The sequence below is a fragment of the Passer domesticus genome, unplaced genomic scaffold, assembly GCF_036417665.1.
Source record: "Passer domesticus isolate bPasDom1 unplaced genomic scaffold, bPasDom1.hap1 HAP1_SCAFFOLD_237, whole genome shotgun sequence".
In the NCBI taxonomy this organism is placed as follows: Eukaryota; Metazoa; Chordata; class Aves; order Passeriformes; family Passeridae; genus Passer; species Passer domesticus.
The window spans coordinates 1-51,920 of record NW_026990016.1 but is presented as its reverse complement, the minus strand read 5'-3'; the positions used below and the strand labels follow the sequence as shown (position 1 = coordinate 51,920).

Below are 51,920 nucleotides of genomic sequence, written 5' to 3'. Positions count from 1 at the left end.
GGGCTGGAATCTCCCAGGATTTCTGGATTTTTGGGAATTTTGGGATTTTTTTCTCTTTGGGAATTTGGAATTCTATTTTTTTTTTGATTTTTTGGATTTTTGGGCTCTCCCGTGGGTAATCCCAGGCACGGAGCTGCTGAGCAGGAGCAGGGGAACCCCTCGGGATGGGGAATTCTGGGCTGAAATCTCCCAGAAATGGAATTTTTGGGTTTAACTCTCAGAATTTCCATTTCTTGGAATTTTTGGGGATTTTTTGGGGGATTTTTCGGGAATTTTTTTGGGGAATTTTTGGGGATTTTTGGGCTCTCCGTGGGTAATCCCAGGCACGGTGCTGCTGAGCAGGAGCAGGGAACCCCTCGGGATGGGGAATTCTGGGGTGAAATCGCCCAGAAATGGGAATTTTGGGACTGGAATCCTTCGGGATTGGGAATTTTGGGGCAAAATCTGCCAGGATTGGGAATTTTGGGGAAAATTGGAGATTGGAATTCTTCAGAATTGGGAATTTTGGGATTGAAATTTCTCAGCATTGGGCATTTTGGGAATAAAAATCCCCTCGGGATGGGGAATTTTGGCTGAAATCTCCCAGAAATGGGAATTTTTGGGGTTTAACTCCCAGAATTTCTGTTTTTTGGAATTTTTTGGAATTTTTTGGAATTTTTTGGGGATTTTTGGGCTCTCCCGTGGCTGATCCCGGGCAAGGAGCTGCTGAGCAGGAGCAGGGAACCCCTCGGGATGGGCAATTCTGGGCTGAAATCGCCCAGGATTTTGGGATTTTTGGGGAATTTGGGGATTTTATTCCAGAATTTCTATTTTTTGGGATTTTTGGGATTTTTGGGCTCTCCCGTGGCTGATCCCAGGCACGGTGCTGCTGAGCAGGAGCAGGGAACCCCTCGGGATGGGCAATTCTGGGCTGAAATCGCCCAGGATTTTGGGATTTTTTGGGGAATTTGGGGATTTTATTCCCAGAATTTCTATTTTTTGGGATTTTTGGGATTTTTGGGCTCTCCCGTGGCTGATCCCAGGCACGGTGCTGCTGAGCAGGAGCAGGGAACCCCTCGGGATGGGCAATTCTGGGCTGAAATCTCCCAGAAATGGGAATTTTGGGCTGGAATCTCCCAGGATTTCTGGATTTTTGGGAATTTTGGGATTTTTTTCTCTTTGGGAATTTTAGAATTTCTATTTTTTTTGGGAATTTTGGGCTCTCACGTGGGTAATTCCCGGGCACGGTGCTGCTGAGCAGGAGCAGGGAACCCCTCGGGATGGGAATTTTGGGCTGAAATCTCCCAGAAATGGGAATTTTGGGATTTTTTCTCTTTGGGAATTTGGAATTTCTATTTTTTTGGGAATTTTGGGCTCTCACGTGGGTAATCCCGGGCACGGTGCTGCTGAGCAGGAGCAGGGAACCCCTCGGGGATGGGCAATTTTGGGCTGGAATCGCCCAGGATTTTGGGATTTTTGGGGAATTTGGGGATTTTATTCCCAGAATTTCTATTTTTTTGGGATTTTTGGGGATTCTGGGGCTCTCACATGGGTAATCCCAGGCACGGTGCTGCTGAGCAGGAGCAGGGAACCCCCTCGGGAATGGGCAATTCTGGGCTGAAATCTCCCAGAAATGGAATTTTGGGCTGGAATCTCCCAGGATTTCTGGATTTTTGGGAATTTTGGGATTTTTTTCTCTTGGGAATTTTAGAATTTCTATTTTTTTGGGAATTTTGGGATTTTTGGCTCTCCCGTGGGTAATCCCGGGCACGGTGCTGCTGAGCAGGAGCAGGGAACCCCTCGGGAATGGGCAATTTTGGGCTGAAATCTCCAGAAATGGGAATTTTGGGATTTTTTTCTCTTTGGGAATTTTGGAATTTCTATTTTTTTGGGAATTTTGGGCTCTCACGTGGGTAATCCCGGGCACGGTGCTGCTGAGCAGGAGCAGGGAGCCCCTCGGGATGGGCAATTCTGGGCTGAAATCTCCCAGAATTGGGATTTTTGGGTTTAACTACCAGAATTTCCATTTCTTGGAATTTTTGGGGATTTTTGGGAATTTTTTGGGAATTTTTTTGGGGAATTTTTTGGGATTTTGGGGCTCTCCCGTGGGTAATCCCAGGCACGGAGCTGCTGAGGCAGGAGCAGGGAACCCCTCGGGATGGGCAATTCTGGGCTGAAATCTCCCAGAAATGGGAATTTTTGGGTTTAACTCTCAGAATTTCCATTTCTTGGAATTTTTGGGGATTTTTTGGGGGATTTTTTTGGGAATTTTTTTGGGGGAATTTTTTGGATTTTTGGGCTCTCCCGTGGCTGATCCCGGGGCACGGTGCTGCTGAGCAGGAGCAGGGAACCCCTCGGGATGGGGAATTCTGGGGTGAAATCGCCCAGAAATGGAATTTTGGGACTGGAATCCTTCGGGATTGGGAATTTTGGGGCAAAATCTGCCAGGATTGGGAATTTTGGGGAAAATTGGAGATTGGAATTCTTCAGAATTGGGAATTTTGGGATTGAAATTTCTCAGCATTGGGCATTTTGGGAATAAAAATCCCCTCGGGATGGGGAATTTTGGGCTGAAATCTCCCAGATTTGGGAATTTTTGGGGTTTAACTCCCAGAATTTCTGTTTTTTTGGAATTTTTTGGAATTTTTTGGAATTTTTTGGGGATTTTTGGGCTCTCCCGTGGCTGATCCCGGGCAAGGATCTGCTGAGCAGGAGCAGGGAACCCCTCGGGATGGGCAATTTTGGGCTGAAATCTTCCAGAAATGGGGAATTTTTGGGTTTAATTCTCAGAATTTCCATTTCTTGGAATTTTTGGGGATTTTTTGGGAATTTTTTGGGAATTTTTTTGGGGAATTTTTTGGGATTTTTGGGCTCTCCCGTGGCTGATCCCGGGCACGGAGCTGCTGAGCAGGAGCAGGAACCCCTCGGGATGGGCAATTTGGGGCTGGAATCTCCCAGAAATGGGAATTTCGGGATTTTTTTCTCTTTGGGAATTTTGGGATTTGAATTTTTTGGGATTTTTTTGGGATTTTTGGGCTCTCCCGTGGCTGATCCCGGGCACGGCGCTGCTGAGCAGGAGCAGGGAACCCCTCGGGATGGGGAATTTTGGGCTGAAATCGCCCAGGATTTTGGGATTTTTGGGGAATTTGGAGATTTTATTCCCAGAATTTCTATTTTTTTGGGATTTTTGGGGATTTTTGGCTCTCACGTGGGTAATCCCGGGCACGGTGCTGCTGAGCAGGAGCAGGGTGCTGACGCTGACGCTCCGGACGTCGTCGCTCGTGGGATCCTCGGGATTTTCCTCTGGAATTCCGGGGGGCTGGGGGGAAAAACGGGGAGAAATTCCCAAAAAAAAATCAAATTTTGGGGTTCAGGGGTGGCCAGGGGGAAGGAAATGGGGAAAGGAGCAGGAAAGTGGGGGGAAAAAGGGGAAAAAAGGGGGGAAATGGGGGGGAAAGGAGCAGGAAGTGGAAAGGGAAAAGGGGAAAAAAAGGGAAAAATGGGGGAAAAGGAGGGGGGGAAAAGGAGGGGGGGAAAAGGAGGGGAAATGGGGGAAAAAAAGGGGAAATGTGGGAAAAAAGGGGGAAATGTGGGAACAGGAGTAGGAAAAAGAGGGGGAAAGGGAAAAGAAAAGGGAAAAATGTGGGGCAAAATGTGGGGAAAGAAGAGGGGAAAAGGGGGGAAATGGAAAAATTTGGGAAAAGGAGCAGGAAAAAAGGAGGAAAAGGGGGAAAATGGGGGGAAAAGAGGAGGAAAAAGAGAGGGGAAAAGGGAAAAATGTAGGAAAAGGAGCAGTAGAGGGAAAATGTGGGGAAAAAGTGGTAGAAAAAGAGGGGGGAAAATGGGAAAAATGTGGGAAAAATATCAGAAAAAGAAAAGGGAAAAAGCGGGGGAAGGGAAAAATTTGGGAAAAATAGTAGGAAAAAAGGAGGAAAGTGGGGGAAAAAGAGGGGGGAAATGTGAGAAAAAGAAGAAAAAAGGGGGGAAAAGGGGAAAATGTGGGAAAAGGAGTAGGAAAGAGGAGGTAAAGGGGGAAAAGGAGAAAAATGTAGGGAAAAGTGCAGGAAAAAGAAAAGGGGGAAAAGGGGGGGAAAGGAGCAGAAAAAAGCAGGAAAAATGTGGGGGAAAAGGAGGAAAAAGAGGAGGAAAAGGGGGAAAATGTGGGAAAAGGAGCAGGAAAAAGAAGGGGGAAAAGGGAGGAAAATGGAAAAATTTAGGAAAAAGAGCAGGAAAAAGCAGGAAAAGTGGAAAAAAGGGGAAATGGGGGAAAAGGAGCAGAAAAAAAGGAGGAAAAAGAGGAAGAAAAGGGGGAAAAAGTGTGGGAAAAAACAGCAAGAAGAGGAGGAGAAAAGGAAAAAGGGGAAAATGTGGGAAAAGGGAAAAATATCAGGAAAAGAAAGGGAAAAGGAGCAGGAAAAAAGAGGAGGGAAAAAAGGGGAAAATGTGGGAAATGAACGGGAAAAAGAAGAGAAAATTGGGGGGAAGGGGAGAAAATGGGGGAAAGGAGGAGGAAAAAGAAGAGAAAATGGGGGAAAAGGAGCACGGGAAAAGAGGGGGAAATGGGGGAAAAAGGGAAAAATGGGGGGAAAATGGGAAAATGTGGGAAAAGGAGCAAGGAAAGAGGAGGAAAAGGGGGGAAAAAGGAGAAAAATGTGGGGAAAAGTGCAGGAAAAAAGGAGGAAAAGGGGGGAAAAGGAGCAGGAAAAATGTGGGAAAAAGCAGGAAAAAGAGGAGGAAAAGGGGGAAAATGTGGGAAAGGAGCAGGAAAAAGAAAAAGGGTAAAGGGGAAAAATTTGGGAAAAGGAGCGGGGAAAAAAAGAAGCAAAAGGGGAAAAAGAGCAGGAAAAAGAGGGGGGAAAGGGGGGGGAAAGGGAAAAATTTGGGGAAAAAAAGTAGGAAAAAAGGAGGAAAAGGATCAGGAAAAAGAAGAGGGAAAAATGAGGGAAAAAGAGCAGGAGAAAGAGAGGGGAAAAGGGGAAAATGTAGGAAAAGGAGCGGTAGGAGGGAAAATGTGGGGAAAAAGTGGCAGAAAAAGAGAGGGGAAAAATGGGACAAATGTGGGGAAAATATCAGAAAAATAAGAGGGGAAAAGGGGGAAAATGTGGGGGAAAAGAACAAGAAAAAGAGGAGGGAAAAGGGGGGAAAAAGGGGAAAATGTGGGAAAAATATCAGGAAAAAAGAGGAGGGAAAAAATGGGAAAATGTGGGAAATGAATGGGAAAAAGAAGAGAAAATGGGGGAAAGGGAGAAAATGGGGGAAAAGAGCAGGAAAAAGAGGAGGATATGGGGGAAAAATGAGAAAAATGTGGGAAAAAGTGCAGGAAAAAGGGGGGAAAAGGAGCCAAAAAAAAGGAGGAAAATGTAGGAAAAAGGAGGAAAAAGAGGAGGAAAAGGGGAAAAATGTGGGAAAAGGAGCAGGAAAAAGAAGAGGGGAAAAGGGAGAAAAAAGGGAAAAATTGGGAAAAGGAGTAGAAAAAAGAAGGAAAAAGGGGAAAAAAGGAAAATGGGGAAAAGCAGCAGAAAAAAGGAGAAAAAAGGAGAAAAAAGGGGAAAAGTGTGGGGAAAACAGCAAGAAAAAGAGAAGGGGAAAAAAGGGGAAGAGGGGAAAATGGGGGAAAAGGAAGCAGGAAAAAAGGGGGAAAATGTGGGGGAAAGAGCAAGAAAAAGAGGAGGGAAAAAAGGGAGAAAATGTGGGAAAGGAGGAGGAAAAAGAAGAGGAAATGGGGGAAAAATGGGAAAAGTGTGGGGAAAAAAGGGAAAAATGAGGGAAAAGGAGGAGGAAAAAATGAGGGGAAAAGGGGAAAATGTAGGAAAAAAGCAGGGAAAAGGAGCAGTAGTGGGAAAATTTGGGGGAAAAGTGGTAGAAAAAGAGAGGGGGAATTGGAAAAAATGTGGGAAAAGGAGCAGGAAAAGAAGAGGGGGGAAAGGGGGAAAATGTGGGGGAAAAGAGCAAGAAAAAAGGAGGGAAAAAAAGGGGGAAAAGGAGGAAAATGTGGGAAAAATATCAGGAAAAGAGAAAAGGAAGAGAAAAAGAGAAGGGAAAAAATGGGAAAATGTGGGAAACGAATGGGAAAAAGAAAATGTGGGAAAAGGAACAGGAAAAAGAAGAGGGGAAAATGGGGAAAATGGAAAAATTTGGGGAAAGGAGCAGGAAAAAAGGCAAAGGGGAAAAAAGGAAAATGGGGGAAAAGAACAGGAAAAAGAAAACGGGAAAAGGGAAAAATGTAGGAAAAGGAGCAGGAAAAGAGGAAGGAAAAAAGGTGAAAATGTGGGAAATGAATAGGAAAAAGAGAGAAAATGGGGAAATGAGAAAAATGTGGGGAAAAGAGGAGGAAAAAGGGGAGAGGAAAGGGGGAAAATGTGGGAAAAGAAGCAAGGAGAGGAGGAAAAGGGGGGAAATGTGGGGGAAAAAAGGAGGGGAAAGTGAGGGACAGGGAAAAATGCAGGAAAAACAGGAGAGAAAAAGTGGGAAAACGGAAAGGGAAAAAGGAGGAAAATGTGGGGAAAAGAGCAGGAAAAAGAGGAGGAAAAAAGGGGGAAATGTGGGAAAAGAAGCACGAAAAAAGGAGGAAAAGGGGAAAAAGGGGAAAAATGGGGGAAAAGGAGCAGGAAAAAGGAGCAGTAGGGGGAAAATGGGTGGGAAAGTGGTAGGAAAAGAGAGGGGAAAATGTGGGAAAAATATCAGGGAAAGAAAGGGAAAAGGAGCAGGAAAAAGAGGAGGGAAAAAATGGGAAAATGTGGGAAATGAACGGGAAAAAGAAGAGAAAATGGGGGGGAAAGGGGAGAAAATGGGGGAAAAGGAGGAGGAAAAAGGAGAAAAAAAGGAGGAAAAGGGGGAAAGTGTGGGAAAAACAACAAGAAAAAGAGGAGGGGGAAAAAAGGGAGAAAATGTGGGAAAAGGAGGAGGAAAAAGAAGAGGAAATGGGGGAATGAGAAAAATGGGGGAAAAAGGGGAAAATGTGGGAAAAGAAGGAGAAAAAAAATGAAGAGGGGAAAAGGGGAAAATGTAGGGAAAAGGAACGGGAAAAGGAAGCAGAAAAAGGGGGAAAAGTGGGGAAAAGAGCAGGAAAAAGAAGAGGGAGAAAAGGAGGGAAATGTGGGAAAAGGAACAGGAAAAATGGGGGAAAAGGGGAAAAAAGGGAAAAAATGTGGGGAAAGGAACGGGAAAATGAGGAGGAAAAGGGGGAAAAGGGGAAATGTGAGAAGAGAAGGGAAAAGTTGGGAAAAGGATGGGGAAATGTGGGAAAAATGGTGAGAAATGTAAAAAATTGGGGGGAATGGTGAGAATTTTGGAAAAAGTGGCAGGAGAGGGAAAATTGGGAAAAGGAGGGGAAATGGGGAAAGGGTGGGAAAAGAATGGGAAAATTGGGAAAAGGATGGAGAAGGATGGGAACAATTAGGGAAAGGGTGGGAAAAAATGGGGAAATATAAAAAAAAAGGTGAAAAGTTAGGAAAAAACGGGAGAAAAATTGGGGAAGGATGGGGAAATAATGAAAAAATGTGGTAACAGGAAAAAGAAGGGGGAAAGTTGGGAGAAGGATGGGAAATAGGAAAAAAAGGGGAAAAAGTTAGGAAAAAATGGGGAAAAATTGGGAGAAGGATGGAGAAAAATTGGGAAAAGTTGGGAAAAATTAGGAAAAAATGGGGAAAATTGGGAGAAGGGGAAATTTGGAAAAAGTTGGGAAAAGACTGGGAAAAATAAGGAAAAATGGGGGGAAATCGGGAAAAAATAGGGAAAAATGAGGGACAAGGAAGGGGAAATCTGGGAAAAGTTGGGAAAAATGGGGAAAAATTGGGGAAAATTAGGAAAAATGGGGAAAATTGGGAAAAAATGGGGAAAATGAGGGAAAAGGGAGGGGAAATCTGGGAAAAGGTTGGAAAGGTTGGAAAAAATTGGGAAAAATTAGGAAAAAAGGGGGGAAAATGGGAAAAATGGGGAAAAACTGGGAAAAGGGATGGGAAATTTGGGAAAAGTTGGGAAAAGACTGGGAAAATAAGGAAAAATGGGGGGGAAATTAGGAAAAAATGTGGAAAATTGGGAAAAGGGAGGGGAAATTTGGGAAAAAATGGGGAAAATGGGGAAAAATTGGAAAAAGGAAGGGGAAATTTGGGGAAAGTTGGGAAAAGACTGGGAAAATATGGAAAATGGGGGAAAATGGGGAAAATAGGAAAAATTGGGAAAAAATGGGGAAAAATGAGGGAAAAGGGAGGGGAAATTTGGGAAAAGTTGGGAAAAGGTTGGGAAAAATAGGAAAAAATGGGGGGAAATTGGGAAAAATGGGGGAAAATTGGGAAAAGGCAGGCAAAATTTGGGAAAAGTTGGGAGAAGTTGGGAAAAATGGTGGGAAATTGTAGAAAAATGGGGAAAATTGGGAAAAAATGGGGAAAATGAGGGAAAAGGGAGGGGAAATCTGGGAAAAGTTGGGAAAAGGTTGGGAAAAATAAGGAAAAATGGGGGAAAATTAGGAAAAAATGGGGAAAAAATGGGGAAAAATTGGGAAAAATGAGGGAAAAGGTTGGGAAAACTTGGGAAAAGTTGGGAAAAGATGGGAAAAGTTGGGCATTGTGACCTGGTCCGAGGGCAGGGCGCACTGGTGCACCAGGAACTCCAGCAGAGCCTCGGCCCCCGGCTGCTGCAGGTGCCCGTGGTGGGCCAGGGCACTGATCAGCTGCACCAGGGCACGCCGCACCTGGGGGGAAAAACAGGGAAAATGGTGAAAATGGGGAAAAACGGTGAAAAAATGGGGAAAACGGTGAAAAAATGGGGAAAACGGTGAAAAAATGGGGGAAACCGGTGAAAAAATGGAGAGAAATGGTGAAAAAATGGGGGAAAACGGTGAAAAAATGGAGAGAAACGGTGAAAAAAATGGGGGAAAACAGTGAAAAAATGGGGAGAAACGGTGAAAAAATGGAGAGAAACGGTGAAAAAATGGGGAGAAACGGTGAAAAAATGAGAAAATATGGGGGAAAATGGGGGAAAATGGAGAGAAATGGTGAAAAATGGAGAAAAACAGGGAAAATATGGGGGAAAATGAGGGGAAACCGTTGAAAACGTGGGGAGAAATGGTGAAAAAATGGGGCAAAAAGGTGAAAAAACGGGGAAAATATGTGGGGAAACGGTGGAAAAATAGAGAAAAATGGGGAAAATTGGAAAAAACAGGGAAAAAATGGGGGAAAAAAGGAGAAAAAATGGGGAAAAATGGGGAAAAACAGTGAAAAATGGGGGGAAAATGGGGAAAAAATGGGGAAAATGGGAGTGAGGAGCAGGGATCAGGTGCAGCAGGGCACGCCTCAGCTGAGGAGGAAAAACAGAATTTTGGGGAAAAAAGGTGAAAAAATGGGGAGAAAGGGAGAAAAAAGGCGGAAAATATGGGGGAAAATGGGGGACAAACCAGTGAAAAAATGGAGAAAAACACTGAAAAATGGTCCAAAATGGGGGAAATATGGGGAAAAAACAGGGGAAAAGAGGGGGAGAAACAGAAAAAAATTGGAATTCCAAGAGAAAATGGGGAAAATTGGGGAAAAATGGGAAAAAATGGAAAAATGAAGAAATAAATGTTGGAAAAACAGGGGGAAAATGAGGAAAAATTGAGAAAAAAACAGGAAAAAATTGAGAAAAAAATGGGGGGGGGAATGGGGAAAATTAGGAATTCCGGGGAAAAAATGGGGAAAACCAGGAAAAATGGAGAAAAAACCATGGGAAAAACAGGGGAAAGTGAGGAAAAAATGGAGAAAACTTAGGGAAAAAATAGAGGAAAAAAATGGGGGACAATGGGGAAAAAATGGGAAAAATCAGGAAATAATGGAAAAAACTGGAGAAAATCAGGAATTCCTGGAAAAAAAAGGGAATTTTGGGGGTAAAAACAAGGAAAAATGGCAAAAAACCAGAGAAAAATGGAGAAAACTGGAAAAATGGGGGGGAATAGGGAAAAATAGGGAAAACCAGGGAAAAAGGGGGAAAAACACTGGAAAAACAGGTGGAAAATGAGGAAAAATTGAGGAAAAAAAAGGGAAAAAAATGGGAAAAATCAGGAATTCCTGGGTAAAAATAGGGAAAATCAAGAATTCCTAGAAAAACTGGAATTTTGGGGGTAAAACCAGGGAGAAATGGCAAAAAAACAGGGAAAAAATCTGGGAAAACCAGGAAAAAATGGGGAAAAGAGGGAATTCCTGGAAAAAACTGGGAATTTTGGGGGAAATAATGGAAAAAATAGGGGGGAAATGGACAAAAAAGGGAAAAAAAATGAAATTAACCTCCCCTGTAGCGCCCCCTAGGGGCCGGGAAGGGCAGCGGGGTTTGGGATTTTTGGGAATTTTGGGATTTTTGGAATTTTCCAGGGAATTCCAGGAAAAGTTGGGAATACCTTGGGGCTCCCGTCCTGCAGGGGAACTTTCAGGGCAGAGAGGATGGAAGCTTTCTGCATTTCCATCTGGGAAGCTGAAAAAAAATGTGAATTTGGGATGGGAAAATGCCAAGAAATGCCAAATAAATCCCAGAATTATTCTTCAACAAATGCCAGCAGAGCCACAGAAGCTGCCTGGAAAACTCCCCCAAAATTCCCCTAAATGTCTCAATAAATCCCCCCAAAAATATCCCATAAAATCAACAAACACAACCCATAAAACTTCCACAAAAATCTCAGTAAAATTCCTATAAAACCCTGATAAAGACCCCATAAAAACCCCAATAAATCCCAATTAAAATCCCATAAAATTCCCATTAAAACCCCAATAAAACCCCCATAAAAACCCCCAATAAATCCCATTAAAATCCCATAAAATTCCCATTAAAACCCCAATAAAACCCCCCATAAAAACCCCAATAAATCCATAAAATTCCCATTAAAACCCCCATAAAAACCCCTAATAAATCCCATTAAAAACCTCAAATAAACCCCTCTAAACCCCCAATAACTCCCATTAAAACCCCCATTAAACCCCCAATAAATCCCATTAAAAACCCCATTAGAACCCCATTAAATTCACAATAAATCCCATTAAAAACCCCATTAGAACCCCATTAAACCCCCAATAAATCCCATTAAAACCCCACAAAACCCCCAATAAATCCCATTAAAACCCCCACAAAACCCCCAATAAATCCCATTAAAACCCCACAAAAACCCCGATAAACCCCATTAAAACCCCACAAAAACCCCATTAAAACCCCACAAAAACCCCAATAAACCCCATTAAAACCCCACAAAAACCCCAATAAATCCCATTAAAACCCCACAAAAACCCCAATAAATCCCATTAAAACCCCACAAAAACCCCAATAAATCCCATTAAAAACCCCAATAAACCCCCATTTAACCCCCATTAAACCCCCAATAAATCCCATTAAAACCCCCATTAAACCCCCAATAAATCCCATTAAAACCCCCATTAAACCCCCAATAAATCCCATTAAAAACCCCACTAAACCCCCAATAAATCCCATTAAAATCCCCGTAAAAATCCCATTAAAAACCCCAATAAATCCCATTAAATCCCCCATACCAAACCCCACTAAACCCCCATTAAACCCCCATTAACCCCTGCGTGCCCGGCGCTCACGGTGGCTGTTGAGGAGGTGGCGCAGCAGCAGCAGGCGCCCCCTGGCGGTGCCGCTCGGGGCCGCTCTCCAGGCGCGGCAGCAGCCACTGCACCAGGCGCTCCGGGAACGGACCCGCTGCGTTTGGGGCGAAAACGGGCCATTTTGGGAAAATCCTGCCGTTCCGGGGAATCGGGGAGCTCGGCAGGGGGGGATGACGGGGTTTTGGGGAAATCAGGAAAAAAATTGGGGAGTTTTGGGGAAAAAACAGCGATTTTCTGGGGAAAATACGGGAGATTCGGGAGGAGAAAATGGGAAATTTTGGGGAGAACAGGATGGAATTTTGTAGGAAATTTGTGGGATTTTGGGGGAAAATCACGGGATTTTGGGAAAATATGGACAGTTTGGGGGAAGATAACAGGATTTTGGGGGAAATCAGGGAATTTTGGGGGGAAATGGTGGGATTTTGGGGGGAAATCAGGGAGTTTTGGAGTTGGAGCTGCTCTGGGAAGGGGGAAAATCTGGGAAATCTGGGGGAAAATCTTGGAATTTTGGGAAAATCTGAGAGTTTGGGGGGGAATGACAGGATTTTGGGGAAATCAGGGAGTTTTGGGGGAAATCAGGGAATTTTGGAGAAAAATACGTGAAATTTTGGAGGAAAAAATGTGGAATTTTGGGGAGAAAAGGATGGAATTTTGTAGAAAATTTGTGGAATTTTGGGGGAAAATCATGGGATTTTGGGAAAATATGGGGAGTTTGGGGAAAGATAATGGGATTTTGGGGGGAAATCAGGGGATTTTGGGGGGAATTTGTGGGATTTTGGGAAGAATCAGGGAGTTTTGGGAGTTGGAGCCACTCTGGGTTTTGGAAGAAATCAGGGAGTTTTGGAGTTGGAGCCACTCTGGGAATGGACCCGCTGAGTTTGGGGGAAAAACGGGGGATTTTGGGAAAAATCCTGGAATTCTGGGGGAATCCAGGAGCTCGGGAGGGGGGACATGACGGGGTTTGGGGAAATCAGGAAAAAAAATTAAGGATTTTGGGGAAAAAACAGCGATTTTCTGGGGAAAATACGGGAGATTTCGGAGGAAAATTGGTGAAATTTTGGGGAGCAAAGGATGGAATTTTGCAGAAATTTGTGGGATTTTGGGGGGAAATCATGGGATTTTGGGAAAATATGGGGAGTTTGGGGGAAGGTAATGGGATTTTGGGGGGAAATCAGGGAATTTTGGGGGGAATTTGTGGGATTTTGGGGAGAAATCAGGGAGTTTTGGGAGTTGGAGCCACTCTGGAAGGGACCCGCTGGGATTTTGGGGAAAAAACAGAGAATTTTGGTAAAAATCCAGGAATTCTGGGGGGAAATCTGGGAGTTTGGGAGGAAGTGACAGGATTTTGGGAAATCAGGAAAAAAATTGGGGAGTTTTGGGGAAAAAACACCAATTTCTGGGGAAAATATGTGAGATTCTGGAGGAGAAAACGGGAAATTTTGGGGAGAAAAGGATGGAATTTTGTAGGAAATTTTGTGGGATTTTGGGGGAAAATCAAGGGATTTTGGGAAAATATGGGCAGTTTGGGGGAAGATAACGGGATTTTGGGGGAAATCAGGGAATTTTGGGGGGAATTTGTGGGATTTTGGGGAGAAATCAGGGAGTTGTGGGAGTTGGAGCACTCGGGGAATGGACCCGCTGAGTTTGGGGGAAAAACGGGGGATTTTGGGAAAAATCATGGAATTCTGGGGGAATCCGGGAGCTCGGCAGGGGGGACATGACGGGGTTTTGGGGAAATCAAGGAGTTTTGGGAAAAATTTTGGGGAAAAAAACATGAGATTCAGGAGAAAACATGTGAAATTGTGGGGAGAAAATTTGTGGAATTTTGGGGAAAAACATGGGATTTTGGGAAAATATGGGGAGTTTGGGGAAAGAGAATGGGATTTTGGGAGAAAATCATGGGATTTTGGGGGAGAAAATCGAGGATTTTGGAGGAAAATACGTGAGACTTTGGAGGAAAAACCATGGAATTTTGGGGAGAAAGTGATGGAATTTTGTCGAGAATTTGTGGGATTTTGGGGGAAACCAGGGAGTTTTGGTAAAATACGGGAGTTTGGGGGGAAAATCGTGGGATTTTGGAGGAAAATCGTGGGATTTGGGAGGGAATTTGTGGGATTTTGGGGGGAAATCAGGGAGTTTTGGGAGTTGGAGCCACTCTGGGAAGGGACACACTGGGATTTTGGGGAAAAAACAGAGAATTTTGGTAAAAATCCAGGAATTCTGGGGGGAAATCTGGGAGTTTGGGGAGGAAGTGACAGGATTTTGGGAAATCAGGAAAAAAATTGGGGAGTTTTGGGGAAAAAACAGCGATTTTCTGGGGAAAATACGGGAGATTTCGGAGGAAAATTGGTGAAATTTTGGGGAGCAAAGGATGGAATTTTGTAGGAAATTTGTGGGATTTTGGGGGGAAATCATGGGATTTTGGGAAAATATGGGGAGTTTGGGAAAGAGAATGGGATTTTGGGGGGAAATCAGGGAATTTTGGGGGGAATTTGTGGGGATTTTGGGGAGAAATCAGGGAGTTTTGGGAGTTGGAGCCACTCGGGAAGGGACACACTGGGATTTTGGGAAAAAACAGAGAATTTTGGTAAAAATCCAGGAATTCTGGGGGAAATCTGGGAGTTTGGGGAGGAAGTGACAGGATTTTGGGAAATCAGGAAAAAAAATGAGGAGTTTTGGGGAAAAAACAGCGATTTTATATGGGGAGTGTGGGGGAAGATAACGGGATTTTGGGGGAAATCAGGGAATTTTGGGGGGGAATTTGTGGGATTTTGGGGGGAAATCAGGGAGTTTTGGGGGGAATAATGGAGTTTTGGGGATAAATTTTGGGGAATTTTGGGGAAAATCAAGGAATTTTGGAGAAAAATATATGAAATTTTGGAGGAAAAAATATGGAATTTTGGGGAGAAAAGGATGGAACTTTGTAGAGAATTTGTGGAATTTTGGGGGAAATCATGGGATTTTGGGAAAATCCGGGAGTTTGGGGGAAAATCCGGGAAGATTTGGGGGATTTTGGGGGGAAATCAGGGAGTTTTGGGAGTTGGAGCTGCTCTGGGAAGGGACCCACTGGGATTTTGGGGAAAAACCACAGATTTTTGGGAAAAATCCAGCAATTCTGGGGGAAAATCTTGGAATTTTGAGAAAATCAAAGGATTTGGGGGAAATATGGGAATTTTGGGGAAAAACAGAGAATTTCTGGGGAAAATACGTGAGACTTTAGAGAAAAATACACAAAATTTTAAGGAGGAAATTCTGGAATTTTGTCGAAAATTTGTGGGATTTTGGGGGGAAGATAAGGGGATTTTGGGAAAATATGGGGAGTTTGGGGGAAATTTTGGGGGAAAATATTGGCATTTTGAAAAAAATCGGGGAGTTTTGGTGGAAATAAAGGGATTTTGGGGGGGAATATTGGGATTTTGGGGGAAATTGTGGAATTTTGGGAAAATCCAGAAATTTTGGGAGGAAGTAATGGGATTTTGAGGGAAAATCACAAGATTTAGGAAAAAAATAGGGAATTTTGGGGGAAAATTATTGGATTTTCAGGCAAAACTACAAAATTTTGGGGAAACATCAAGGAAGTTTTAATTGAAAAATCATGGAATTTTGGGTGAAAATCATTTGATATTGTGGGTATTATGGGATATTGAGGGAAATGGTGGCGATTTTGGGGAAAATCAGGGAATTTTTGGGAAAATCAAGGAATTTTGGAGGAAAAGAAGGAAATTTTGGGAGAAAATTGTGGAATTTTGGGAAAAATCCAGAAATTTTAGAGAGAAGTAATGGGACATTGGGTAAAAATCAGGGAATTTTTGGGGATAAATAATGGAAATTTGGTGTAAATTTGTGAATTTCTGGAAGGAAATGGTCAAATTTTGGGGGGAAATCGTGGAATTTTGGGGAAATTTGGGAATTCCTGTGGAAATAATAGAATTTTAGGGGAAAATAATGCAATTTTGGACAGGGAATTTGGGGGGTAAATTATGGAATTGGGGAAAAATCAGGGAATTTTGGTGGGAAATGTGGGAATTTAGGGGGAAAACAACAGAATTTGGCAGGAAAATTCAAGGAAATTCAGGGGAAAATCTAGAATTTTGGGAAAATCTGTGAATTTTGGGGAAATAATGAAATTTTTGTGGGGAAAACTCAGGGAATTTTAGGAGTAAACACTGGGATTTTGGGGATAATTGTGGAATTTTGAGGGAAAATCAGGAAATTCCTGGGGAAATAATGGAATTTTGGGGGAAAAGAAGAGAATTTTGGGGAGGAACTCAGGGAGTTTGAGGGGGAATTTTGGGAATTTTGGACTGGATTTGGGGATTTCTCACCCAGGACGGAGAAGCAGCGCAGCAGCTCCGTGTGGTTCTTGCTGCTCGTGGGGATGTTGGGATCAGCTGGAGCACACATCTGGGGGTAAAAAACACGGAAAAATCATGGGAAAATTCAGGGAAAAATTCGGGAAAAATTGCCAGAAAAGTTCTGGAAAGATTTGGGAAAAGTCGGGGAAAATCCCAGGAAAATTCAGAAAAAAATCAGGGAAAATTGGGGGAAAAAATCCTGGAAAAATTCAAGAAAAGTCTGGGAAAAATCCCAGGAAAATTCAGAAAAAATTCAGGAAAAAATTGGGGAAAAAATTCTGGAAAAATTTGGGAAAAGTCGGGGAAAAATCCCAGGAAAATTCAGAAAAAAATCAGGAAAAAAATGGGGAAAAAATCCTGGAAAAATTCAAGAAAAGTCTGGAAAAATCCCAGGAAAGTTCAGAAAAAATTCAGGAAAAAATTGGGGAAAAAATCCTGGAAAAATTTGGGAAAAGTCTGGGAAAAATCCCAGGAAAGTTCAGAAAAAATTCAGGAAAAAAATGGGGAAAAAATCCTGGAAAAATTTGGGAAAAGTTGGGGAAAAATCCCAGGAAAATTCAGAAAAAATCAGGAAAAAATTGGGGAAAAAATCCTGGAAAAATTTGGGAAAAGTCAGGGAAAAATCCCAGGAAAGTTCAGAAAAAAATTCAGGAAAAATTGGGGAAAAAATCCTGGAAAAATGACAGAAAATAAAGGAAAGATCTGGGGGAAATCCTGGGAAAGCCTGGAAAAAAACAGGGAAAAATACCAGAAAAATTCAGGAAAAGTCTGGAAAATGTCTGGGAAAATCCTGGGAAAAATCCCAGAAAAATCCAGGGAAAGCCTAGAAAAAATTGGGGAAAAATCCTGGGAAAATCTCAAAAAAATCACAGAAAAATCCAAGGAAAGCCTGAAAACAATTTGGGGAAAATCCTGGAAAAATTGGGGAAAATTGGGGGAAAATCCCAGAAAAATCCTGGGAAAACTCAAGAAAAAATCCTGGAAAACTTTGGGAAAAAATCTGGGGCAAATCCTGGGAAAGCCTGGAAGAAACTGGGGAAAAATCCTGAAAAAATACGAGAAAAAATCAGGAAAAGTCCAGGAAAATCCTGGGAAAAATTGGGGGAAAATCCCAGAAAAATCCCGGGAAAGTCTGGAAAAAATGGGGAAAAATCCTGGGAAAATTTGGGAAAAGTCTCAGGAAAGCCTGGGAAAAATTCAGGGAAAATTACAGGAAAAATCCTGGAAAAGTCTGGGGAAAAGTGGAAAAAATCCCAGAAAAGAAAAAGAGAAAAGTTCATTAAAAATTCCAGGAAAATCCCAGAGAAATCCTGGAAAATTTGGGGGGAAAATACAGGAAAAATCCCAGAAAAATCCTGAGAAAGCCAGGGAAAAATCTGGGAAAAATTTGGGGAAAATCTTGGGAAAAGATGGGAAAAATCCAGGGAAATTTCAGGAAAAGTTTGGAAAAAATCCCAGGACAGCCTGAGAAAAATTTGTAAAAAATCTGGGAAAAATACAGGGAAAAATATGGGGAAAAGCCCAGAAAAATCTTGGGATAATCTTGGGAAAATCTCCAGGAAAAATCCAGAAAAAATTCAGGGACATTCCTGGAAAAATCCAGGAAAATCCAGCAAAAATCTGGGAAAAATCCAGGAAAATCTGGGGGAAATTTAGGAAAAATTCAGGAAAAAAATTTCAAATATCTGGGAAAAATTCAGGAATAATCCAGGAAAACCCAGAAAAAAATCTGGGAATTTCCCAGGAAAATCTAGAGAAAATTCAGGAAAAATCCAGGAAAAGTTTTTGGTTTTTTTTTTTTTTAATCTGATAAAAATTCTGGGAAAAAAATCCAGAAAAATCCAGAAAATATCTGTGAATTTCCCAGGAAAATCTGGGGGAAATTCAGAAAAAAATCCAGGAAAAGAAAATTCTAAAAATCTGGGGGGGGATTCTGGAGCAATCCATGAAAAGTTCTGGAAAAAACCCAGAAAATTCCAGGGAAAATCCAGGAATTTTTTTTTTTTTTAAATCTCGGAAAAATCCAGGAAAAATTCCAGCAAAAATCTGGGAATTTTCCAGGAAAATCTGGGGGAAATTCAGGAAAAATCCAGGAAAAAAATGTTAAAATCTGTGAAAAATTCTGGAAAAATCCAGGAATTTTTTTTTTCTAAATCTGGGAAAAATTCTGGGAAAAATTCTGGGAAAATCTAGGAAAAATCCAGAAAAATCAGGGAGAAATTCAGGAAAAATACAGGAAAAATTATTTTTAAATCTGAGAAAAATTCTGGAAAAATCCAGGAAAAAAATCTGGGAATTTTCCAGGAAAATCTAGGGGAAATCAGAAAAAATCCAGGAAAAAAATTTAAAATCTGTGAAAAATTCTGGAAAAATCCAGGAATTTTTTTTTTTTTAGAATCTGGAAAAAACCCCAGAAAAATCTAGGAAAAAATCCAGGAAAAAGCTAGGGGGAAAATCCAGAAAAGTTCATGGAAAATCTGGAGGAAATTCAGGAAAAATCCACGGTGGTTTTTTTTTGTGTGTTTTTTTTTTTTTACAATCTGAGAAAATTCTGGAAAAATCCAGGAGAAATTCTGGTAAAAAATCCAGGAAAAAACTGGGGGAAATTCAGGAAAAATCCAGGCAAAATTCAGGAAAATCTGGGAGAAATTCAGGAAAAATCCAGGAAACAGTTTTTTAAAATGTGGAAGAAATCCTGGAAAAATCCAGGAATTTTTTTTTTTTTTTTTTTTAAATCTGGGAAAAATGCTGGAAAAATCGAGGAACAATTTCTTAAACATCTGGGGGAAAATCCAGGAAAAATTCTGGAAAAATCCAGGAACAATTTCTTGAACATCTGGGGAAAATCCAGGAAAAATTCTGGAAAAATCCAGGAACAATTTCTTAAACATCTGGGGAAAAAAATCTGGAAAAATCCAGGAACAATTTCTTAAACATCTGGGGAAAAAATTCCGGAAAAATCCAGGAACAATTTCTTAAACATCTGGGGAAAAAAATCTGGAAAAATCCAGGAACAATTTCTTAAAAATCTGGGGAAAAAAATCTGGAAAAATCCAGGAACCATTTCTTAAACATCTGGGGAAAAAATTCTGGAAAAATTCAGGAACAATTTCTTAAAAATCTGGGGAAAAAATTCTGGAAAAATCCAGGAACAATTTCTTAAAAATCTGGGGAAAATCCAGGAAAAATGCTGGAAAAATCCAGGAACAATTTCTTAAAAATCTGGGGAAAAAATTCTGGAAAAATCCAGGAACAATTTCTTAAACATCTGGGGAAAATCCAGGAAAAATTCCAGAAAAATCCAGGAACAATTTCTTAAAAATCTGGGGAAAAAAATCTGGAAAAATCCAGGAACAATTTCTTAAACATCTGGGGAAAATCCAGGAAAAATGCTGGAAAAATCCAGGAACAATTTCTTAAAAATCTGGGGAAAATCCAGGAAAAATTCTGGAAAAATCCAGAATAATTCAGGAAAGGAATCCAATAAAAACCTGGGAATTTCCTGGAAGAATCCTGGGTGGTTTTGGGGGGAATGCAGGGAATTTGGGGTGGGCATGAATTCCTGACCTGGGCCAGCAGCGCCGCCAGCAGCGGCTCCAGGTGCGGCTCCAGCGCGCGGCTGCCCCGCGCCGCCCACGCCTCCAGCAGCTGGCACAGGCTCTGCAAAATATTGGGGAAATATTGGGGGAAATTGGGAAAATGGGGAAAAAAATTGGGGGAAATATGGGGGGAATTGGGAAAAAAATTGGGGGAAATATGGGGGAAATATGGGGAAGATATGGGGAAAATTGGGGGGAAATATGGGGAAAATTGGGGGAAAATTCAGGGGAAATTGGGGAAAATATGGGGGAAATTGGGGGGAAATATGGGAAATAATGGGGGAAAAATAGCAGGAAATTTGGGGAAATTCAGAGAAAATTTGGGGGAGATATGGGGAAAATTGGGGGGAAATATGGGGAAAATTGGGGGGAAATTGGGGGAAAATTCAGGGAAAATTGGGAGAAATTGGGGGGAAATATGGGAAATAATGGGGGAAAATTTGAGGAAAATACAGGGGAAATTGGGGGGAATTTGGGAAATAATGGGGGAAAAATAGGAGAAAATTTGGAAGATTCTGAGAAAATTTGGGGGAGATATGGGGAAAATTGGGGGGAAACATGGGGAAAAATTGGGGGAAAATTCAGGGGAAATTGGGGGGAAATATGGGGGGAAATTGGGGGGAGAATTTGGGAAATAATGGGGGAAAAATAGGAGAAAATTTGGGAAGATTCTGAGAAAATTTGGGGGAAGATATGGGGGAAAATTGGGGGGAAATATGGGGAAAAATTGGGGGGAAATTCAGGGGAAATTGGGGAAAATACAGGGGAAATTGGGGGGAATATGGGAAATAATGGGGGAAAAATAGGAGAAAATTTGGGAAGATTCTGAGAAAATTTGGGGGAAATATGGGGAAAAATTGGGGGAAAATTCAGGGGAAATTGGGGAAAATCGGGGGAAATTGGGGGGAGAATTTGGGAAATAATGGGGGAAAAAATAAGAGAAAATTTGGGAAGATTCAGAGAAAATTTGGGGGGAGATATGGGGAAAATTGGGGGGAAAATTGGGGGGAATATGGCAAATAATGGGGGAAAATTTGAGGAAAATACAGGGGAAATTGGGGGGAATTTGGGAAATAATGGGGGAAAAATAGGAGAAAATTTGGGAAGATTCGGAGGAAATTTGGGGGAAATATGGGGAAAATTGGGGGGAAATATGGGGAAAAATTGGGGGAAAATTCAGGGGAAATTGGGGGGAAATATGGGGAAAAATTGGGGGGAAAATTCAGGGGAAATTGGGGGGAAATATGGGAAATAATGGGGGAAAAATAGGAGAAAATTTGGGAAGATTCAGAGGAAATTTGGGGGGAAATATGGGGAAAATTGGGGGGAAATATGGAGAAAATTGGGGGAAAATTCAGGGGAAATTGGGGAAAATCGGGGGAAATTGGGGGAAAATATGGGAAATAATGGGGAAAAAATCAGGAGAAAATTTGGGGAAATTCTGAGAAAATTGGGGGGAAATATGGGAGGAATTGGGGGGGAAATATAGGAAATAACGGGGAAAAAATAGGAGAAAATTTATGGGAAAATTCGGAGAAAATTTGGGGGGAAATATGGGGGACAATTGGAGGGAAATTGGGGAACAAATGGGGAAAAAATGAGGAGAAATTTGGGAAAACTCAGAGAAAATTTGGGGGAAATTGGGGGAAATCTGGGAAATAACTGGAAAAAATAGGAGAAAACTTGGGGGAAATATTGGCGGGAAATTGGGGGAAATTAGGAAAAAATTTGGGGGAAAGATGGGAAAATAATTGAGAAAAAATGGGGAAAAAATTAGGAGAAAATTTGGGGGAGATATGGGGAAAAACTGGGGGAAAATTCAGGGGAAATTGGGGGAAAATTGGGGGTAAAATGAGGGGAAATTGGGGGGAAATATGGGGGAAATTGGGGAAAAAACAGGAGAAAATTTGGGAAAATTTGGGGGAAATATGGGGAAAATTAGGGGGAAAATGGGTGGAAGTTGGAGAAAATAGGGGGGAAAATGAGGGGAAATATGGGGGGAATTTGGAAAATAATTGGGAAAAAACTTTGGGGAAATTCAGAGAAAATTTGGGGAAAATATGGGGGAAATTGGGGAGGAAATGGGGGAAAACCAGGAAAATTGGAGGAAAATACGGGAAATAATTGGGAAAATAATTGGGAAAAAATAGGAGAAAATTTGGGGGAAATATGGGAAAAAATTGGCAGAAAATTTGGGGAAATTGGGAGAACATTTGGGGGGAAATATGGGAAATAATTGGGAAAAATTGGGAAAAAATTAGGAGAGCATTTGGGGAAAATATGGGAAATAAGTGGGAAAAAATTAGGAGAAAATTTGGGGGAAAATGGGAAATAATTGGAAAAAATTAGGAGAAAATTTGGGGGAATATTGGGGAAAATTGGGGGAGAATTCAGGAAAAAATGGGGGAAAATTTGGGGACTATCCAGGATAAATCCAGGATAAATTTGGGAAAAAAACCCTGGAAAAATCCTGTGAAAAGCAGAATTTGGGGATGAGTGAAGCACCTTGGAGATGGGGAAGGGCTCCGGGTGCCTCCTGTAGAGCCCCAGCATGGCGGGGAAAGGTGGGGAGAAACTGGGGAGAATTGGGGGGAAAATTGGGGAGAATTGTGGGAAAATTGGGGGGAAACACCTGGGGAATTGGGGGAAATTGGGGGAACTTGAGGAAATGCAGGGTTTGGGGACAGGGAGGCACCTTGGAGATGGGGAAGGGCTCCGGGTGCCTCCTGTAGAGCCCCAGCACGGCGGGGAAAGGTGGAGAGAAATGGGGGGAAACACCTGGGAAATTGGGGGAAAATTGGAGGAAAATTGGGGAAAATTGGTGGGAACTTGAGGAAAAGCAGGGTTTGGGGGGCAGGGGGCCACCTTGGAGATGGGGAAGGGCTCCGGGTGCCTCCTGTAGAGCCCCAGCACGGCGGGGAAAGGTGGGGAGAATTGGGGAGAATTGGGGGGAAAATTGGGGGGAGAATTGTGGGAAAATTGGGGGGAAACACCTGGGAAATTGGGGGAAATTGGGGGAAATTGGGGGGAACTTGAGGAAAAGCAGGGTTTGGGGGCAGGGGGGGCACCTTGGAGATGGGGAAGGGCTCCGGGTGCCTCCTGTAGAGCCCCAGCACGGCGGGGAAATGTGGGGGAAAATTGGGGAGAATTGGGGGGAAAATTGGGGGGAGAATTGTGGGAAAATTGGGGGGAAACACCTGGGAAATTGGGGGAAATTGGGGGAAATTGGGGGGAACTTGAGGAAAAGCAGGGTTTGGGGGCAGGGGGGCACCTTGGAGATGGGGAAGGGCTCCGGGTGCCTCCTGTAGAGCCCCAGCACGGCGGGCAGCAGCCGCGGGAGCTGCTCCTGCAGCTGCTCCGGGGCCAGCAGGGAGCTCATGGGGCCCAGCGCCTCCAGCACGGCCAGGCGCACCTGCGGTGGGGCAGAGAGAGGGGGAGAGGTGGGATTCCTGATTGCAAATCCCAAACCTAACCCCATTCCCAATCCCAAACGCAAACCCAAACCCCAAACGCCAATCCCAAACCCCAAACTCAAACCCAAACTCCAATCCCAAACCCCAAACTCAAACCCAAATGCCTATCCCAATCCCAAACCCCAAACTCAAACCGAAACCCAAACCCCAAACTCAAACCCAAACTCCAATCCCAAACCCCAAACTCAAACCCCAATCCCAAACCCAAATCCTAAACTCAAACCCAAACTCCAATCCCAAACCCCAAGCTCAAACCCCAATCCCAAACCCAAATCCTAAACTCAAACCCAAACTCCAATCCCAAACCCCAAGCTCAAACCCAAACCCAAATCCTAAACTCAAACCCCAATCCCAAACCCAAATCCTAAACTCAAACCCAAACTCAAACCCAAACCCCAAACGCCAATCCCAAACCCAAATCCTAAACTCAAACCCAACTCCAATCCCAAACCCCAAGCTCAAACCCAAACCCAAATCCTAAAGTCAAACCCAAATGCCTATCCCAATCCCAAACCCCAAACTGAAACCCAAACCCAAATCCCAAACACCAATCCCAAACTCAAACCCAAACCCCAAACGCCAATCCCAAACCCCAAACTCAAACCCAAACTCCAATCCCAAACCCCAAGCTCAAACTCAAACCCAAATCCTTAACTCAAACCCAAATGCCTATCCCAACCCCAAACCCCAAACTCAAACCCAAACCCAAATCCCAAACACCAATCCCAAGCTCAAACCCAAACCCCGAACTCAAACCCCAATCCCAAACAAAAATCCTAAACTCAAACCCAAACTCCAATCCCAAACCCCAAAATCAAACCCAAACGCCAATCCCAATCCTAAACCCCAAACTCAAACCCAAACCCTAAACTCAAACCCCAAACGCCAATCCCAATCCCAAACCCCAAACCCCAATCCTACATCCCAAACTCCAAACCCGTTTCCCGCTTTCCCCTCGTGGCTCTGGGCCCATCCCTGATCCCAAACCCCAAACCCAAACCCAAACCCAAGCCCAAGCCCAAACCCAAACCCTATTCCCCAATCCCAAACCCCAAACTCAACCCCAAACCCCAATCCCAAACTCCAAACCTAAACTCCAACCCCCAAACCCAATCCTGATCCTAATCCCAATCCCGACCCCATTCCCACCTTCCTCTCTCAGCTCTGAACCCAACCCAAATCCCAATCCCCGATTCCCAAATCCCAATCCCCAAACCCAATGCTGTTCCCACCTTCCCACTGTGGCCCTGAGCCCATCCCTGATCCCAATCCCAAACCCCAATCCCACTATGGAATCCCTTCTCTGACCCCACTGCAGGCTCAGGGTCTCGAAGGCGGCTCCATCCCAATCCCAACAATCCCAACAATCCCAATAATCCCAACAATCCCAATAATCCCACCTTCCCCTCCCGGCTCTGGGCCCACTGCAGGCTCAGGGTCTCAAAGGCGGCCCCAATCCCAATAATCCCAATAATCCAAATAATCCCAACAATCCCAATCCCAACAATCCCACCTTCCCCTCCCGGCTCTGCGCCCACTGCAGGCTCAGGGTCTCAAAGGCCGCCCCAATCCCAATAATCCCAATAATCCCAATAATCCAAATAATCCCAACAATCCCAATCCCAATAATCCCAATCCCAATAATCCCAAGAATCCCAACAATCCAAATAATCCCACCTTTCCCTCCCGGCTCTGCACCCACTGCAGGCTCAGGGTCTCGAAGGCCGCCCCCACTCCAACAATCCCAATAATCCCAATAATCCCAACAATCCCAATAATCCCAATAATCCCACTCCCACCTTTCCCTCCCGGCTCTGGGCCCACTGCAGGCTCAGGGTCTCGAAGGCGGCCCCAATCCCAATCCCAACAATCCCAATAATCCCAATAATCCCACCTTTCCCTCTCTGCTCTGGGCCCACTGCAGGCTCAGGGTCTCCAAGGCGGCCCCAATCCCAATCCCAATCCCAATAATCCCAACAATCCAATAATCCCACCTTCCCCTCCCGGCTCTGGGCCCACTGCAGGCTCAGGGTCTCGAAGGCGGCCCCAATCCCAATAATCCCAATCCCAACAATCCCAATAATCCCAATAATCCCAACAATCCCAACAATCCCAATAATCCCACCTTTCCCTCTCTGCTCTGTGCCCACTGCAGGCTCAGGGTCTCGAAGGCGGCCCCAATCCCAATAATCCCAACAATCCCAATAATCCCAACAATCCCAACAATCCCACCTTCCCCTCCCGGCTCTGGGCCCACTGCAGGCTCAGGGTCTCGAAGGCGGCCCCCAGCCCTATCCCAACAATCCCAATAATCCCAACAATCCCAACAATCCCAATAATCCCAACAATCCCAATAATCCCAACAATCCCAACAATCCCACCTTCCCCTCCCGGCTCTGGGCCCACTGCAGGCTCAGGGTCTCGAAGGTGGCCCCCAGCTCGGGCGCGAAGGCGTCCCCGCGGATGGTGGGGTCGGGGCGCTGCTCCTGCCCCGCCAGGTACTCCTGGATGCTCTCGCTGAAACGCTGCAGGGCTGGGGAAACGTTCCGGAACGTTCCATGGAATGCCAGGAATTCTTGGAAATTTTGGGGAATTTTTGGGGGATTTTTGGGGGGATTTTTGAGGATTTTAGTTAGAAGTCTGCTCCTGCCCCACCAGGTACTCCTGGATGCTCTCGCTGAAACACTGCAGGGCTGGGGAATGTTCCAGAATGTTCCATGGAATGCCGGGAATTCTTGGGAATTTTTGGTGAATTTTTGGGGGATTTTTTGGGGTTATTTTGGGGGATTTTAGTCAGGCTGCTGCTCCTGCCCCGCCAGGTACTCCTGGATGCTCTCACTGAAACGCTGCAGGGCTGGGGAAACGTTCCGGAACGTTCCATGGAATGCCAGGAATTCTTGGGAATTTTTGGGAATTTTTAGGGATTTTTTGGGGTTATTTTGGGGGATTTTAGTCAGGCTGCTGCTCCTGCCCCGCCAGGTGCTCCTGGATGCTCTCGCTGAAACGCTGCAGGGCTGAGAAAAATGTTCCAGAACGTTCCATGGAATGCCAGGAATTTTGGGGAATTTTGGGGGGATTTTTGGGGATTTTTTTGGGATTTTTGGGGGATTTTAGTCAGGCTGCTGCTCCTGCCCCGCCAGGTGCTCCTGGATGCTCTCGCTGAAACGCTGCAGGGCTGCAGGAATGTTCCGGAACATTCCATGGAATGCCGGGAATTTTTGGGAATTTTTTGGGGATGTTTTTGGGATTTTTTGGGATTTTTCGGGGATTTTTGGGGGTGTTTTTGGGGATTTTGGTCAGGGCGCTGCTCCTGCCCCGCCAGGTACTCCTGGGTGCTCTCACTGAAACGCTGCAGGGCTGGGGAATGTTCCAGAACGTTCCATGGGATTCCGGAATTCTTGGAAATTTTGGGGCATTCTGGGGGGATTTTTGGGGGTATTTTTGGGGATTTTGGTCAGGGCGCAGCTCCTGCCCTGCCAGGTACTCCTGGGTGCTCTCGCTGAAACGCTGCAGGGCTGGGAAATGTTCCAGAATGTTCCATGGAATGCCGGGAATTTTGGGGAATTTTGGGGGGATTTTTGGGGATTTTTTTGGGATTTTTGGGGGATTTTAGTCAGGCAGCTGCTCCTGCCCCGCCAGGTGCTCCTGGATGCTCTCGCTGAAACGCTGCAGGGCTGGGGAATGTTCCAGAACATTCCATGGGATTCCGAGAATTTTGGGGTTTTTTGGGGATGTTTTCCATTCTTTTTTTAGGGAATTTTTCCAGAGTGGTTTTTTTTTTTTTTTTGGAATTTTCCTGGGGTTTTGGGGGGAATTTTCTAGGTTTTTTTGAGAATTTTTCCAAGCTTTTTTTTGGGAATGTTCCCAGGTTATTTGGGGAATTTTCCAGGATTTTTTTTTTCCATTTTCCCGAGGTTTTCTGGGAATTTTCCAGCGAGTTTTTGGGGAATTTTTTCAGAGTTTTTTGGGGAGTTCTCCAGGGTTTTTTTGGGAATTTTTACCGTAGCAGAGGGTGCATTTCATGGAATCTGTCCGGGCCATCCCCAGCAGGGGCAGCAGCGTCCCCAGGATGGAGCTCAGGAAGGGAACCATGCCAAAAACTTGGGAAAAAATTACAGGAAAAGGGTCAAGGACATGGAATTCCCAACATTCCGGCCTGAAATCCCAAAATTCCAGCTTGAAATCCCAAAATCCCAGCCCTAAACTCCAAGATTCCAGCCCCAAATTCAAAACTTCCAGCTTGAAATCCCAAAGTTCCAGCCCCAAATTCCCAAAATTCAAACTCCAAGCCCCAAAATCCCAGCTCCGAATTCCCAAATTCCAGCCTCAAATCCCCAAACTCCCAAATTCCAGCCCCAAAGCCCAAAATTTCAGCCCCAAAGCCTGAAATTCAAAGTTTAAATCCCAAAATTCCAGCCTCAAAACCCAAAATTCCAAATGGAAATCCAAAAATTTCAACTCCAAATCCCAAGATTCTATCCCCTAATCCCAAAATTCAAACAAATCCCAAAATTCCCAGCCCTAAATCCCAACATTCCAGCCCCAAATCCCAAATTTCCAGCCCTAAACCCCAAGATTCCATCCCCAAATTCCCAAACTCCAGCCTCAAATCCCAAAATTCCAGTCCAAATTCCCAAAATTCACGCCCCAAAGCCCAAAATTCCAGCTTGAAATCCCAAAATTCCAACCCAACAGCTAAAATTCAAAACAAATCCCGAAATTCCAGCCTCAAATCCCAAAATTCCAACTGGGAATCTCAAAATTCAAACTACAAATCCCAAGACTCCATTCCCAAATCCCTAAATTCCAGCTTGAAATCCTAAATTCAAAAAAACCCCAAAATTCCACACCTAAATCCCAAAATTCCCAGCCCTAAAATCCCAAATTCCAGCTCCAAATCCCAAAATTCAAACTTCAAATCCTCAAATTCCAAAATTTCAACTGGATATCTCAAAATTCAGACTTCAAATCCCAAAATTCCAGCCTCAAATCCCAAAATCCCAGCCCGAAATTCCCAAATTCCAGCCCCAAATCTCAAAGTTCAAACTTGAAATCCCAATATTCCATCTCCAAATCCCAAAATTCCAACTGGGAATCTCAAAATTCCAACTTCATATCTCAAAATTCAAAAAAATCCCAAAATTCCAGCCCAAGATCTTAAAATCCTGGGCTCAGATCCCAAAATTCCAGCCTGAAATCCCCAAATTCCAAATCCAGTCCCAAATTCCAGCCCCAAATCCCAAATTTCCAGCCCTAAACCCCAAGATTCCATCTCCAAATTAAAAAATTCCAGCTTGAAATCCTAAAATTCTGCCCCAAATCCCAAAATTCCCAGTTTGAAATTGATTTTCCCAGATAAATTCCTGATTTTCCCAGATTAATTCCCAGGTTTTCTTGGCATTATTCCCAGATTTTCCCGAATTAATTCCCAAGTTTTTCTGGATTAATTCCTGAATTTCCCCAAAACAATTCCCAGATTCTCCCTGTAATTCCTGGATGAATTCCCCAGTTTTCCCAGATTTCCCTGGATTCATTCCTGGATTTTCCCAGAATAATTCCCAGGTTTTCCAAGATTTTCCCAGAATTATTCCTGAATTAATTCCTGCATTAATTCCCGGTTTAATTCCTAGATTTTCCCAAGTTAATTCCTGGATTAATCCCTGCGTTTTCCTGGATTAATTCTCTGACTTTCCCACATTTTCCCGAATTAATCCCCACATTTTGCCAGAATAATTCCCAGATCTTCCCAGAATAATTCGCTAATTAATCCCCACATTTTCCTGGATTAACACCTGCATTTTCCCAGAATCATTCCCAGATTAATTCCCACATTTTCCCACATTAATTCGAGAATTAATTCCCTCATTAATCCCCACATTTTCCCTCATCAATCCCCACATTTTACCTCATTAATCCCCACATTTTCCCTCATTAATCCCCACATTTTCCCTCATTAATCCCCACATTTTCCCTCATTAATCCCCACATTTTCCCTCATTAATCCCCACATTTTCCCAGAACAATTCCCTAGTTAATTCCCAGATTTTCCTGGATTAATTACCGCATTTGCGCACGTTAATCCCCATATTTTCTCGAATTAATTCCCTGATTAATCCGCACATTTTCCCCAACTTATTCTCTGGTTAACCCCTCATTTTCCCCTCATTAATCCCCACATTTTCCCCTCATTAATCCCAACATTTTCCCCTCATTAATCCCCACATTTTCCCTCATTAATCCCCACATTTCCCAGATCGCTAATCGCGGCATTTTCCCGGATCAATCTCCAGGTTTTCCCTTATCAATCCCCAGGTTTTCCCGGATCAATTCCCATGTTTCCCCAGATCAATCCCCCCATTTTCCTGAATCAATCCCCACATTTTCCCTGATTAATCTCCACATTTTCCCCAATCAATCCCCAGGTTTTCCCAGATCAATCCCCAGTTTTTCCCAGATCAATCCCCACATTTTCTCTGATCAATTCCCCCATTTTCGTGGATCGTTCCTCACATTTTTGCAGATCAATCCCCACATTTTCCTAGATCTATCCCCAGGTTTTCCCAGACCAATCCCCAGGTTTTCCCGGATCAATCCCCGTGTTTTCCCGGATTAATCCCCACATTTTCCCTCATTAATCCCCACATTTTCCCTCATTAATCTCCACATTTTCCCTCATTAATTTCCTGATTAATCTCTCACTAATCCCCACATTTTCCCTGATTAATCCCCAGTTTTTCCCGGATCAACCCCCAGGTTTTCCTGGATCAATCCCCCCATTTTCCCGGATCAATCCCCACATTTTGCCAGATCAATCCCCCCATTTCCCCTCATTAATCCCCACATTTCCCTGATCAATCCCCACATTTTCCCTCATTAATCCCCTGATCAGTCCCCATTTCCGGATCAATCCCCAGGTTTTCCCGGATCAATCCCCCCATTTTCCCTCATTAATCCCTGCGTTTTCCCAGATCAATCCCCACATTTTCCTGAATCAATCCCCACATTTTCCCGGATCAATCCCCACGTTTCCCTCATTAATCCCCACATTCCCCAGATTGCTAATCGCGGCATTTTCCCAGATCAATGCCCTGGTCTCCCCAGACCAATCCCCCGCTTTTTCCGGATCAATCCCCAGGTTTTCCCGGCTCGATCCCGGTATTTTCCCGGATAAAACCCGGCATTTTCCCGGCTCGATCCCGGCATTTTCCCGGCTCGATCCCGGTATTTTCCCGGCTCGATCCCGGTATTTTCCCAGATCAATCCCGGTATTTTCCCGGATAAAACCCGGCATTTTCCCAGCTCGATCCCGGTATTTTCCTGGCTCAATCCCGGTATTTTCCCGGCTCAATCCCGGTATTTTCCCCGACTCACTCCCGGTATTTTCCCGGCTCAATCCCAGCATTTTCCCGGCTCGATCCCGGTATTTTCCCCGATCAATCCCGGTATTTTCCCTGATCAATCCCCGTATTTTCCCCGATCACTCCCGGTATTTTCCCCGATCAATCCCGGTATTTTCCCGGCTCGATCCCGGTATTTTCCCCGCTCAATCCCGGTATTTTCCCAGATCACTCCCGGTATTTTCCCGGCTCACTCCCGGTATTTTCCCGGCTCAATCCCAGTATTTTCCCCGATCACTCCCGGTATTTTCCCAGCTGGATCCCGGTATTTTCCCGGCTCAATCCCGGTATTTTCCCGGCTCAATCCTGGTATTTTCCCGGCTCAATCCCGGTATTTTCCCGGCTCACTGCCGGTATTTTCCCGGCTCAATCCCGGCATTTTCCCCGATCACTCCCGGTATTTTCCCCGATCACTCCCGGTATTTTCCCCGATCAATCCCGGTATTTTCCCCAATCAATCCCGGTATTTTCCCCGATCAATCCCGGTATTTTCCCCGATCAATCCCGGTATTTTCCCCGATCAATCCCGGTATTTTCCCCGATCAATCCCGGTATTTTCCCCGATCAATCCCGGTATTTTCCCCGATCACTCCCGGTATTTTCCCGGATCAATCCCGGTATTTTCCCGAATCAATCCCGGTATTTTCCCCGATCAATCCCGGTATTTTCCCCGCTCAATCCCGGTATTTTCCCCGATCAATCCCCACATTTTCCCGGATCAATCCCGGTATTTTCCCCGCTCAATCCCGGTATTTTCCCCGATCAATCCCGGTATTTTCCCCGATCACTCCCGGTATTTTCCCCGATCAATCCCGGTATTTTCCCCGATCAATCCCCACATTTTCCCGGATCACTCCCGGTATTTTCCCCGATCACTCCCGGTATTTTCCCCGATCACTCCCGGTATTTTCCCCGATCAATCCCGGTATTTTCCCGGCTCAATCCCGGTATTTTCCCCGATCAATCCCGATATTTTCCCGGCTCAATCCCGGTATTTTCCCCGATCAATCCCGGTATTTTCCCGGCTCAATCCCGGTATTTTCCCCGATCAATCCCCACATTTTCCCCGATCAATCCCGGTATTTTCCCAGCTCAATCCCGGTATTTTCCCCGATCAATCCCGGTATTTTCCCCGATCAATCCCGGTATTTTCCCCGATCAATCCCGGTATTTTCCCAGCTCAATCCCGGTATTTTCCCCGCTCAATCCCCACATTTTCCCCGATCAATCCCGGTATTTTCCCAGCTCAATCCCGGTATTTTCCCCGATCAATCCCGGTATTTTCCCCGATCAATCCCGGTATTTTCCCCGATCAATCCCGGTATTTTCCCCGATCAATCCCCACATTTTCCCGGATCAATCCCGGTATTTTCCCCGATCACTCCCGGTATTTTCCCCGATCACTCCCGGTATTTTCCCCGATCACTCCCGGTATTTTCCCGGATCAATCCCGGTATTTTCCCCGATCAATCCCCACATTTTCCCGGATCAATCCCGGTATTTTCCCCGCTCAATCCCGGTATTTTCCCCGATCAATCCCGGTATTTTCCCCGATCACTCCCGGTATTTTCCCCGATCAATCCCGGTATTTTCCCGGATCAATCCCGGTATTTTCCCCGATCACTCCCGGTATTTTCCCCGATCAATCCTGGTATTTTCCCAGCTCAATCCCGGTATTTTCCCCGATCACTCCCGGTATTTTCCCGGATCAATCCCGGTATTTTCCCCGATCAATCCCGGTATTTTCCCCGCTCAATCCCGGTATTTTCCCCGATCAATCCCCACATTTTCCCGGCTCAATCCCGGTATTTTCCCCGATCACTCCCGGTATTTTCCCCGATCAATCCCGGTATTTTCCCCGATCAATCCCGGTATTTTCCCCGCTCAATCCCGGTATTTTCCCCGATCACTCCCGGTATTTTCCCCGCTCAATCCCGGTATTTTCCCCGCTCAATCCCGGTATTTTCCCCGCTCAATCCCGGTATTTTCCCGGCTCACTCCCGGTATTTTCCCGGATCAATCCCGGTATTTTCCCGGATCAATCCCGGTATTTTCCCCGATCAATCCCGGTATTTTCCCCGATCAATCCCGGTATTTTCCCGGATCAATCCCGGTATTTTCCCCGATCACTCCCGGTATTTTCCCCGATCAATCCCGGTATTTTCCCGGCTCACTCCCGGTATTTTCCCCGCTCAATCCCGGTATTTTCCCCGATCACTCCCGGTATTTTCCCCGCTCAATCCCGGTATTTTCCCCGATCACTCCCGGTATTTTCCCCGATCAATCCCGGTATTTTCCCCGATCACTCCCGGTATTTTCCCCGATCACTCCCGGTATTTTCCCCGATCACTCCCGGTATTTTCCCCGATCAATCCCGGTATTTTCCCAGCTCAATCCCGGTATTTTCCCCGATCACTCCCGGTATTTTCCCCGATCAATCCCGGTATTTTCCCCGATCACTCCCGGTATTTTCCCCGATCAATCCCGCTATTTTCCCCGATCAATCCCGGTATTTTCCCCGATCAATCCCGGTATTTTCCCCGATCAATCCCGGTATTTTCCCCGATCACTCCCGGTATTTTCCCAGCTCAATCCCGGTATTTTCCCGGATCAATCCCGCTATTTTCCCCGATCAATCCCGGTATTTTCCCCGCTCAATCCCGGTATTTTCCCCGATCAATCCCGGTATTTTCCCGGCTCACTCCCGGTATTTTCCCCGATCACTCCCGGTATTTTCCCCGATCACTCCCGGTATTTTCCCCGATCAATCCCGGTATTTTCCCCGATCACTCCCGGTATTTTCCCCGATCAATCCCCACATTTTCCCGGATCAATCCCGGTATTTTCCCCGATCAATCCCGGTATTTTCCCCGATCAATCCCGGTATTTTCCCCGATCAATCCCGGTATTTTCCCCGATCACTCCCGGTATTTTCCCAGCTCAATCCCGGTATTTTCCCGGATCAATCCCGGTATTTTCCCCGATCACTCCCGGTATTTTCCCCGCTCAATCCCGGTATTTTCCCCGATCACTCCCGGTATTTTCCCCGATCAATCCCGGTATTTTCCCCGATCAATCCCGGTATTTTCCCGGCTCAATCCCGGTATTTTCCCGGATCAATCCCGCTATTTTCCCCGATCAATCCCGGTATTTTCCCCGCTCAATCCCGGTATTTTCCCCGATCAATCCCGGTATTTTCCCGGCTCACTCCCGGTATTTTCCCCGATCACTCCCGGTATTTTCCCCGATCACTCCCGGTATTTTCCCCGCTCAATCCCGGTATTTTCCCCGATCAATCCCGGTATTTTCCCCGATCAATCCCGGTATTTTCCCCGATCACTCCCGGTATTTTCCCCGATCAATCCCGGTATTTTCCCCGATCAATCCCGGTATTTTCCCCGATCACTCCCGGTATTTTCCCCGATCACTCCCGGTATTTTCCCGGCTCACTCCCGGTATTTTCCCTGATCACTCCCGGTATTTTCCCCGATCACTCCCGGTATTTTCCCGGATCAATCCCGGTATTTTCCCGGCTCACTCCCGGTATTTTCCCCGATCAATCCCGGTATTTTCCCAGCTCAATCCCGGTATTTTCCCCGATCAATCCCGGTATTTTCCCCGATCAATCCCGGTATTTTCCCCGATCACTCCCGGTATTTTCCCCGATCAATCCCGGTATTTTCCTGGCTCACTCCCGGTATTTTCCCCGATCACTCCCGGTATTTTCCCCGATCAATCCCGGTATTTTCCCCGATCAATCCCGGTATTTTCCCCGCTCAATCCCGGTATTTTCCCCGCTCAATCCCGGTATTTTCCCCGATCAATCCCGGTATTTTCCTGGCTCACTCCCGGTATTTTCCCCGATCACTCCCGGTATTTTCCCCGATCAATCCCGGTATTTTTCCCGATCTCTCCCGGTATTTTCCCGGATCAATCCCGGTATTTTCCCCGATCAATCCCGGTATTTTCCCCGATCAATCCCGGTATTTTCCCGGCTCAATCCCGGTATTTTCCCCGATCAATCCCGGTATTTTCCCCGATCAATCCCGGTATTTTCCCCGCTCAATCCCGGTATTTTCCCCGATCAATCCCGGTATTTTCCCCGATCAATCCCGGTATTTTCCCCGATCACTCCCGGTATTTTCCCCGATCAATCCCGGTATTTTCCCCGATCAATCCCGGTATTTTCCCCGCTCAATCCCAGTATTTTCCCCGATCAATCCCCACATTTTCCCGGATCAATCCCGGTATTTTCCCCGCTCAATCCCGGTATTTTCCCCGATCAATCCCGGTATTTTCCCCGATCACTCCCGGTATTTTCCCCGATCACTCCCGGTATTTTCCCCGATCAATCCCGGTATTTTCCCCGCTCAATCCCGGTATTTTCCCCGATCAATCCCGGTATTTTCCCAGCTCAATCCCGGTATTTTCCCGGATCAATCCCGGTATTTTCCCAGCTCAATCCCGGTATTTTCCCAGCTCAATCCCGGTATTTTCCCCGATCAATCCCGGTATTTTCCCCGATCAATCCCCGTATTTTCCCCGATCAATCCCCACATTTTCCCGGATCAATCCCGGTATTTTCCCCGATCAATCCCGGTATTTTCCCCGATCACTCCCGGTATTTTCCCCGCTCAATCCCGGTATTTTCCCCGATCAATCCCGGTATTTTCCCAGCTCAATCCCGGTATTTTCCCCGCTCAATCCCGGTATTTCCCCGATCACTCCCGGTATTTTCCCCGCTCAATCCCGGTATTTTCCCAGCTCAATCCCGGTATTTTCCCCGATCACTCCCGGTATTTTCCCCGATCACTCCCGGTATTTTCCCCGATCACTCCCGGTATTTTCCCCGATCAATCCCGGTATTTTCCCGGATCAATCCCGGTATTTTCCCCGATCACTCCCGGTATTTTCCCAGCTCAATCCCGGTATTTTCCCGGATCAATCCCGGTATTTTCCCCGATCACTCCCGGTATTTTCCCCGATCAATCCCGGTATTTTCCCAGCTCAATCCCGGTATTTTCCCCGATCACTCCCGGTATTTTCCCCGATCAATCCCGGTATTTTCCCAGCTCAATCCCGGTATTTTCCCCGATCAATCCCGGTATTTTCCCGGATCAATCCCGGTATTTTCCCCGATCAATCCCGGTATTTTCCCCGATCAATCCCGGTATTTTCCCCGATCAATCCCGGTATTTTCCCCGATCACTCCCGGTATTTTCCCCGATCACTCCCGGTATTTTCCCCGCTCAATCCCGGTATTTTCCCCGATCAATCCCGGTATTTTCCCCGATCACTCCCGGTATTTTCCCCGATCACTCCCGGTATTTTCCCCGCTCAATCCCGGTATTTTCCCCCGATCACTCCCGGTATTTTCCCCGATCACTCCCGGTATTTTCCCCGATCAATCCCGGTATTTTCCCGGATCAATCCCGGTATTTTCCCCGATCACTCCCGGTATTTTCCCAGCTCAATCCCGGTATTTTCCCGGATCAATCCCGGTATTTTCCCCGATCACTCCCGGTATTTTCCCCGATCAATCCCGGTATTTTCCCAGCTCAATCCCGGTATTTTCCCCGATCACTCCCGGTATTTTCCCCGATCAATCCCGGTATTTTCCCAGCTCAATCCCGGTATTTTCCCCGATCAATCCCGGTATTTTCCCGGATCAATCCCGGTATTTTCCCCGATCAATCCCGGTATTTTCCCCGATCAATCCCGGTATTTTCCCCGATCAATCCCGGTATTTTCCCCGATCACTCCCGGTATTTTCCCCGATCACTCCCGGTATTTTCCCCGCTCAATCCCGGTATTTTCCCCGATCAATCCCGGTATTTTCCCCGATCACTCCCGGTATTTTCCCCGATCACTCCCGGTATTTTCCCCGCTCAATCCCGGTATTTTCCCCGCTCAATCCCGGTATTTTCCCCGCTCAATCCCGGTATTTTCCCCGATCAATCCCCACATTTTCCCGGATCAATCCCGGTATTTTCCCCGATCAATCCCGGTATTTTCCCCGATCAATCCCCACATTTTCCCGGATCAATCCCGGTATTTTCCCCGATCACTCCCGGTATTTTCCCCGCTCAATCCCGGTATTTTCCCCGATCACTCCCGGTATTTTCCCCGATCAATCCCGGTATTTTCCCCGATCAATCCCGGTATTTTCCCGGCTCACTCCCGGTATTTTCCCCGATCACTCCCGGTATTTTCCCCGATCAATCCCGGTATTTTCCCGGCTCACTCCCGGTATTTTCCCCCGATCAATCCCGGTATTTTCCCCGATCAATCCCGGTATTTTCCCCGATCACTCCCGGTATTTTCCCCGATCAATCCCGGTATTTTCCCCGATCACTCCCGGTATTTTCCCGGCTCAATCCCGGTATTTTCCCCGCTCAATCCCGGTATTTTCCCCGATCAATCCCCACATTTTCCCGGATCAATCCCGGTATTTTCCCCGCTCAATCCCGGTATTTTCCCCGATCAATCCCCACATTTTCCCGGATCAATCCCGGTATTTTCCCCGATCACTCCCGGTATTTTCCCCGATCAATCCCGGTATTTTCCCCGATCAATCCCGGTATTTTCCCCAATCAATCCCGGTATTTTCCCCGATCAATCCCGGTATTTTCCCCGATCACTCCCGGTATTTTCCCCGATCAATCCCCACATTTTCCCGGATCAATCCCGGTATTTTCCCCGATCAATCCCGGTATTTTCCCGGCTCGATCCCGGTATTTTCCCCGATCAATCCCGGTATTTTCCCCGCTCAATCCCGGTATTTTCCCAGCTCAATCCCGGTATTTTCCCAGCTCAATCCCGGTATTTTCCCCGATCATTCCCGGTATTTTCCCCGATCAATCCCGGTATTTTCCCCGATCACTCCCGGTATTTTCCCAGCTCAATCCCGGTATTTTCCCGGATCAATCCCGGTATTTTCCCCGATCAATCCCGGTATTTTCCCCGATCAATCCTGGTATTTTCCCGGCTCAATCCCGGTATTTTCCCCGCTCAATCCCGGTATTTTCCCGGATCACTTCCGGTATTTTCCCAGCTCAATCCCGGTATTTTCCCGGCTCAATCCCGGTATTTTCCCCGCTCAATCCCGGTATTTTCCCAGCTCAATCCCGGTATTTTCCCCGATCACTCCCGGTATTTTCCCGGCTCAATCCCGGTATTTTCCCCGCTCAATCCCGGTATTTTCCCCGATCACTCCCGGTATTTTCCCCGATCAATCCCGGTATTTTCCCAGCTCAATCCCGGTATTTTCCCCGATCAATCCCGGTATTTTCCCCGATCACTCCCGGTATTTTCCCAGCTCAATCCCGGTATTTTCCCGGATCAATCCCGGTATTTTCCCCGATCAATCCCGGTATTTTCCCCGCTCAATCCCGGTATTTTCCCCGATCACTCCCGGTATTTTCCCAGCTCAATCCCGGTATTTTCCCCGCTCAATCCCGGTATTTTCCCCGATCAATCCCCACATTTTCCCGGATCAATCCCGGTATTTTCCCGGATCAATCCCGGTATTTTCCCCGATCAATCCCGGTATTTTCCCAGCTCAATCCCGGTATTTTCCCCGATCAATCCCCACATTTTCCCGGATCAATCCCGGTATTTTCCCCGATCACTCCCGGTATTTTCCCCGATCACTCCCGGTATTTTCCCCGATCAATCCCGGTATTTTCCCCGCTCAATCCCGGTATTTTCCCCGATCAATCCCCACATTTTCCCGGATCAATCCCGGTATTTTCCCCGCTCAATCCCGGTATTTTCCCCGATCAATCCCGGTATTTTCCCCGATCACTCCCGGTATTTTCCCCGATCAATCCCGGTATTTTCCCAGCTCAATCCCGGTATTTTCCCCGATCAATCCCGGTATTTTCCCCGATCACTCCCGGTATTTTCCCAGCTCAATCCCGGTATTTTCCCGGATCAATCCCGGTATTTTCCCCGATCAATCCCGGTATTTTCCCCGATCACTCCCGGTATTTTCCCCGATCACTCCCGGTATTTTCCCAGCTCAATCCCGGTATTTTCCCCGATCACTCCCGGTATTTTCCCCGCTCAATCCCGGTATTTTCCCAGCTCAATCCCGGTATTTTCCCCGATCACTCCCGGTATTTTCCCGGCTCACTCCCGGTATTTTCCCCGATCACTCCCGGTATTTTCCCCGATCACTCCCGGTATTTTCCCCGATCACTCCCGGTATTTTCCCCGATCACTCCCGGTATTTTCCCAGCTCAATCCCGGTATTTTCCCGGATCAATCCCGGTATTTTCCCCGATCAATCCCGGTATTTTCCCCGATCAATCCTGGTATTTTCCCGGCTCACTCCCGGTATTTTCCCCGATCACTCCCGGTATTTTCCCCGATCAATCCCGGTATTTTCCCCGCTCAATCCCGGTATTTTCCCCGATCACTCCCGGTATTTTCCCCGATCAATCCTGGTATTTTCCCCGATCAATCCCGGTATTTTCCCCGATCAATCCCGGTATTTTCCCCGATCACTCCCGGTATTTTCCCCGATCAATCCCCACATTTTCCCGGATCAATCCCGGTATTTTCCCCGCTCAATCCCGGTATTTTCCCCGATCAATCCCGGTATTTTCCCCGATCAATCCCGGTATTTTCCCCGATCACTCCCGGTATTTTCCCCGATCAATCCCGGTATTTTCCCCGATCAATCCCGGTATTTTCCCCGATCACTCCCGGTATTTTCCCAGCTCAATCCCGGTATTTTCCCAGCTCAATCCCGGTATTTTCCCCGATCACTCCCGGTATTTTCCCCGATCAATCCTGGTATTTTCCCGGCTCACTCCCGGTATTTTCCCCGATCACTCCCGGTATTTTCCCCGATCAATCCCGGTATTTTCCCCGATCACTCCCGGTATTTTCCCCGATCACTCCCGGTATTTTCCCAGCTCAATCCCGGTATTTTCCCGGATCAATCCCGGTATTTTCCCCGATCACTCCCGGTATTTTCCCGGCTCACTCCCGGTATTTTCCCCGATCAATCCCGGTATTTTCCCCGATCACTCCCGGTATTTTCCCCGATCACTCCCGGTATTTTCCCAGCTCAATCCCGGTATTTTCCCGGATCAATCCCGGTATTTTCCCCGATCAATCCCGGTATTTTCCCCGATCAATCCCGGTATTTTCCCCGATCACTCCCGGCATTTTCCCGGATCACTCCCGGTATTTTCCCAGCTCAATCCCGCTATTTTCCCGGCTCAATCCCGGTATTTTCCCGGCTGGATCCCGGTGTTTTCCCGGGTGAATCCCGGAAGCCCCGTGGCCATGGCGCTCACCGTTGGCGCAGGCGAGGTCGGCAAGGGCGCGCAGCACGCCGGGCTGGGGCAGCGCGGCAGGCGGGAAGTGCCGCAGCAGCTCCTCCATGACGCGGCTCAGGAAGCGCCGGCCCAGCTCCACCAGCAGCGCCGCGGCCGCCGCCTGCCACTCCCACTGCGCCTCCTGCCGGGGGAATACGGGAGAACGTCGGGGCACGTCCAGGGAAAATACAGGGGAAATTCGGGGGGAAATACGGGGGAAATTCGGGGGAAATTCGGGGGAAATTCGGGGGAAAGTTTGGGGAAAAATCGGGGAAAATTCAGGGGAAATTTTGGGAGAAATCTAGGAAAATTCCGGGAAAAGTCCAAGGAAAAAACACAAAAATTCCAGGAAAAAACCCAGAAAATTCAGGGAAAATTCGGGGGAAAATCGGAGAAAATTCGGGGGGAAGTCGGGGAAAATTTGGGAAAAAATTTGGGGAAAATTCGGGGAAAAATCGGGAAAAGTTCAGGGGAAATCAGGGGAAAATTCGGGGAAAATTTGGGAGAAATTTGGGGAAAATTCGGGGGAAAATTCAGGGAAAATTCAAGGAAATTTGGGGGAAATTTGGGGAAAAATAGGGGAAAATTCAGGCGAAATTTGGGGAAAATTTCGAGAAAAATCGGAGAAAACTCGGGGAAAAATCAGAGAAAAGTCGGGGAAAATTCTGTGAAAAATCACAGGAAAAAACCACAAAAATTCCAGGAAAAAACCCAGAAAATTCAGGGAAAATTCGGGGGAAAATCGGGGAAAATTCAGGGGGAAGTGGGGGAAAATTTGGGAAAAAATTTGGGGAAAAATCGGGAAAAGTTCAGGGGAAATCAGGGGAAAATTCGGGGAAAATTTGGAAGAAATTTGGGGAAAATTCGGGGGAAAATTCGGGGGAAATTTAGGGAAAATTTGGGGAAAAATAGAGGAAAATTCAGGCGAAATTTGGGGAAAATTTCGAGAAAAATCGGAGAAAACTCGGGGAAAAATCAGAGAAACGTCGGGGAAAATTCTGTGAAAAATCACAGGAAAAAACCACAAAAATTCCAGGAAAAAACCCAGAAAATTCAGGGAAAATTCAGGGAAAATCAGGGAAAATTCGGGGGGATGTCGAGGAAAATTTGGGAAAAATTTGGGAAAAAATCAGGGAAAATTCAGGGGAAATTTATGGAAAATTCAGGGAAAATTCGGGGAAAATCTGGGAAAAAAATTATGAAAATTTGGGGAAAATTTAGGGAAAATTTGGGGAAAATTTAGGGAAAATTTGGGGAAATTTGGGAAAAAACCGGGGAAAATTCAGGGAAAATTCAGGGGAAATTTGGGGAAAATTTGGGGAAAATTCAGGGAAACATCTGCAAAAATTCGGGGAAAATTCAGGGAAAATTCAGGGAAACATCGGCAAAAATTTGGGGGAAATTGAGGGAAAAACCAGAGAAAAGTCAGGGAAAATTGAGGGAAAATTCAGGCGAAATTCGGGAAAAATTTGGGGAAAATTCAGGGGAAATTTGGGGGAAATTCAGAGAAAATTTGGGGGAAATTCAAGGGAAATTCTGGGAAAATTAGGGGGAAAATCAGAAAAAATTCAGGGGAAATTCGGGGAAAAATCAGAGAAAAGTTGGGGAAAATTCAGGGAAAAATCAGGGAATATTTGCGGAAAATTTGTGGGAAATTCAGGGAAAAAATTTAGGAAAATTTCAGGGAAATTCTGGGAAAATTTGAGAAAATCCTGGGAAAAATCATGGAAAAAGCCGAGAAAAATCCCAGGAAAAAAATCCGGGAAAATTCCAGGAGAAAACACAGAAAATTCCAGTAAAAATCCAAGAAAACTTAAGGAAAGTTCTGGGAAAATTCCAGGAAAATCCTAGGAAAATTCCAGGAAAATTCTGCAAAAAAACCCCCCAAAACTGTAGGAAAAATCCCAGGAAAAGTCCCGGGAAAATCCCACAAAAATTACAAGAAAATTAAAATCCTGGGAAAATTCCAGAAAAAGCCGGGAATATTTCAGGAAAAATTCCCAGAAAATTCTGGGAAAATTCCAGGAAAAAACCCAGGAAATTCCGGAAATATCCCGGGAAAATTCCAGGAAAAAACCCAAAAATTCTGGAAAAATTCCGGGAAAAAATCCCAGGAAAATTCCAGTGTTTTGGCATTGAGATTTGGGATTTAGGATTGGGAAATGGAATTTTGGTTGGGAATTGGGATGTGAATTCTGGGATTTGGGATTGGGATCAGGATTTGGGATCAGGGATTAACTCAGATTTAGGATTAGGATTTGGGATTGGAAATTCTGGGATTTGAAATATGGACTGGGATTACTTTGGATTTGGGATGGAGATTTGGGATTGGGATTTTGGATTTAGGGTGTGGTTACCTTTGATTTAGGACGAGAATTGCCTTGAATTTGTGATTGGGAATTCTGAGATTTGGGGATTGGGATCAAGATTTGGGATGGGCATTTTGGGATTGGGATTTGGGATTGGGATGGGAATTTAAGGATGTGGGATTACAAATTCTGGGATTTGTGAGTGGAAATTTTGGGATTGGGATTTGTAATTTTGGGATTAGGATTTGGGAATTTTGGGAATAGGATTTTGGAATTTGGGGAATTGCAGGAATTTAGGAATTTGGGATTTTGGAATTTGGGGAATTGGGGGAATTTAGGGATTTGGCATTTTGGAATATGGGGAATTGGGGGAATTTAGGGATTTGGCATTTTGGAATTTGGGGAATTGAGGGAATTTAGGGATTTGGGATGGGAATTTGGGGATTGGGGCGGATATTTGGGTATTTGAGATAGGAATTTAGGGACGTGGGATGGGAATTTTGGGGTTAGAATTTGGGAATTTGAGGAATTGTCGGAATTTAGGGATTAGGAATTTAGGAACTGGGATTGGACTGTAGGGATTTGGGATTGGTATTTGGGGATTGGGATGGGAATGTAGGGATTTGGGATGGGAATTTGGGGATTGGGAATTTGGGGATTGGGAGGGGAATGTAGGGAATTCGGATGGGAATTTGGGGATTTGGGACGGGAATGTAGGGATTTGGGATGGGAATTTGGGGATTGGGAGGGGAATGGAGATTTGGGATGGGTATTTGGGGATTGGGATGGGAACTGAGGAATTTGGGATGGGAATTTGGGGATTTGGGATGGGAATTTGGGGAATCTGGGGATTTGGGATGGGAATTAAGGGATTTGGGATGGGGAATTTTGGGAATTTCAGGATTTGGGAAGGGAATTTAGGAAGGGAATTGAGGGCGTGCTCTCACCTTGGCCCGGGCCATCTCCTGCGCTGCCAGGGCGATGGTGGCGGCGGCCGCGCCCGGGCCCAGCTCCGAGAGGTGCCGGCGAACTACGGCGCCCATGGAGAGCAGGATCAGCGCCCGCTGCGGGGCCGGCAGCTGCAACCCCAAAAACACCAAAATTCAGGGATGGATCTGAGAGCAGGATCAGCGCCCGCTGCGGGGCCGGCAGCTGCAACCCCAAAAACACCAAAATTCAGGGATGGATCTGAGAGCAGGATCAGCGCCCGCTGCGGGGCCGGCACCTGCAACCCCAAAAACACCAAAATTCAGGGATGGATCTGAGAGCAGGATCAGCGCCCACTGCGGGGCCGGCAGCTGCAACCCCAAAAACACCAAAATTCAGGGATGGATCTGAGAGCAGGATCAGCGCCCGCTGCGGGGCCGGCAGCTGCAACCCCAAAAACACCAAAATTCAGGGATGGATCTGAGAGCAGGATCAGCGCCCGCTGCGGGGCCGGCAGCTGCAACCCCAAAAACACCAAAATTCAGGGATGGATCTGAGAGCAGGATCAGCGCCCACTGCGGGGCCGGCAGCTGCAACCCCAAAAACACCAAAATTCAGGGATGGATCTGAGAGCAGGATCAGCGCCCGCTGCGGGGCCGGCAGCTGCAACCCCAAAAAAACCCAAAATTCGGGAATGTGGGCTGGGATCTGGAGAGCAGGATCAGCGCCCCTCAGCGCCTCCTGGAAATCCTAAAAAAAACCAAAAAATTTCCCACATTTCCCCATATATCTCACAAATTTCCAAAAAAAAATCCCTAAAAAGCCCTCCAATTTCCCCAAAATATCTCAAATTTCCCCGAAATCCCCCAAACCCACAACTTGTCATCGTCCCTCAGGCGCTCCCCTCAGCACCGCAGCAGCTCCTCAGGCTCGGCCGCCCCGAGGCCACTCAGGGCCGCCCAGAAATGCCCAAAATCGCAAAAAAAAACCCCCAAATTTTCCCACATTTCCCCAAAATGTCCCCATATTTCTCTGAAAATTCCAAAAAACATCCCCAAAAAGCCCCCGAATTTCCCCAAAATCCCCAAACCCGCACCTTGTCGTTGTCCCTCAGGCGCTCCCCTCAGCACCGCAGCAGCTCCTCGGGCTCGGCCACCCCAAGCCTCCCGGAACTCCCCAAAATCCAAAAAAAATCCCACAATTTCTCCAGATTATTGCCCAAAATCCCTCATATTTCCCAGAAAATTCACAGAAAATGCCTCAAGAAATATAAAAAAAAAGCCACAAAATTCGTAAAACCCCTAGAAAAATCTCCATAACATTCCAAAAAATTGCCAAAAAATTCCCCAAAATCCCCAGAAAATTTAAAAATCCCCAAAAAAATCCCCCAATTTCCCCAAAATCCCAGAAAATCCCCCAAACCCGCACCTTGTTGTCATCCCTCAGGCGCTCCCCTCAGCACCGCAGCAGCTCCTCGGACTCAGCCACCCAAGGCCACTCAGGGCCGCCCGGAAATGCCCAAAATCCCCAAAAAACCCCAAATTTTCCCACATTTCCCCAAAATGTCCCCATATTTCTCACAAAATTCACAAAAACAACCCCAAAAAGCCCCGAGTTTCTCCAAAATGTCTCAAGTTTCCCCAACATCCCCAAAATCCGCCCCTTGTCGTTGTCCCTCAGGCACTCCCCTCAGCACAGCAGCAGCTCCTCGGACTCGGCCACCCCGAGGCCGCTCAGGGCCGCCCGGAAATGCCCAAAATCCCAAAAAAAATCCACTAATTTCTCCAAACTTTCCCCATATGTCTCAGAAAATCCCCCAAAAAGCCACCGAATTTCTCAGAAATCCCCCAAACCTGCACCTTGTCGTTGTCCCTCAGGGTCTCCCCTCAGCAGCGCAGCAGCTCCTCGGGCTCGGCCGCCCCGAGGCTGCTCAGAGCCTCCACAAATCCCCAAAAACCCAAAAAAACCCAAAAAGTTTCCCACATTTCCCCAAAATGTCCCCACATTTCTCAGAAAATTCCCAAAAAAATCCCCAAATTTCCCCAAAATCCCCCAAACCCGCACCTTGTCGTTGTCCCTCAGGCGCTCCCCTCAGCACCGCAGCAGCTCCTCGGGCTCGGCCGCCCCGAGGTTGCTCAGCGCCTCCCACAAATCCCCAAAAACCCAAAAAAACCCAAAAAATTTCCAACATTTCCACAAAAAGTCCCCACATTTCTCACAAAATTCACAAAAACAACCCCAAAAAGCCCCCGAGTTTCTCCAAAATGTCTCAACTTTCCCCAAAATCCCCCAAAATCCGCCCCTTGTCACTGTCCCTCAGGCACTCCCCTCAGCACCGCAGCAGCTCCTCGGACTCGGCCACCCCGAGGCCGCTCAGGGCCGCCCGGAAATCCCCAAACTCCCAAAAAAAATCCACTAATTTCTCCAAACTTTCTCCATATGTCTCAGAAAATCCCCCAAAAAGCCACCGAATTTCTCCGAAATCCCCCAAACCTGCACCTTGTCACTGTCCCTCAGGCGCTCCCCTCAGCAGCGCAGCAGCTCCTCGGGCTCGGCCGCCACGAGGCCGCTCAGCGCCTCCCACAAATCCCCAAAAAAACCCAAAAAGTTTCCCACATTTCCACAAAAAGTCCCCACATTTCTCACAAAATTCACAAAAACAACCCCAAAAAGCCCCCGAGTTTCTCCAAAATGTCTCAACTTTCCCCAAAATCCCCCAAAATCCGCCCCTTGTCACTGTCCCTCAGGCACTCCCCTCAGCACCGCAGCAGCTCCTCGGACTCGGCCACCCCGAGGCCGCTCAGGGCCGCCCGGAAATCCCCAAACTCCCAAAAAAAAATCCACTAATTTCTCCAAACTTTCTCCATATGTCTCAGAAAATCCCCCAAAAAGCCACCGAATTTCTCCGAAATCCCCAAACCTGCACCTTGTCACTGTCCCTCAGGCGCTCCCCTCAGCAGCGCAGCAGCTCCTCGGGCTCGGCCGCCACGAGGCCGCTCAGCGCCTCCCACAAATCCCCAAAAAAACCCAAAAAGTTTCCCACATTTCCCCAAAATGTCCCCACAATTCTCAGAAAATTCCCAAAAAAATCCCCAAATTTCCCCAAAATCCCCCAAACCCGCACCTTGTCGTTGTCCTTCAGGCGCTCCCCTCAGCACCGCAGCAGCTCCTCGGGCTCGGCCGCCCCGAGGCCACTCAGGGCCGCCCGGAAATCCCCAAAATCCCAAAAAAAATCCACTAATTTCTCCAAACTTTCCCCATATGTCTCAGAAAATCCCCCAAAAAGCCACCGAATTTCTCCGAAATCCCCCAAACCCGCACCTTGTCGTTGTCCCTCAGGCGCTCCCCTCAGCAGCGCAGCAGCTCCTCGGGCTCGGCCGCCCCGAGGCTGCTCAGAGCCTCCCACAAATCCCCAAAAACCCAAAAAAACCCAAAAAGTTTCCCACATTTCCACAAAATGTCCCCACATTTCTCTGAAAATTCCCAAAAAAATCCCCAAATTTCCCCAAAATCCCCCAAACCCGCACCTTGTCGTTGTCCCTCAGGCGCTCCCCGCAGCAGAGCAGCAGCTCCTCGGGCTCGGCCGCCCCGAGGCCGCTCAGGGCTGCTCAGAAATGCCCAAAATCCCAAAAAACTCCCAAAAATTTCCCACATTTCCCCAAAATGTCCCCACATTTCTCACAAAATTCCCAAAAAAATCCCCAAATTTCCCCAAAATCCCCCAAACCCGCACCTTGTCGTTGTCCCTCAGGCGCTCCCCTCAGCACCGCAGCAGCTCCTCGGACTCGGCCGCCCCGAGGCCGCTCAGGGCTGCCCGGAAATGCCCAAAATCCCAAAAAACTCCCAAAAATTTCCCACATTTCCCCAAAATGTCCCCACATTTCCCAGAAAATTCCCAAAAAAATCCCCAAATTTCCCCAAAATCCCCCAAACCCGCACGTTGTCGTTGTCCCTCAGGCACTCCCCTCAGCACAGCAGCAGCTCCTCGGGCTCGGCCGCCCCGAGGCCGCTCAGGGCCGCCCGGAAATGCCCAAAATCCCCAAAAAAATCCACTAATTTCTCCAAACTTTCCCCATATGTCTCAGAAAATCCCCCAAAAAGCCACCGAATTTCTCCGAAATCCCCCAAACCTGCACCTTGTCACTGTCCCTCAGGCGCTCCCCTCAACAGCGCAGCAGCTCCTCGGGCTCGGCCGCCCCGAGGCCGCTCAGGGCCGCCCGGAAATCCCAAAAAAAAAAACCCCAAAAAACCCCCAAAATCCCCCGAATTGCCCCGCAATCCCCACCTTGTCGTTGTCCCGGAGGTAGTCCCCGCAGCAGAGCAGCAGCTCCTCAGGCTCGGCGGCGCCGAGGCCGCTCAGCGCCTCCCGCAGCTGCTCCCGCACCTCGGGCTCCGCCTCCGCGCTCGCCTCCAGCAGCGCCGCCGCCAGCCCTGGAACGTTCCAGAACCCCCAGATTCACCTCGGCAATTTCCCAACCTTTTTCCCCTTTTTTTCCTCTATTTGTCCCATTTTTTCCCACATTTTCCCCCTTTTCTCCCCATTTTTCCTCATTTTTTACTTTTTTTCCCCAATTTTCCCCCTAATTTTTTCTCCAATTTTTCCCACTATTTTTCCATTTTTCCCATTTTCCCCATTTTTTCCACATTTCCCCTTTTTCTCCCCCATTTTTCCTCATTTTTAAACTTTTTTCCTCCAATTTCCCATTTTTTCTCCTTTTTTCCCCACTATTTTTCCCTTTTTTCCCCATTTTTCCCTCATTTTTTCCACATTTTTCCCCTACTTTTCTCCCCATTTTTCCCTCATTTTTTTACATTTTTCACCATTTTTTCTCCTGATTTTCCCCCCATTTTTTCTCTTATTTTCCTCATTTTTCCTCTTTTTTTCCCTTCCCCTCCATATTTCCCCCTTTTTTCCCTCCTTTCCCCCCCCACTATTTTTCCCCTTTTTTCCTCATTTTTAAACTTTTTTTTCCAATTTTTCTCCTGCTTTTTCCCCCTTTTTTCCATTTTTTCTCCTTCCCCCCCCCTTTTTTCCCACCATTTTTCTCTTCTTTTCCTCATTTTTCCTCTTTTTCTCTTCCCCCCATATTTTCCCCTACTTTTTCTCCTTTTTTTCCCACTCTTTTTCCATTTTTCCCCATTTTTTCCACATTTTCCCCTTTCTTCTCCCCATTTTCTCCTCATTTTTTTACATTTTTCCCAATTTTTCCCCTAATTTTTTCTCCTTTTTTCCCACTATTTTTCCCTTTTTTCCCCATTTTTCCCTCATTTTTTCCACATTTTCCCCTTTTTTCTCCCCATTTTCCCCTCATTTTTACTTTTTTCCCCAATTTTCCCCCTAATTTCCCCCTTTTTTTCCAATTTTCCCCTTTTGTTCCTAATTTTTCCCCTTTTTTCCAAATTTCCCCCCCTTTCCCCATCTCCCCCCCATTTTCTTACCATTTTTTCTCATTTTTTCTTAATTTCCCCCTTTTTTTTTATCCCCCCCCTACTTCCTCCCTTTTTTCTCTTTTCCCCCATTTTATTCCCTTTTTCCCACCATTTTTTCCTTTTTTTCCCAACCCGCCTCCAGCAGCGCCGCCGCCAGCCCTGGAACGTTCCAGAACCCCGGAGTCACCTCGGCAATTTCCCAACCTTTTTCCCCTTTTCCCCCCGTTTTTCCCTCCATTTTTTTCTGATTTTTTTCCACATTTCCCCCCTACTTTTCTCCCCCCTTTCCCCTTTTCCCTCATTTTTTTACTTTTTTCCCAATTTTTCTCCTGATTTTTCCCTCTTTTTTCCAATTTCTCCCCCATTTTTTCTCTTATTTTCCTCATTTTTCCTCTTTTTTTCCCTCCCCCCCCATATTTCCCCCTTTTTTCCCTCCTTTCCCCCCCCACTATTTTTCCCCTTTTTTCCTCATTTTTTTAAACTTTTTTCTCCAATTTTTCTCCTGATTTTTCCCGCTTTTTTCCAATTTTTTTCTCCTTTCCCCCCCTTTTTCCCCACAGTTTTTTCTCTTCTTTTCCTCATTTTTCCTCTTTTTTCCATTCCCCCCACTTTTTCCCCTATTTTTTTCTCCTTTTTTTCCCACTCTTTTTCCCTTTTTTCTCCCCATTTTTCCCTCATTTTTTACTTTTTTTCCCAATTTTTCCCACTATTTTTCCCTTTTTTCCACATTTTTCCTCATTTTTTCCACATTTTCCCCTTTTTTCTCCCCATTTTTTTGCTTTTTTATTCCAATTTTTCCCCTAATTTTTCTCCTTTTTTCCCACTATTTTTCCCTTTTTTCTCCCCATTTTTCCTCACTTTTATTTTTTTTCTCTAATTTTTCCCCTATTTTTTTTTTCTCAATTTTCCCCACTATTTTGCTTTTTTCCCCCATTTTTCCCCATTTTTTCCACATTTTCCATTTTTGTCTCCCCATTTTCCCGCATTTTTAAACTTTTTTTCCCTCCAATTTTTCCCCTAATTTTTTCTCCAATGTTTTCCCACTATTTACCCCATTTTTTCCCTCATTTTTTCCACATTTTCCCCTTTTTTCTCCCCATTTTTCCCTCTTCTTTCACTTTTTTTTTCCAATTTCCCCTAATTTTTTCTCCTTTTTTTCCCCACTCTTTTCCCCATTTTTCCCCATTTTTCCCCATTTCTTCCACATTTTCTTTTTCTCCCCATTTTCCCTCATTTTTTATTTTTTTTCTCCAATTTTTCCCCTAATTTTTTCTCCTTCTTTTCCCCACTATTTTTCCCTTTTCCCCCCATTTTTCCCTCATTTTTTCCACATTTTCCCCTTTCTTCTCCCCATTTTCCCTCATTTTTTTACTTTTTTCCCAATTTTTTCTCCATTTTTCCCACTGTTTTTCCATTTTTCCCCCATTTTTTCCTCGTTTTCCGCATTTCCCCTTTTTTCTCCCCATTTTCCCTCATTTTTTTACTTTTTTTCCCAATTTTTTCCCTAGTTTTTTCTCCTTTTCCCCACTATTTTTCCATTTTTTCCTCATTTTTCCCTCATTTTTTCCACATTTTCCCCTTTTTTCTCCCCATTTTCCTCCTTTTTTAATTTTTTCCCTAATTTTCCCCTTTAATTTTTTCTCTTTTTTTCCCCCACTATTTTTCCCTTTTTTTCCCCATTTTTCCCTCATTTTTTCCACATTTCCCCTTTTTTCTCCCCATTTTTCCCTCATTTTTTTACTTTTTTTCCCAATTTTTCCCCTAATTTTTTCCTTTTTTTTTCCATTTTTTTCCTTTTTTTTCCCCTTTTGTTCCTAATTTTTCCCCCTTTTTCCAAATTTCCCCCCTTCTTTCCCATCTCACCCCCATTTTTTACTCTTTTTTCTCATTTTTTCCTAATTTTCCCCTTTTTTTCATTTCCCCCCTATTTCCCCCCCTTTTTTCTCTTTTCCCCCATTTTATTCCCTTTTTTCCCACCATTTTTCCCTTTTTTTTCCGCTGCCACCCCTGGAACGTTCCAGAATATCAGAATTCAACACCAGAAGTTCTCCCAACTTTTCTCCTCTTTTTTTTCCTTTTTTCCCCCAATTTTTTCCCCAAATTTTTCCCTATTTTTCCCCATTTCCCCCCATTTTTTCCCTATTTTCCTCCAATTTTCCATTTCCCCCCTATTTTCCCCCATTTTATCTATTTTTTTCCACTTCCCCCCCCCTTTGTTTCCATTTTTCCCCCACCTTTTATCAATTTTTTCCATTTTTTTTCTAATTTTTTCCCATTTTTCCCTTATTTCCCTCCTTTTACCATTTTCCCCAATTTTTCCTCAATTTCTACCCATTTTTTCCAATTTTTCTCCACTTTTCCCCCTTTTTCCTCCTTATTTTCCGCTTTTTCCCTTTTTTTTACATTTTTGCCCCAACATTTTACCCCAATTTTTTCCTCCTTTTTTCCCAACTTTTTTCCCAAATTTTTCCTCTTTTTTCCCATTTTGCCCCCATTTTTGCCATTTTCTCCCTACCCTTTTTTTTATTTTTTCCATTTTTTCCCTATTCCCCCTTCCCCCCCCCTTTTTTTCCTTTTCCCAACCTTTTTTTCCCCAACTTTTCCCAAGGCTTTTTCCATTTTTTCACATTTTTTCCCTTCCCCTCTTTTTTTTTCCTTTTTCTCCATTTTCCCCCCATTTTTTCCCCAATTTTCCCATGGGAAAACCAGACTGGAAAATGTGGGAATTCCCAATTCCTGCAGGAAAACCAGCTGGAAATTTGGGAAAACTGCCTGGAATTCCCAATTTTCAAAGGAAAACTGAGCTGGAAATTTGGGAATTCCCAATCCCTGCAGGAAAACCAGACTGGAAATGCGGGAATTCCCAATCCCTGTTGGAAAACCAGGCTGGAAATTTGGGAAAAATGACCAGAATTCCCAATTCCTTTGGGAAAACCGGGGCTGGAAATGTGGGAATTCCCAATTTTCCTAATAAAGTGGGGTTGGGAATGTGAGAATTCCCAATCCCTATTGGAAAACCAGGCTGGAAATTTGGGAATTCAAAAATCCTGTTGGAAAATCAAGCTGGAAATTTGGGAAAAGTGGCCAGAATTCCCAATTTTCATAGGAAAACCGGGGCTGGAAATGTGGGAATTCCCAATCCTTGTTGGAAAACTGAGCTGGAAATTCAGGAATTCCCAATTCCTGCTGGAAAACTGAGCTGGAAATTCGGGAAAACCGGGCTGGAAATTCAGGGAAATTGGCCACAAATCCCAATTCTGTGGGAAAACCGGGGCTGGAAAGTTGGGAATTCCCAATTCCTCTTGGAATACCAGGCCGGAACTGTGGGAATTCCCAGTTTTCCTGTTGGAATTCCCAGTTTTCCTGCTGGAATTCTGGGCCGGAGCTGTGGGAATTCCCAGTTTTCCTGCTGGAATACCAGCACAGAACTGTGGAATTCCCAGTTTTCCTGCTGGAATACTGGGCCAGAACTGTGGGAATTCCCAGGTTTCCTGCTGGAATTCCCAATCGCTCTTGGAATACCAGGCCAGAACTGTGGGA

The 51,920-nt window shown here is 45.7% G+C and overlaps 1 protein-coding gene across 1 annotated transcript; it reads right to left on the bottom strand.

Annotated features, from left to right (window-relative positions):
• Window positions 1–3,187: 3,187 nt before the first annotated feature.
• Window positions 3,188–47,381, bottom strand: LOC135292222 (maestro heat-like repeat-containing protein family member 1; the record flags this gene model as incomplete). Its single annotated transcript, XM_064406445.1, has 12 exons — window positions 3,188–3,298; window positions 8,549–8,668; window positions 10,343–10,416; window positions 11,538–11,652; window positions 15,884–15,962; window positions 19,481–19,573; window positions 22,784–22,924; window positions 25,367–25,518; window positions 26,987–27,085; window positions 39,694–39,856; window positions 42,971–43,102; window positions 47,236–47,381. Coding segments are annotated over 12 exons (1,425 nt in total), but the record flags the coding sequence as incomplete, so codon positions are not given.
• Window positions 47,382–51,920: the final 4,539 nt, after the last annotated feature.